This window comes from Mustela lutreola, chromosome X (assembly GCF_030435805.1).
Source record: "Mustela lutreola isolate mMusLut2 chromosome X, mMusLut2.pri, whole genome shotgun sequence".
Classification (NCBI taxonomy): domain Eukaryota; kingdom Metazoa; phylum Chordata; class Mammalia; order Carnivora; family Mustelidae; genus Mustela; species Mustela lutreola.
The window spans coordinates 112,556,489-112,613,968 of NC_081308.1; the positions used below are offsets into that span (position 1 = coordinate 112,556,489).

Sequence of the window (57,480 nt, forward strand, 5' to 3'; positions counted from 1 at the left end):
CCTCCTCTCTCTCTGCCTGCCTCTCTGCCTACTTGTGATCTCTCTCTCTGTCAAATAAATAAATACTCTACACCCTATGTGGGGCTCAAACTCATGACCCTGAGATCAAGACTTACATGCTCTTCTCACTGGGCCTGCTGGGTGCCCCAAGATTTGATTTTTAAAAGTTCATTTGAAATTTTATTTTATTTTATTTTTTTAAAAGATTTTATTTATTTATTTGACAGACAGAGATCACAAGTAGGCAGAGAGGCAGGCAGAGAGAGAGGAGGAAGCAGGCTCCCCGCCGAGCAGAGCCCGATTCGGGGCTCAATCCCAGGACCCTGAGATCATGACCTGAGCCGAAGGCAGAGGCTTTAACCCACTGAGCCACCCAGGCGCCCCTCATTTGAAATTTTAAAAAAATGAGTTGATTTATGAAACCCTCACTTCTGTTCTCAGGAAATCATCTGTAGAATGAGGTGTGTCTATAAGCCTATTTTCGGCAAAAAGGGTGAGGGAAGAGCAGATTTCCAGTTTGAGGGACGGGGCATGAAGGATCGAGAGACGGGAGTTGAGAGATGACAATCCCTCAAGGATTCAGTCTCCAGGCTTAGCCATGAAGCACCAGGTCTCTGCACCCTTGTTTCTTCGGCAGTAAGTGACCTTTCTGGCCCCTGGCGGGTCCAAGCCCGTTCTGAGCGGGACGACAGGAACTGTTCCAGGTAAAGCAGATTCTGCTCCATGTGTTTCTGTGTTCACTCATTTAACAGTGGATGGGGCCAGAGACACATTCAGGGAACTGAAAGCAGCTGAATGTGGAGCAGGGAATACGAGGCTGAGAAAACTCATGCACTTGGTAAGAACTCCAGTGTGCTTGTTCGCTGAGATGCACAACTTTCCTCCCCTCGCCCACCCGTTCCCTTTCAAAGAGAACAGAATTTAATTTAGAAGAATCAGGTTTTATTTAGTGATGTGAACATTAAGAATCTGCCTACATGGTTGAGATATTCACAAAGGACTTTACCATTCAAACTCATACATACAGAGGAAGTGTGCTGAATAAAAAATGCTCCTTTACTCATCCGAGCTGCTGTCAGGGACAGCAAAGTGCTTGCCTGTTGCACTGGGGGGCTTCAGTCTTCATGAATGTTGAAGAGTTTGGCTACTTCATTGAGATCTTCATGTTGCTCACCGTCCTTAATGATCTGAGGGAGAGAGGAACAGTGGGTCACTGACTTGCTTTGTGTGCGCCAGGCCAGCCTGCACAATGGGGGGGCCTGGGCCAACGCCCACATCGCCCTGGGAGCTGTGGGAATAGCCCTCTGTTAACCCCAAATGAGTGTATGCCAACTCCCTGGCCACCCAGCCAAGTCCTAACTAAAAACGAAATGCTCCCGAGCCAAGGCTACACCTTTGTTCTGCTTAGGCACGGTCTGACCCAGGTGGACAATGCACAGCAGGGCACCCGATGACGTCCCGGGCGTGTTTTCCGGCCCACAGGTCCCATCTTCCTCAAGGAGCTCTGATGAGTACCCACCTTCCTTGCTATTGGCATTCGGTTGAAGATGTTCCACAGCACGATCCCTACCACCACTTTGTCCCTGAGGTAGAAGATGACACCTTTGCCGTAGTCCTCCCCTTGGGCAGGGGCCTGGGGGACTGCAGGACTGCTGGGAGGAACGGCGATTTCTGAGGCCTCAGACTCTGTCTCACTCTCGGAGCGGATACCAGTCCCTGTGGCCAATCCCCAGAACAAACAAAATCAAAATGAGAGTCAGTTATGAACTTAGGAAATTCTAGAAGGCAAGTATCTTTCGACACCTGCTTCAAGCTGCTCCTAGAGGATTTGTTTTTATGCCCCCGTAGTAAGCACTTAGAAAGTAAAGCCTTCTCCAGCTCCTCTCCATTGGCAAAGCCGACAAAAGCTCTTCCTTGCCGGCCCCAGGGCACGGCGTCAGTCTGACCCAGAACTTGCCTCCCTTACCATTTCTTTTTTGTTTTTTTAGGATTTTTATTTATTTAGTTGACAGGCAGAGATCACAAGTAGGCAGAGAGGCAGGCAGAGATCACAAGTAGGCAGAGAGGCAGGGAGCCTGACACGGGGCTTGATCCCAGGACTCTGGGATCATGACCTGAGCCGAAGGCAGAGGCTTAATGCACTGAGCCACCCAGGCGCCCCACCATTTCATTTTAAATGTATGTGTGGATTATTTCCTGGTATCTGGATTTCTTCAAACTGCAGAAGACTTGCTCTTATCCTCTGAGGAACATTTGAGAGCTGCACGATTCAGTACAGTAGCCACTAGCCACAAACAGCAATTTCAATTAAAATTCGTTAAAAGTTAATGAAAATTTAATCAATTTTAACCAAAATTGAATCAAATGTAAAATTCAGTACTCATTTGCACGAGCCACATTTCAAGTGCTAAAAAGCCACATGCAGCTAGGGGCTAAGGTAGTGGGCAGAGCAGAAAGGTCCACTGGACAGTGCTGCTAGAGAGGCCCTCTGGCCAAAGCAGGACAGCGCACTTCCATATGGAAAAACGAAGCGGAGGGGTTTCCTCCTGGGGAGGGGGCATGCTGTCCTCTGAGAACTGTCAGGCTGGCTCTGAACAATTCTGCGCAGGATACAGAGTAGTGCCCCAGAGTTTCTAAGTCCCCGGTTCCCTCTCCTGGATCCGCTTCTCTGGAGAGCGCCAGATGAAGGAGTGGGTGTATGTCATCCACCTGGATTACACAGGAAAAGGACCTCCATGTCCTTATAATGTCTTGTTCTCTCCTTCAAGAACAACCTGTTCTTGGGACGACTCTGACAAGAGGACATGGAGGCTAAGTAACTTCAGCTGGGGTCATGGAAGGAAGAGAGAACAGGTCTAAGAGTTAATGAAAGAGTCATGTGTGGGAGAGAAGTTCATTCCTTGAGAGATGCCTCCCATCTGAAGAAAACCTGGCACTAAGACATGACAAATGGAATTACAGGCAGCTCAAGAATTACTCAGCCCAGTTTTTCACTGCCCAGGGTCTGTGGAGAATAACAGGTCCTACACTAAAGTTCTTGGGATTAGCAGGAGGCTAATAATAATGAGGATAATAAAAAATTAAAAAATTAAAATCACAAAAGTTCCGGTTTTCTTCAGTGCACAGAGCTTCCCAGTCCCTCGAGGCAAACTAAACCAGTGTCGCCGAGAGAGCCACTGCCCGGAGGCTAGGATGAACACCCACCACATCTGAGTCTACGCTCGGACCAGGATACCTGATTTTGCCAGCTCTCAGACCACCAAAGAGTGAGGACTACGGGTTGGGTTTATTTTAAAGCACAACATGAAGAAAGGCTTTCACTGACAGTGCCCTCTGGTCAATACAGAAACCCCTTGTTCAGGAGAATTTGGACCAGCGCTTCTCAACACTCTACCCAGAGAATTAGTTGGGCTTCCTTACCTGACTGCTCTGTGGCAGATTTTGGGTTGTCTTGTGCAGTTGCTTTTGCAAACACACCGACTGTGGGCAAACTACTGTCCACAAGACCAATAGCTTCGTAGCCAACGTCGGGACCCAAATCACTCCTAAGGAAGGAGAGAGAAGAGGGTGTTTTGTCAAGAGGCTGCAAAGAATGACACGGTGGTACATTTTTTAATTTTTTCTAAGACACCACACTTTGGTTCATGCCAACCAAAGAACTTGGTTTGTGCAGCAAGGGAAATGCCAAACTGATCGGTCTGCTTGCCAGGGCATCTGGGGACAATGGTGAGAAAGCATTCCTATCCCAAAGCAGCTTTAATTTTCCTTAAAAAGCCATTATACTTATCACATACCATACGATGATCTACACTTTCGGAAATTTATCCATGCCTTTACCCCCTGGGGGGTGAAGGGTTCTTCAAATTTACTATTCACCACTTTCTTTCAACTCAACCTAAAACTGCCTTTCTGATGCTTTAAAGGGTACTCCGTATTTACAGAACTCAGAATCTGAGATCTTTTACAGTTTCATCAATGGACAGTATTTCCTCTGAGACTTCATTTTCAAGGTTTTATTTTAATCTTCTTGGAAACTTTTCCTATCATCATCACACAGTTTTTACTATGCCAGGAACTTCCAAGAGTATTTGTGGCACAGACACACGATGGCTTTGTAATCACGTGAGGCTACTACTCATGGTTTTGTTTCTGGTGCTCTACCTTTTGGCATCATTAAGTAAGTAAGTCAGTAAGTAAAATTTAACGGCAGTGGACATACCGTGTTACACTCATTTCAAGTGTATAACTTAGTGATTTGATGGTTTACACACTGTGCAGTGCTCACCACAGGCATAAGCTACCGTCTGTCCCCTTATGATGCTACTTGAATATCGTGGACTAAATTCCTTATGCTCTGCTTTTTATTCCCACGTTGTCCTTTCTTGACCACAGAAGCTCACTGGACTGGTATCTTCAGGGAACGATCTACAATGACTTCCTGGATGCTGGTCTGGAGACCTAACTGAAAATTATCTAGCTATGGACTCTTTTGTTCCTAACTGCATTATCTTATAGGTGTTGACCCTGAAACCCAGCTGTTATGATTCTGCTGCCTGCTCACAAAACTGTGTGTGATTTTCCTGAAATGTATTCTCACCAGCTGAAAATTTTCCCCAATAGAAACTGCCTAGAGGCTTCTGAAACCGTGAAGTTTTTTATGTATCCCACCTTTCAACGAGAGGAGAGTGTGCCAAGTAAGGTCAATGCCAGCACTCAGGAATGTCCCTTGCTAACTTTTTGCTATCCAGAGAACGGCCTATAGATGCCTGACTTTGAAATGCTGGTCTTGAGTGGGCTGTCTAATGTAATCTCTACACCCAACATGGGGCTCAAACTCATGACCCCACGATCAAGAGTTGCATGTTCCACTGACTGAGCCAGCCGGTTGCCCATGGACTGTCTTCTGACAGTACGTTGGGCTCATTAGCACCAAAGAACAAATGACAATACAGTGCCAGCTCTAGCTAAGGGCACACATTTGTACTGCCGACCATAGCTCAAAACCCCAAGCTGATTTTACCAGAAGTGCTGATGACGCCTCCACTCATTCACCTGTAAGCTTAACTTACAGGTGGGGCCTTCTACCAGAAAGCTGCTTTGGTGTAGAATGCATGGGAACATGATGGAAGTCTTCTCCCCTCTGTATGAGGCTAACTGGCCCACATGGAAACCAAACTGTAACTCTGGTTCCATTACTTCTGTGTTCTAACCAGTTCAGTCCATAAAGCACAGAACTATTACCAGAACATCGACTGATGCCAGTATGGCTTAGCAGCTCCAGTCATATTTTCTCCGGCCAATCTTCCACTCACAACAGCGTGATCATGGTGCTCTACCCGCCTCCTACCCAATTTTATATCATAGAAGCATGCAGCATCTCCTGCCTTTGAAAACAAACACATTACATGAGCACATGGTAAATAAAAACAAAAACAAAGACAGAACATACATTTCGAGGGCTTAAAAAGAGCCCTTGTGCTGTTAACTAATTAGTGTTTTCTATTTAGGCCAGAATCGCACCCATACTTACTAAAAAAAGTTGAGATTCCATTTTTAAAAAACTATTCTATGCTAACCCCCCCAAACAAAAAACTATTCTATGCTTCCACAAAGTGCACCTCAATTTTCTATGCTGCAGCACACACCTATTTCTTCTCTCATTCTGCCCTTAGCAGAGACCGATATTTAATAACCATGACTTGCAAAACATTCTTTCCTATGCACAGAAACCAGTTTGTAGGTGTGAGACCGCCTCTCACCTAGAAATCTTTTCCAAGATAAGATTTTCTTTCGGTCATTCAGTATCTATTCCTTCATTCACCAAATATTTATGGAAAACTTATTTCTGTACAAAGCATTATACTGTCTGGGTGGCTGAGACAAACCTGACCTCCACGTTGCCCACAAAGAGCATATAACCTAGTTGAGGAAGATGCAGCATCGTTCCTCACTGGAGTGCAATGCAGGGTACCACGTGACAGGTACAGATCAAGCAGAGAGAGCCTCTGGCTGGAGGTGAACAAGGCCAACTTCCCTAAGGATGTGGCACGTGAGTGCTCTAACCCTTTGTGGCTATTCAGATTCCCCCAGGGCAACCTCAAAAATCCAGCAGCATGTGAACAATGCTGAAATAAACTATGAAATCCACTTGGTGGTCTATTATACAGTCTTTAGCATCTGAAGCAACATGGAAAATACCTTAGAATGGTATAAGTAAAAAAAAAAAATGGTAAGTAAAAAGGAAAAGAACACAAAGGTTTACTGTAGTACACTCACCATGACCATCTATAACAAAGGGAAAAAAAACCTATTCAGAAGAAAATGAAGGGAGGGAAATACACCAAAATATTGGTGGCTGCTGTAGGTGATTCCCCCCCTCTTTTTTTTCTTCCCCCTTTCTCATTCTTGTCTATGTCTTCTATATTGAATGCATATTGCTTTTTTAAAGATTTATTTATTTTAGAGAGGTGGGGAGGGGGCAGAGAGGGAGAGAGAGCCTCAAGCAGACTCCCCATAGAGCAGGGAGCCCCATGCGGGGCTCAATCTCACAACCCCGAGATCATGACCTGAGCCAAAATCAAGAGTTGGATGCCCAACGGACTAAGCCACCCAGGTACACCTACATAGTGCCTTTTTTTTTTTTTAAGATTTTGTCTATTTATTTGAGAGAGAGAGATATAGCAAGAGAGGGAACATAAGCAGGGGGAATGGGAGAGAGAGAGAGGCAGACTTCCCGATGTGGGAGCAGGGAGCCCAATGTGGGCCTTGATCCTAGGACCCTGGGATCATGACCTGAGCCAAAGATAGACAATGACCCAGCAACCCAGGTGCCCCTACATGTTGCTTTTATAACAAGTTTTTAAAAATCCAGTATATTCTAGGCACACATGGGTGGCTCAGTCTGTTAAGCATCTGATGTGTGATTTCAGCATCAGATTTATTTATTTTTAATTTTTTCAATTTATTTATTTTCAGAAAAACAGTATTCATTATTTTTTCACCACACCCAGTGCTCCATGCAATCCGTGCCCTTATAATACTCACCACCTGGTACCCCAACCTCCCACCCCCCCACCACTTCAAACCCCTCAGATTGTTTTTCAGAGTCCATAGTCTCTCATGATTCACCTCCCCTTCCAATTTACCCCAACTCCCTTCTCCTCTCTATCCCCCCTTGTCCTCCATGATATTTGTTATGACTGGAAGAGATTATGCTGAGTGAAATAAGTCAAGCAGAGAGAGTCAATTATCATATGGTTTCACTTATTTGTGGAGCATAACAAATATCAGGTTCCTAAGATTTAGCCCCAAGACAGGCTCTGCACTCAGCAGCAGGGACTCTGCTTAGGACTCTCTCTCTTTCTCCCTTTGCCCCTTCCCCTGCTTATGCTCTAAAATAAAATAAATCTTAAAAAAAAAACCCAGTACACTTTATCTTTAAAAAAAAAAAAGCTTTGAGGGAAAAAAAAAACCTTCAAAGTTCCTATGTCCTTAGTTGCAGAGTACCTAATCAAACACAATACATTTGTAATGATCTAACAATGGGGAAATTATCTCATGGTTCCTACATACTATAGTCTTGTTTGTGTCATAACAGATTTTTTAAAACAGCTAAAAATAGTGCTCAAGGATAACGAAAACTGAGTTATTTCCCCCCTTAGAGAATTTTATAAAACTGCCTCATCCTCCATTCCCTGGGCTCACTTTCGGGCAAAGCGAACAGCAGATCCATCTGAAAGCTGGGCACATGCCCATCAGGGCAATGGCGATGGCAGCTGCCAACCATAGAACGGGAAGAACTCTATTTCTGTAGGCGCACACACTGTTCATTTCCTTTTCCACTAGCTTGTGGCATGAAGCCATACCTGATCTTGTAAATCAAGCAGTGAAGTTTTTGTTCTTCATCCTCAGCCTCCAAACATTCTGCCTCTATCTGGGCAAGGTGCTACTGAGCTTTTGCACACTGCCAGGCAGACTTGCTCACGGGCTGTGGACAAGGAGCCATTCCTGCTTGTGCTGTAGCACACTTACCACCCAGATGTTGGAGCGCGCTTGGAGCTCTGCATTTACCCGGAAGCCACCAAAATCTGAGTCTATCTCTAGTCCGCCTGTCTTGGCTAACTCAACGTTGGGTTCCAAGCCCACAGCTGCCACTATGTGGTCAGTTTCTACCTGAGGGGGAAAAAAGAAATAATTCAGCCAATTACCACAGTTTCCAAGTATGTCTATGGACATAGCAACTGAACATTATTTTACTAGGAACTGGAGCTTTAAAAAAAAAAAAAATCACCGATTAACTTATATAACTCTGGTAAACAGATTTAAAGGTCTACTTTATAAAATTCCTCCAAACACAAATATACCCCACATCGTCAGAACAGAAAGCTGCCACCCTTGAAAGGTCTCAAAAAAATCTGTGATACAAATGGGAAGGGAAAGTGGTTCACAGATGTCTACTCTGGCTCTCATCATTCTTATTTTAATGGAAGGAACAGTTCATTCAGAAAATTATGAGAGTGTTAATGGTGGCTGCCACGAAAACTACTGTTATCGAATGAAGGAATAAAAATGAGGAAAGGGGGGGTAGAGGGGAAGGTCTGGCAGCCTTCCCCTCCTTACCTTCCGGCCATCTTTCAACTTGATGAGTAACTTGCCACCGCTGACTCCAACTGATTGCACAATAGCATTGGGAAGCACCTTAACCCCCTCTGTGAAGGCAAACAAGACCTGAGGCTGAGCCTGAGAGCGTCCCACCTTCATGACAAGAAGGGAAGGTGACTAAAGGCACCCCCATCATAAAGCCAGTAATCATCAGTACGTAGGCAGCCTTGGGGAACCACAAGAACGCACACCCACAGCTCATTTTCAGTACTTCCGGGAATTTTGTGCATCAAATTCAGAACACCTACAGGAACTTGGCTGAGTGGAGAATGGTGGAAATAGTTCACCTGCCAGGCGATATGGCATATGTCAAGGGGATTCCCAAAGAAGCCAACTTTGGATTAGGGCTCACTCAAAGGAAAGAGCAATAGCATATGGAAAGTCTCTCTACCTCGTCTGACTTTTTCCATGGTCCAGTTGCTGAGGTATTCAGGGAGGATCTTTCCCATATTTCCTTTCTCAGGGAAGAGTTGAATCACTTCTGTACCCAAAGCTCGAGCTGGGAAGAAGAAACAGAGTAGGTAGAGCAGGAGGCAGAAGCCAATCCTGCGAGGACAGGAAGAGAAGCGATGGAGTGGCAGGTAGCCAATCGTGACACACAGGGCAACGCTGTGACCTAGGCCAGAGCTACTATTCGTGGGGCACTGGGGCACGAGGGCACTGACAAGGCAAATACAACAGGTACCAGAACTAAGTGCATTACATCCAGGCAGCAGCACAGGCTCACGCCTGTGCCTCTGGCCTGTGAACAGGAAGCACCCTCCTGAGAAGATGGCCTGATTTCACATAGCCGAAAACCGACATTGAGGAAAATGGCTGCCATCAAACATTCAAACCAGAATATATAGATCGGTTGAACTGGGAACCATCATATGTCTGAAGAAAGTGTGACTTTTACAAGGAATAAAAATTCAAATATACATACAACTCTGTAGTCTGCATTGCCTTTATCATCCCAATAACTTCCTTTCCTTAATATTTTCTTTTTTTTAAAATGATTTTTTGAAAAGATTTATCAGGGAGCGCATGGGTGGCTCAGTTGGTTAAGCGTCTGCCTTTGGCTTGGGTCATGATCCCAGGGTCCTGGGATTGAGCCCCACATCAGGTTCCCTGCTCAGCAGAGAGTCTGCTTCTCCCTATCCCTCTGTGTGTGCCTGGACTCTCTCTCAAATAAATGAAATCTTTAAAAAAGTAAAAATAAAAGATTTATCAGATGCTTAACTGACTGAGCCACCCAGGCGCCCCTAAAGATAAAAATTTTATTTTTAAGTAATCTCTATACCCAGTGTGGGCCTCGAACTCACAATCCCCAGAGCAAGAGTCACACACTCTACCAACTGAGCCAGCCAGTCACCCCTTTAATACTTTATTTCTGAGGAGTCCTGGCTTAGAGGCTAGAGGAAGGGAAAGAAAGCATTTCTGTTCAGTTGCTCAGATGATAGCTTTTTGGTCACTAAGGGATTCCTCACGAGAACTAAGCTCAGTGCTTAGCTTTTCACCACATACATCTTTTCTTTTTTTATAAGCAAACTCTACCCCCATCATGGGGCCTGAACTCACATCCCCAAGATCAAGAGTTGCATGCTCTACCGACTAAGGCAGCCAGGCACCCCTTACCACATAAATCTTAATCAAACCTTTCTACTGATCCTGGCAAATGCATCCCTGGAATTTGTTAGAGCCCCAGGAAGAACAGGATATAAAACCAGAGAAAGAAAAATCGACATCACCACCCAGTACTCACCCTTTCTGCCAAGAGCGCAGGCCAGTTCGCTCCCAAGGAAGCCCCCACCGATTATCGTAATTGACTTGACTTCCCGGGAAATCTTCTCTAAGGTTCTGAAGTCTCCAATCTGCAGGATCATACCAGTTTAGTCCACTGATTTCCCAAAGGGACATAGGATAATAACAAGAAATATTTTCTGCTAGATCTTTGACATGTAATTTGCACATAAAATCTCCTTGTATGAAGTGGCTCAATTACAGCCTCTGTAACTGAAGTAAATTTCTCTCTCCGCTGGAATATTCCTTCTAGCATCAGTGGTTCTCGATCGGGGGCAGTTTTGCCTCCTCTCCCTCAGGGGACATCTGGCAATTTCTGGAGACATTTCGGGTTGCCACAGCTGGGGGCAAGGACGTGCTCCTTGCAGGTAACAGGCAGAGGCAGGGATACTGCTAAATGCCCTATTTGCACAGGCCAGCCCCTCACAAGGAACGGTCATCCAGCCCAAATTGTCAATGGCGCCAAAGGCTGATAAACTGCATTCGATCAAGAATTGAAAGGATGGGGCGCCTGGGTGGCTCAGTGGGTTGAGCCGCTGCCTTCGGCTCAGGTCATGATCTCAGGGTCCTGGGATCTGGTCCTGCATCGGGCTCTCTGCTCGGCGGGGAGCCTGCTTCCCTCTCTCCCTCTCTCTCTGCCTGCCTCTCTGTCTATTTGTGATTTCTGTCAAATAAACAAATAAAATCTTAAAAAAAAATAATTGAAAGGATGATACCAGTATTCTCAAATACCCTAAGAATGCCTGGAACATTTCCGCAGGGGTCAAGAGTAAAGCACAGCCTTAAGAAACAAAGCTCCCCCTTCCTTTTTCACTTAGGTACTCAAGAGTTTTCTCCTCAAAGGCTCTGCAGTAGCATTTGCAATGCAAAATGCCAAGAGGCTATAAGGAGTTCCAATGACTCAAAAGCATCAGGAAAAAAAATACAGAAGGGCAATCGGAAGGAACTACAGCAAGCAATCAAAAACACTAGATGTATTTTTTGCCTAGGAGCTGAAAACCCTCCAGTGAGGTATTTAAGGTGCAGAGAGAGGAAGTGACTTGCTCAAGGCCAGAGACCAAGTCTCCCATAAATAGAACTCCCACCTCCCAATTCCTGGGTGCTAACTTGGGGACCACGTGATTATGCTACCTCTTCAAAAATCAAAACAATGAAAGCACTAAACAGACAATTACCTTTCTGAAAAGCGTGGTTCTACTCTTCACCTCTGCTCCAGCTCTGTCAATGGCAGACAAACTTCTTGGAGTGCCTCCTGGAAATAGGAGCAGGAAAACCCTTTTAGCTCAACAAGTGGGAAGCTAGTCCAAACAAGCCCCCCATGAAGTTGGCACTGTGGCCCCCTCAGCACCCACAGGGCCCAGAGGCTTTGTGTCCCTTCACCTGGCTTCTCAGCAGGCTTCTGTCAATTTCCCTGGAGAAGCCATTAGTGAGGCTCTCTACAAAGGGCCCGCCCTCCCCAGAGATGGACACAAGGCTCTGTTTTTTGCTTCCCTAAATCCTTCTAGGGGCATCACCAGAAAGCATGCTATGTTCCTTTAAGGGACTGCTTCAGTCTCCTCTCTTTCTTGATTTCTGATTGGAACTGGAAAAGAAGCCATGAGGCTGTATCCCTTCCAGGGCGCAGGGCAGAGAGCAGAGGGCAAGGGCTAAGCGGGGAGAGAAAAAGGCCATCTTCTTCAATACCCATCCGTGCCCTTACCCAAAGGGGCAGCAAGGATACTCCAGAAAGGTTGCTGATCAGAGGCCTGTCATTAGCTAGGCTTTGCACCAAGAGAAGACACCCACTTCTTTTTCTTAAGGTTAAGTAATGCCTTCTGTACTAAAACTCAAATGAACTATACCAGGGAAGAAATCCACCTCGAGAAATAGTCACCTGTTGCAATCAGGCACTTTTCATAGGTTATCTGAGAGCCATCGTTAAGTTTCACCATGTTGCCTCTCACGTCAAGCTGTACTACCTGGGACACACACAGACAGATGAGTTAGCTTTAAACGTCTTTTTATCAAGACATAATTCACTACACACTTACCACGTTAAAGTGTACGAATCAGTGGTTTTCAGTATATTCGAAAGGTTGTGCAACCATCACCACTATAATTACAGATAATTTCCATTACCCCACAACGGAACCCTGTACCTTCAGTCATCAGCCCAGTGAGAAGAATTCGTTCTTGACCTAGGGCGATCCTTAAGAAACCATTTCTAAGTAACCACTGGCACCACAGTCTCTGGTACCCAGTCTCTCCAAGTGGTCATAGCTTCTTAGGGAGTCAACATTAAAACAAATCCCTGCAGTCCCCAGAGTCCCTGTCCGATTTGTGGAAATGAGAACAGAGACAGACTTTTCTGCTTGGTTTTTCTGGAAACCTTACTTTTTTGTTAACAACACTCCTGCATCTTCCAACATTTTTACAGGAGATTTAGTCTACCTTCTACCCTTCGCTAGAACTCAGCTCTCCTGCCAAGGACAGCTCACATGTAGAGACTGCTCATTCACCCACACTCCTCCCCTAGCACACCCAGGGGCAGGGGTGCTGACTACTGTGGCTTCTGGATTCGTGTGCCCTCACACCCCTCTGAGAAGCACCCACCGACATGCTACCAGTCACCTCTATGCAGCCGTCTCCCGGTCACTCCTCAATCCCTGAAGACGTTGGAAGCTGGCTCCTCCTCTTCCTCCGAGCCACATCCGGGATCCCATCCCTTGAAGCTCTATTTCTACCTTGAATTTCCCATTTTGGGGGTCACAGTTTTCCATTCTTCCAGCTTTTTTTCCCAGTCCCGCTGTCACCCATACTTGCTTTTGATTTTCTCTGCTTACCCAGTGGGCTGTTCGATTCCAACCAATCTGGGCCCATGCTAGATCACCCAAACTGTTCTCCTGCTACCGCCTCTAATTTCCTCGCAACCTCCTCTTTCTCATGGTGAGGAGCTTGAGATCCAGTCTCTGCTCTCTTTTCTCCCAGCTGCCAGACTATTAGTTCAAGACATACTTATTAAAAACCTACCATGTCAGGGACTACGCTAAGTGTTGGGGACATGACAGTGAGAAAAACAGATACCTTCCCTGTCTCCAGAGTCTAGTAGCCAAGGCAGACCATTTAACATACACAATCAAGAGGGAGAAATGCTCTGATAAGGGCAGTACGGGTAGCTCTACAAACATGTGACAGGGCCCTCCACTGAGCCTTCTGGAGGCAAGGACATGAACTGACTGTATGGGTGAGTAGCTTCTTTAGCCTTTGGTTTGTCCTTGGGTAAGCTATCTCTTCAACCCAACCCCACTAACTCAACCATCACACTGTTCACTCTCAGATAACCAACCACCTGGTACCCTAGTTTATTGCAAGAACAAGTGAAGCCATTAGATGTGATCTTCCTCAGCTTCCCACCTCCCAACCCCTGGAAGAAAAACTTTACTTCCTTCCTTCCAGCTTCCGGGATGAGGTAGCTTCCGGGATGAGGTGTCCTTTCTGTGCTGTTTCTGTGCCTGAACCCCATTCCCTTCTTTTCTGGCCCAGAACCATCTCCTCAGGCAAATTCATGATCTATCATCCATTGGAAAGGGGCCATAAATAATTTGAACAATAATGTATTCTCCCACAATTTATTCCCACCATCACATATACTCACTTACCTCCTTTCAGCATATAAAACACCCCCGCTTCCTTCCCAACATATAGAACTTAAAAGTCTCATCTATCATAACAACAGGCTTAAAGTCCAAGGTCTTCAGGATGATCTCTGCATTGGTTTGGGGTGTGGATTCTCCTGATACAGAGATTTATGGACTAAAATGGTAAGTTATATCACTTAGACACTCAATTTATAATGTTGGGAAGGTAACATTCAACAAATATTCCCACTAAAAGAGGGAAGAATGGGGCGCCTGGGTGGTTCAATGGGTTAAAGCCTCTGCCTTCAGCTCAGGTCATGATCCCAGAGTCCCAGGATCAAGCCCCACATTGGGCTCTCTGCTCAGCAGGGAGCCTGCATCCCTCCCTCTCTCTGCCTACTTGTGATCTCTCTCTGTCAAATATCTCTCATCCCCTGCTTCTCTGCTGACATCTGAGGACTTCGCCTTTGGTCTGTCCTGTCCTGAGTCCCACTTCTTTTTTTTTTTTTTTTTAAGATTTTATTTATTTCTTGGACAGACAGAGATCACAAGTAGGCAGAGAGGCAGAGAGAGAGGAGGAAGCAGGCTCCCCGCTGAGCAGAGAGCCCGATGCGGGGCTCGATCCCAGGACCCTGAGATCACGACCGGCGCCGAAGGCAGAGACCCAACCCACTGAGCCACCCAGGTGCCCCCCGAGTCCCACTTCTGACTCTACATCCTCCTCGAGCTCCTACCAATTGGTGTCTCCCTTTTCTCATTTAAACTTTCTGAAGGAGTCCTTGATCATTCTTGAAACTCTCCAACCTCGCTCAGCCCCTGTCCTGGGCTTTCTCTTCAACTTCTTTCCTAGTTCCTCTGTGGTCTCGTCTTCAGCCTCCCTCCTAAAAGTTGGGGTCCGCAGGGTTCCATCCTTGTCCCACTCCCCTCTGACTGCAAAGTTCTCCACAGATGGCCTCTGTGGAGATGGCCCACTCTCACGGTTTTAACTCCTACACATTCCCGGATCTCTGAGCCCAGATCCCTCCTCTAAACATCACAGTCAACTATCCAACTCACAGGCCAACTCCACAAATATATTCCATGTCACACTTAACAGTCCAAAACGAAGTTTTCTTTCCCCCTTAAATGAGGTCTTCCTCCTGTAACATCTCTCTCGGCTGGGGCTATACCACCCCCTCCCATACAAGCCGGAGATCAGAAAGGCATCGTTGCCTCCTCCCTCTTGCTCATGTTCCACCTTCAATCTATCACCATGCCCCATCGAGGCCGCCTTCTAAGCATGTCTCTGGTCTGTCTCCCACTCTCTGTCACCTGTCAGGAAACTATACAATGGTGTTATTAAGAGCTTGGGCTCTGGAGTCAGAGACAGATTTGGGCTCAAATTCTGTCTCCCCCACATATTAACTATATAATCATAGGCAAGTTAGTTGACCCTTTCTTTAAAGTAAGCTCCAGGCCCAGCATGGACCCCAGTGTGGGGCCTGAACTCACAACCCTGAGATCACAACCTGGGCTGAGATCAAGAGTCCAGCACTAAACTGACTGAACCACCCAGGTGCCCAACAGTTTATCTCTTTTTAATCTCAATTTCTTTCTCTATAAAATGACAATAATAATAGTACCTACCTGATAAGATTATTATGAGAAAATGAGATAATATCTGTAAAGCTAATATCTGTTAATATCTATAAAGAAAATATCTGTAAATATCTGAGATAATTATCTGTAAAGATAATATCTGTAAATTTTAAAATTATGTTTACTGCTACTGCTACTTCCTCAGCGCCATCACCACCACCACCACCACCGCCGCCACCACCACCGCTACTACTGTCCTAATTTGGGCTCTATCATCTCTCGCCTAGATTATTACAATGTCTTCAAAATGGTCTACCTCTAGTCTGGTCCATCCTCCTCAGAGCCAAAAGGATTACTTAAAGTTCAGTCTGTTTTATAACCGTGTTTAAAATGCAAGAGACCCTCAGTGCCCATGAGGTAAAGGTTAAGCTCTTCTATACAAGAGAGCACTCCACAGTCAGGCCCCAGCATAACTTCTCAGTTTCATCTTTTGCCCTTCTTTAACTTATACTTTCTGCTCTGTCAGTAGCTAGCTGCTTGTTTCTCTGCACAAAAGGTGCTTTTTCATACCCCCATATCTTTGCTTATGCTGTTTTCTACTTGAATTCGCTTCACTTACCACTGGTGAATTCTTCATCATTCCATACAATTTTCCATCCTGTAAGAAGTCATCCTCCAGGAAGCCTTCCCTGAAATCACCTCTATACCGGGCTTGTTTCCCAGTAATTCCCACAATACACTGTGCCCATCTTTTTTACTCCATATCTATGTGTTATGATTATCTGTTCGTTTTTGCTTAAATACTGTTAGGCCCTAAAGGGCAGGGCCTGTTGTGTTATTTACACACAGAGCATACTTTATACCTACTGTCTCATTACCAGCTTATCCATAAACCTATATCCACCTCATCTGCCTATGTCTCCTTCTAGAAGAAGCAGGCTTATGCCTAGCAAAGGTCAATTCCTCTACTTGTGCTCTGGATCCCATCTACTCTGGACTTTGCTCCTTCTGATAACCCTTCCCTCTCCACTGGAACGCCGCCATTGGTTTACAAATACACACTAGCACCTCCCATTAACAAAAATGAAACATACCACAGCAAAACAAAACCCACCCTGGACCCCACAAATGCCCTCCAGTCACTGCCCCCATTACTCGGGCATTCACTTTTGTAAAGTCTAACGGTATTTCCCGTGTTGACATAATGCCTAAATTATTTTACTACCCTGAATAATATACCGCTGTCAATCTCTTGTCATCAATAATCCCAAAGAAATGTTAGTGTGGAAAACAGGAAGACAAAGGAAGGGCAGAGGAGCAAATCTGGAGAAGGAACAGGTTCAGAGTCAATGATCTCAGTAGTTTGACTTCTCTGGGAAAGTTTAGTTGACATGCTACTCTAGGCTTTGAGATTAGTGCTTCCCCCAGGAAGAAATAATAAGCAGTGAAGACAGGCGAGAACAAATCTAAAAGGACTCGATCCTTCTTTAATGAACTACAGTGGCAGGACAGACACAAATGGCAATGGGAATACAAGTCTCCATTCTTGGGGCCCACATGGAGTTGGACAAGGGGCACGGCTTACTAGCTCACCTTCTTCCCAGTGAGGACGGCCACACCACCATTCTCAATATGAGGCAGATCCTGAGCAGAGACATAGAAAGAAGGTGGCTGGAAATATATGCTGTACAGAGAAGAAGGAGAAAATACCATAAACACCTGGAACTGCCATCAACTTCTCCCATAGCTCTAGTAAAGTTGTTTCAATCATGAAAACCTTTAGAAACATTTTGCAGAGTAAGTTTTCAAGCCCACTAAATCTTGGTCATGACTTATTTACACAGAGGTATTTTAGACTAGTGGTTCTCACCTGGGGGCAATTTGGCAATGTCTAGAGATACTTCTGACCGTAACAGCTTAGTGGGGAGGGAGTCTTCTGGTATCTAGTGGGTAGAGGCCAAGGATGCTATTAAACATCCTACAATGCACAGAACAGCCCCCACAACAAAGAATTATCCAGCCCTAAACGCTGATAGCACCAAGGTTGAGAAACCCTGCTCTGGATTTAGGTTCAAAATTAGAACAAGAAAGGGCGCCTGGGTGGCTCAGCTGGTTGAGTGTCTGACTACTGATTTTGGCTCAGGTCATGATCTCAGAGTCATGAGATCAAGCCTTGTGTCAGGCTCTGTGCTCAGCATAGAGTCTGCTTGAGATTCTCTCTCTCCCCCTGCCCCTCTGTCCACTGCACACTCTCTTTCTCTTAAATAAATCTGAAAGAAAATAACAAACCCCCACCCCAAATTAGAACAAGAACACCACCCAGGGAGCTGGTATTCACACATCCACCTAAATGGGTTGTTCAGAATGGTGCTGGTCGAAGGACAGCTAGGTCTAGCTCCTGAGAGGGCTTTGCCTCAAAGAGCACACATTAGCTGTGAGATACTAATTAAGGGATGGCTAACGTAATTGACAGTACGCACCCTGCTTGAGAACAGAACATGATAATGGGGATGAGGGAGGTGGGTAGATCTGTAAAACTCAGTCTAGTAACAAAGAGATCACTAGTAAGAAAAAAACTGGAACCCAAAAACATGGTACTGGAATCAAGAGATCCATGGAGTTCTATAGAGGGAGAAGGTTTCTGGACCCATCTTTCCAAGTCTTTCAGGCAAACATTTTAATAAAGAGGCTCTTCCCAACGGTGTTCCCACACTCTAGTACCACAATTCTGCATGCCTGCTAGGGTGTCAAGGAAAATGCCAGAGAACAGTGTCTTGTCTTTTGCTTTTACTGGAGACGCCTCAGCAAGTGTAACGTAAGGAAGTGACAACACAGCCAAGCTGATCTTCATGGCAGAAGTCTAGAAGAAAGGTCCTGGAAATAGGCGCACTAGTCCTGCAGAAGCCAACCTTACAGCTGCACTTGTTGGCAGATCGGGTAACAGGATCCAGGACGCCTGCCACGGGAGCCTGCTGCCTCTACGCTGTGCCGAGTGTGCACCACAGCGGACTCCAGTGTGCAGCCGAGGCAGCTCTCCTATGCACCAGACGTGGTCTGTGCAGACTCCTGACCAATGCCCTGTGCTTTGTTCAAGTTGCCGGTCAGGCCCATTTTACAGAAGTGAACGCACCTTCTCTCTTTTCCATTCCACTGTCTGAATCGCAGCGTCTTTGTGACATTCGGATCATCTGAAAACCACAGTTCTTTTGAAAGAGGAGGTCGCATGTATGGCAGCTCAGGATCTTCAGACACAATCAGGACCTTTGGACAGAAAATAATGATACTCATCACAGCCGAGTCATTTAAGAGGCGGATGTCAAAGTGCTGCCCCTGGCTAAGTGCTAGCAGACTACCCTCCGTGCCAAGCAGAAGAGTGTGTGCCTTACCCTGGCCCCAGGATCCCGGGCCCGGATGGATCTGGCTGCAGCAAAAGCAGCGGTGCCTCCCCCGATAAGCAGGAATGGAACGTGACTTGGTACCCTGACTTGAGGAACTGGTTCTCCTTCTGGAGCTGTAAGCAACACACCAGACAGGATGAATTTTCTGAAAATCTCAGATGACTCCTTGCCACTATTTAGTTTATTTATTTATTTAGTCATCTCTACACCCCACATGGGGCTTCAACTCCTGACCCCAAGATCAAGAGTCACAGGCTCCTCCAACTGAGCCAGTCAGCCAGGCGCCTCTCCTTGCCACTGTTAAGAAAAAAAAAAAATCACCTTGCACTTGTTTCAATCCTACACACAGAGGTAGCAAACACTGTACCTACATTAATCTTGACAAACTTCACAGCAGCCTGATAGGACAAGAAAAGCAAGTATCTTTTTCATTTTGTAAGTGAAAAATACCCCCCAAAGAGGCGAATGATTTGGCCAACATCATTCATCCATTATTATGTCTGTAAGAACTAGAACCTAGCTTAAATGTCTAGCTATTTCTAAAATACATTGGAAAGCATGTATCAGAAAGTTTCTCCTCTTCCCATTAACTTCCTAATGACCAATAGGAAAATATCAACTTCAGTTTCACCTTTTGTTAGCAGTAAAGGGGGGGAAACCCAGCAGGTCAATTGGGGATTATTATACAATGTTTAAGAAAAAGGACGTGTTTTGAAGAAAGCAACATACATAAATCACCTGCACAGAGTTGTGGGCCTTATTAAGGGATTAAAACATTCCTCTCTGAAAAATCAAGCCAGTTATGGGGATAGAAGTGACGGCTAGTGCTATATTGTTAGGAAAACAAATATATCTTTAAGAACTTGAAAACTCCAAAGACTCTAAAGGGGAAAAAAACAGACCAAAAGAATTTTCTCATTGCAAAAAAAAAAAAGGGCCTTTATGTCTTTTCCAATAACTTTCCTCACCAATCTTGTCTTCTGAGTTTAAAACTTGCCTTTTAAGAGTCTAATATATATATATTTTTAAAAAACCAACCAATCCCAATCTTCATTAGGGACTATTCTCAAACTCAAATTCCAGTCAAATACCTTAACAAATTGCTCCCAGGTCTGGGGTAATTCCACAGTTTCTGGAAACTTACAATCTCACAGTGTCGTCATGTCTGTAAGACATCTGTAAAGCACAGCACCCAAACTGTTTTTAACTTGCCCTTCATATATTGAGTCTCAAATAGCACTCACCAGGTGATGTGGCCCTTTTCTGTTTCTCTTCTGGTGTCAGCCCCAACCCTGACATTCTTTCATCGTATCTTTTTTGATCATCTTTTATAGTCCTGTAGGCCTGCAGATCCAAACATGGAGAAAATGTCATCATAAATCTAGCTTATACCATAAGTAATATCATTATCTTTTAATTAAATGAGAAGTTTTTGTCTACATGAAGTTCTATGTTAAAATTATTTTCTTAAGAAAAAAATAGTGGGTATGTACACACTTGGTCTAGAAAGAACATAGGCATGCAGAAGAAAAGGCTCCAGCTTCAAATTTCCTTAGGAGCTATGTAAAGAATTTTCCTAATATTTAAGTCTGAAGGTACAGCTAACGAAAAAAGGAAAATCAACAAAGGTACATTCATGAATACCTGAATGACTTTCTTCCCTTCTTAAACAGTCTTTACCATCTTTTTTTAATCCTGTTTTTAAGAAAATTATTTTATACTAGAAGGATAAAGGGATAAACTTTATTATTTTTAAAGGTTTTATTTATTTATTTTTGAGAGAGAGAGAGAGATAGCATGAGCAGGGTTGGGGGGAGTGGCAGAGGGGGAGGGAGAAGCAGACTCCCTGCTGAGCAGGGAGCCCAATGTGGGGCTCAGTTCCAGAACCCCGAGATCATGACCTGCACTGAAGTCAAAGATTTGACCGACTGAGCCATCCAGGAGCCCCAGGGTTAAATTTTGTAAAAGGGGTTTTGGACTATGGTGGATACTAGCTGTGAGACCAAGTTGTACAGTTCTGGGACATTATATGTTCTTGGTAGACGTCCCAAGTTTTGCTGGCGACTCTGCTTATGCCCTGAAACATGACGCCCGTTTCCTAGTCTGACAGAGTAACTCATCTTTCCCTCAATGGTCTATCCTGCTTTTGACACTTAGATATTTGCCAAGAGTCAAACACCTTGCTTAATCACCTATTTCAAATCTGTGTCTTCCCTAGCTGTTCAACTTGAAGAAGGGTCTATTAGCATTAGGAATATTTTTATTTAACATACAGTGTTTGAGTTTATTGGAGATTTTAAAAAGAGCAGGCAAGAATGACTTGTTTTAATTACTTCTGCTCTTTTGTACCCCAAAGGATCAACAAGATGAAAATTTAAGTAACTGATGTTAACTGAAATCACAGGTCATTAACTAATTGGAGGAGAAAGTAAGGACATCAGAAGTGTCACAAAACATGTCTGAAGAATATTTTTTTAAAGATTTCATTTATTATTTATTTGACAGAGAGGGAGCTAACGCAAGCAGGGGGAGAGGCAGAGGGAGAGGGAGAAGCAGGCTTCCCACGGAGCAGGAACCCTGATGTGGGGCTCAATCCCAGGACCCTGGGACCATGACCTGAATCAGAGGCAGACGTTTACCTGACTGAGCCACCTAGGCACCCCTGAAGAATATTTCTATGAGCCCTTTACAGAGCAGCACATTAAGCAGTGGGCTGTAATGAGAAAACTGGACCCTAAGACATGGACTTAACAGTATTCATCCTGGAAATAGCTAACATATGGTATGAATGGGTTAGAAAATTAAGTACAGTATATTGAAAGTGAATGGCTATTCAGTGAATTCACCACTAAATTCATCACATTAATAAACTGAATTCAACTGACATCAATTTCAGGAAAAAAGTTTTTACCTTGCCATCAGATACTATACACGACTCCAGTATTTACCCACACCTTTTAAAAAAATTCTTTTAAGAAAGGGAATTTTACCTAAAAAGATGGCTTAAGCTAATCAACATGAGTGAACAGAGAAATAAACTGGGGTCATGTTCAGATGGAGAGAGATATTAAAAAAATCTAGATCCCTCGATTTATCTAGAGATAATCTAGATCTCCATCTCTAGAGAGAGATCAAAAAAACTAGACCCAAGAGCTTCACATGTGAGTAGAGCAGATGTATATGTATATGTATGTATGTGTATAGACACACACACCAAATATCTTGAGGTTTAATGGAGAAAGGACAAAAATGAGGGTTGTCATATATTTATATACATATATGTTTATATATCTAGTTTTTAAGTAAATATTCTGATATAAAAATGTTTATAGACATACTAAAAAGTTACTTTTCCCCCAAGTGTTACTGTATTCCAAGTCTGCACAGATTTTGAATTAGTGGTATGAATACATGTCAGATTAAGAAAAACTACAAATCTGTGAAAAATATCACTGGAGACAACTTTTCTAAACAGAGTAATATGGTGGTGTTTATTTGCCTTGAAGAAATCTGAAAGGAAAAAAAGTCATTTAATGAGGCAATGTGATTTTTACCAGTTGAACAACCAGTTGAACAAGTTGGGCAAAGGGTCCCAATACTAAATCTCATTAAATAGTCTAAAGGTCTCAGTGGGTTAAAGCCTCTGACTTTGGCTCAGGTCATGATCCCAGCATCGGCATCCTGGGATTGAGCCCTGCATCCGGCTCTCTGCTCAGCAGGGAGCCTGCTTCCCCCTCTCTCTGCCTGCCTCTATGCCCAGTTGTGATCTCTGTCTGTCAAATAAATAAATAAAATCTTTTAAAAAAAATAGTCTAAAGGCCACTTAGGCTCTGCTCACTGGACAAATAATAGGACTGAGATCAGATCTGTCTACAATCCTAGAGAAAGTCACAAGCAAGATGAGGAGGAATGCCCACATCCACACTAATCAGGAGCTCCTATTTGCAGCCTAAGCCAAAGAAGTGCTGCTCAGATTAGTGCTTTTCAAATTGAGGTTGCAACCCATTAGGGACTGTACAATCAATTAAGTAAGGCTATAATCAGCATTAAAAAACACGAATGAGGGGCGCCTGGATGGCTCAGTGGGTTGGGGCCTCTGCCTTCAGCTCAGGTCATGATCTCAGGGTCCTGTGATGGAGCCCCACATCGGGCTCTCTGCTCAGCAGGGAGCCTGCTTCCTCCTCCTCTCTCTCTGCCTGCCTCTCTGCCTACTTGTGATCTGTCAAATAAATAAATAAAATCTATAAAAAAACACGAATAAAACTATCAAAATATATCACACCTACTATGTTATTTTTGAATTTTGAGTTTTATGTATTTATAGTTATTTAACGGGTTGCCAGATAAAACACAATTTTCTGTGAACTATGGTGAAAAACATAAAAACCACTCATTTGAAGTACAGACCACAGGGGCGTATGGGTGGCTCAGTTGGTTAAGGGTCTGCCTTTGGCTCAGGTCATGATCCAGAGTCCTGTGTCCCACTCCCTGCTGAGTGGGGAGTCTGCTTCTCCCTCTCCCCTCCCCCCAACTTGCATTATCTCTCCCTCTCTCTCTCAAATAAGTAAATAAAAATCTAGGGGCACCTGGGTGGCTCAGTTACTTAAATGTCTGCCTTTGGCTCCGGTCATGATCCCAGGGTTCTGGGATGGAGTCCCACGCTGGGATCCCTCCTCAGTGGGGAGTCTGCTTGTCCCTCTCCCTCTGCTCCTAACCCCGCTTGTGCTCTCTCTCACTCACTCTCTTTCAAATAAACAAATAAAGTCTTAAAAAAAGTCTTAAAAAAAAGTACAGACCCGGAGCAAACATTTCAGAAAAATTTCCCTTGTTCCTTAGTTCTGCTCTCGTAGTTTTGGAGGGTTGGGGATGGCCGTGGTGGTAAAGAGCTCCCAACTCAGGAGTCACTAAAGTAGTATTTGTACTCAAATTAGGACCACCTCCTCATGTGAGAGAGAAAGGTTATGAAGGAACACCACTGTGAACTGAATGTCTGTGTCCCCCTCCAATTCACAGGTTGAAGTCCTAAGTCCCAATGTGATGGTATCTACAGATGGGGCATTAGGGAGGTGATAAAAGTTAAATAAGTAGAGGGCTTAATCCGATAGGGCTGGTGCCCTTATAAGAATATGAGACTCCGGGGTACCTGGGTGGCTCAGTGGGCTAAGCCTCTGCCTTTGGCTCACATCATGATCTCAGGGTCCTGGGATCGAACCCGCATTGGGCTCTCTGCTCAGCAGGGAGCCTGCTTCCCCCCCCACTCTTCACCTGCCTCTCTGCCTACTTGTGATCTCTCTCTGTCAAATAAATTTTAAAAAATTAAAAAAAAAAAAAAAAGAATAAGAGACTCCAGAGCTCATGCTCACCCTCTTTCTCTCTTTCCTGTGTGAGGAAATAGGAGAAGGTGGTCAAGCCAGGGAGAGAGCTCCTACCAGAACCTGACCATGCTGGCAGCCTGATCTTGGACTTCCAAGTGTCCAGAGTGTGAGAAAATACATTTCTGTTGTTTAAGCCACCCAATCTGTGCTATTTTGTTATGGCAGTCAGAGCAGGCTAACAAACACTAAATAGCTTAGAGCCACATCTCATCAAATCTGAACTTCACAGCTTTAACGGTTCTTGTAAGACTACGACCAATTTCAGAGGATTAAAAACCTAAGCTACCTCAGACCACATTTGAAATGACTTAAAACCCAATATAAAACTTTACAGAATAGTTCAGTAACAGCTGTAGGTAGACAAAAGCTTATCATTTAACCTGAAACCACTATAATCTAGTAGCTTTACTATTACCAGTGTTGGATAAACACAGAGGGCAAGGAGGCATTTAAGTGAATGACTTGAGAGGAACTTGTGCTTCGTAGATATTTCCAAGGCAGAAGAAAGCAACAGTGACTTGTGGCCCTGTCTTGTGGCCTGGCATCAAGAGATTTGCCTGGCCAGCTCTGTGAAGGCCATCCAACTCTGGTACAGCAACATAAACCAGAGGTTTAATAGGTTTCAGCTGTTACAAACGTATCAGATGCAAACACTTTACATCTATTTTTGAATGAATGAGGTGGAACTGATGGCAAAAGTTGAGAGCTAGGAAATGGAAGCGGTAAGGCTTGGAGGGTAGTATCTAAATTATGAATGAGAGGCATTTACCAAAGCAATCTACATGAATGTGTTAGCTTGTACCACTTCAGCCACTAGTTTGACCAAATTAGAGATTACAAAAGGGACACTGCCAAATGAATTTACTTTGAAACAGAGGCTGGGGGTGGGTGGGGAGAATACTGCATTCTGTGGCTTTTTGGACCTCCTCAGAAGCATTCAATAAAATGCCTTTTCACAATAAAAGCAGGTTTGGTTGTTTCTGACAAAACACAAAAATGACATTTTACCTAAAAGGATCCAAAATGGATGGTATTCAGGTTACTTTTATTTGTTTATTTGACATTTACTCTTTGAGACTATCTTGTTAGGTATGCAGCACTAAAGCACAATATAATTTAGCATCTTAAAAAGACTTATGAACTCGGTAAAAGTTTCAAAGGAAGGGTTAATGATGAGGATTTAAAAATAATCATTAAATGTATGGCTTTACATATAGCTGTTAGGACTTCCAACAGTTTGAAAGATGAGGTTTGAGGGCTTCCTAGTGACTGACAATGTCCCTTTAATAAATACTTAGAAAGCACATGCTGTGAATATTTCATTGTATTCTAATGGATCAAGTTTTCATTAGTGCCATGGTCTCACCCACCCTACCCCGAAATATATTTTAGTGTAAGCATCTTACATAATAAACTCCTGCCCCAGTGACTGTTGCTCCTACAATTAAGAAGTATACTAGGCTGCTGCCATCTTTCACAGAAGCACCTGTAGACGCTAGTGATCTAGAAGGGGATCCTAGATGATGACACTGCACAACTGTAGGTAAAGATAGGCCAAGAAAGAAACAAAAGGAAATAGAAAAAGCACTAAGTATTAACGAAGAAACATTCAACACAAAGGCAGGGAAGCATTTTTGGTTACCCTGTGCTACAAAAGAAAAAAGTGCTGCTCCAGGACTGCAGGAGGATGTGTACTTCCCCAGAGTCTGTTAGTGGCCAGAGCTCACCTGCTTACTCTGGGCTGATTCACAACTGGCAAAAACTGTCTCTTTGTGCATTTGGGAGTCAGGTGAGGGAATGACAATCTACGTAACTTCAAGTCGTTTTCACCTCCCTGTTTTATAACCTAGTGACCAAGGAACGAGATAATTTCACCATCTTACCAATGTGGAAAGAACTAAAATTATAATGGTATCTAACCACTTGCTCTTGGGGAGTGAAACAAACAGCTTCCTTCAATCAAGGGTGTTATTAGCTGTTATCTAAGTTGGTTCACTCAACCTTACATGCTCCAACTTTAGACTGATCTGCTTAGTCACAGTAAACCCTGCTAAGTTAAAAAAAAAAAGAAAGAAAGAAAAGAGCACCACAGAGTAATTCCTCTGTGACCAACTAAGCTGCTCAGAGTTCATTTAAGGAGATATAACTGTGTTATTATTACATAGCATTTAAAACCGTATTTCTCACCTCACACAGATTCCATTCTAAAATTGGAGATACTAGGCCAAATTCTATAATTTAGTCTTTGGGTGAGATTCTTTGGGTGAGATTCAGGGATAGCTTTTCTTTTAGGAAGACTTAATATTTTGGACTGAAAGCTGTTGTTATTGTTGTTTAATATCTATCCCAAACTGAGGAAAAAATAAAATGTTTAATGAATGGGACGAAATCAAATATTGTGCTAAGGAGCTGCAGTGAATTCTCACCTATTCACAGGTTAGTATGTCATATCCAAGAGAAAAAGGTACAATTTTGTGGATTAGTCAAATCTAAGAAAACACAGTGGCTTTCAAGTAATGAGTAAAAAGACAAGTGAAAAGAGCAAAGCTAACCAACAGGAGATTAAATTTCAGTCATTCCCAAATTGGCTCTCACAGGATTATTAGACAGTAGGCACTTTAAAGAAGGCTTTTGGAAATTTTTCCAAAAGGAGAAAGGGGAATTAGTTGCAGAAGTTTTAAAGCAGAGTAGTACAGAGTCTACTAATGGGAGCTGTTTGGCAGCTTCTTTACACAAGCCGCTTTTCTACTTACATATGCACCAGCTCCTATTGTTGATAAGCCCACAATAAGGACTAACACAGAATTATCGATTTTGCCCCCTGATGCACCAGAGCTAGCCATTTGTCTTGTCAGCTGGAGTTCTAGAGGGACATGCCATCGCTGGAACAAGTTGCCTAAGGAACACAATTTATTAAGACACACACACATACAAAAATAAAATAGTTAATACATGTTTATGACTAGAGGGCATTGCATTGTACACGTAAAGACTTACTGCCTAGGCTGCATGATGTTCACTTTTAAATGACTAAGAAAAAAAGTAATCAAAACTGTACAAATAACTGCAGATATCAGATTCCACACACTTTAATTGTTGGGAGTTTTTAATAGGAGTATAATTTAATGCGGCCCAGGGAGGAAATTCACAGCTTCCCAGAAAAGATAATGAAAAACAAATGGGCAGTTCATCAAAACACTTCTCTCTTCACATCCTCACCATAAATGAAGTAATCACAGAGAGATGGCTGAACAGCTACAAAAAGTTAACTACAGACCACCTGGGGGCATTATAATCACCATGTAAGGGGTAATTTAAAGAGCTGGCTCAAACCTTGCACAAAATAGTAAAACCCTGCAACACAACCTAACCAGGACACAGTTCAGTCTTTAATGAAAGCTAACGTATCCTGAAGACAGAAATGCTAAAGCACAAAATAAAAAAAAAATTTAAGTGGATTTATCTTTTCCAATGAACTAAAGAATTTCTGATGATTAGAACAACTCTCACACATGGAAATGAAGGAAGGTCTCAGTACTACCTTCTCTGCTTATGATACTCCTCAAGTTGATTATGACTTAGAGCAGGGGTTTGCAAACTCTTTCTGTAGAGGAGCAGATAGTAAATATTTTCAGCTTTTCAGGCCATATGGTCTCTGCTGATGTTGTGCAAAAGCAGCCACAGACAATTTATAAATGAACGGGCACGGCTGTCTTCTAGTAAAACTTTATGGGCACCAAAATGTGGAGTTTAGATAATTTTCATGTGTCTCAAAAGTTATTTTTAATTTTTTTCACCCACTTAAAAAGTGTAAAAAACCAATCTTCGCTCAAGGGGCTTGCATACAAAAGCACGTGGGTTTGGCCTGTGGGCTGCAATTTGCCAATCCTGATAGAGGGCAGTGGTTCTAATACTTGAACATGTATCAGAACCCTCTGGAGTGTTTGTTAGAACACAGATGGCCAGACCCACCTCCAGAGTTTCTGAGTCAGGATATCTAGAATGGGGGCCCAAGAATTTGCATTTCTAACAGGTTCCCAGGTGATGCTTATCCTGCTTTGAGAACCAACGGTCTAGAGGTAGATTCCTGGTGTGACCAGGCATTAAAAGGTAAACAGAATAGGCAACAGAAGTAGCATTTCATATTAGAAATATGGAGCCTTCCCCCTTGCTTTCACAATTTCAGGGCACAGAAGAGTAAAAACAGGTCCAAACCAGGTCTGCAGTTTCTTACCTGAAATCCTTGGGAACATGGATATTCCAGAACTCAGAATTGTTTGGTTTTAAGTATATATATCAATCACACACATTAATGTCTCCATGAAAAATTTCAGAGTGGGATGAACAAAAGATTTTAAGGAGCCTTTCTGTCCAGTTTAGGTCAGGCTTCAGCGGCAAATGAGTTATAAAAACCTGATTTTTAGTTCTATTTTCATTTCTGAATTACAGAAAAGAGACTATAAACCTACACCCTTAGAAGTGAAAATGTATTTTTCTTTACTATTTTTATTTCTTACCTGCTTTAGAATCCTTCATCACCACATGAAAAAAAATGGTTTATATTTGGAAATAACAAGTCATGAAAATGAAAACGTGCAAGGATGGAGAAGCTTATCTTGATCTGGGTAAGCTTTTGATTTTCAGAAACCCATAAAGTGATTAAGCACCAGAAGTAGAGACTGACAACTTTCAGAGCTTGGTAAATGAAACTGGGTAGAAAAAAATCCAACATGGTTTAGTTCCATGAATTTAGTTGTGTTCTCCCATCTCTACCCCAAGTTTATTTACTGAAAATAAGTAGTTCAAAAAATTTCTAGAAGATCCTAAATCCAGATGCAACAACTTTGTTTTAATGTAATACTAGTATGTTTATTCTGGTTGTGCTCGCTTTTCACAGATAAAACTGAGTGTAGATTTGGGCGAGTTCAGCAATTTCTGCCTTGATTTATCAAAAAGAAAAAAAAAGACACTTAAAAGTACATTAATTTTTAAAAAAGTAAATTGGTTAACATTTAAACTACTGCCTGAAAAGAAATGTAATATACTATTATTAAGAAACCAAATTTTTTGGGGTTATGGACATTGGGGAGGGTAAGTTCTATGGTGAGTGCTGTGAAGTGTGTAAGCCTGATGATTCACAGACCTGTACCCCTGGGGCAAATAATACATTACATGTTAATTAAAAAATTAATTAAAAAAAAAGAAACGGAATTTTTACATACTTACCAAGTGACTTTAATTTTGTAAGAGGTGGTCAGCGTTACATGGATGTTTATAGTCCCTGCCTCCCGCCCCCAGTTTTCTTTTACACCTTTCCCCCATTGCTTCAAGATTCTAGAAAACTTCTTATCATGGTTAAACATGTCTTTTCACTTGTCTTGCTTAGGTGGGAAGCCAACTCACTCCTTGACTTCTCATTCTTTTAGATTCTCCTTTAGATTTTCCACAGTCAAGACCACACAGAGAGGTGGCACTTTCTTCCTCACGCTTGGGATTTTTTTTTTTAATTTGACACATTTATATTATGATTGCCACTGCAGCAATAATTAGCACCTCTATCACATAATTATCATTTCTTTTTAGTGGCTGGAATAATTAAGATCTAGTCTCTTAGGAAGTCTGACTAATACAGTATTGCTGTCTATACTCACTATATTGCTCAAGGATTCAATTCTTGTTATCACTGTATTGAGTGCCTAACACATAGTAGGTGTTTGCTTGATAAGTATTTGTTGGACTAATTAAGGAAGGAAGGAAACAGAAATTCCTTCCAATTCTATGATAAGGACTGCACATTTGAAGAATTCTTTGCAAAGAAGTTTAATCAGGTCTCATTTATTTCAGGTTGCTTAACAATGAATTAGTAACCTCAAACACTAGTGACTAGCATTAGAATAGTACCTAAATTAGCAAGTTCATTTCTGTAGATTTCATAATCTCCTGCTTTTTTTCATACTCCCAGAAAGCCTTTTCCAGAAATAACATCCACACAGTCGAGGCTCTTAGGATTCTCAAATAGTTAAGAGGTCCATGTGCTCTTCAGTCTTGTTTTCTGAATGTCAAACTGTTTTTGAGATGGATAAAACACAAAACAGGACAAGCCTACATGACCTGTCCACTGTAACTATGTGCCTCTATAAGGAATGTAGCAACTATATCCCTTTATCATCTCCCCAACTTTTCTTTAGCATCACCCTTGCTGTTATTTTAGATGAATCACTGTAGTAATAACTAGAGTGTAGTGTGAACCACTCTGAATAAAGGCACCAGAAGAAAAATGACTTAGATGACAAAAAGGCAATCTCACTGTGTTCTACAAAGTTAAGTCCTTCACAGTACTAGGGTTCAGCTACTAAGAATTTATCATGTGCCAGAGACTATCCAAAGCACTGAGGACACAAAAACAGGACCTAATCCTTGGTCTCAGGTAAGTATAGAAGGGGACAATGGCTGCCATTATTCTGAGTATCAGAAAATGGGCTTAATACAAATCACTAGAGACTCAAGGTTGCTCAATCTGTTTAAGCCTTAAAATTTTCTAAACTTGCCTGATCATAAGAATTACATCAAGGGCCTGTTAAAATAAAATTTCCCAGGGCTCTTTCCAGGACATTCTCATTCACTAGGTTTGGGGTCAGCTCTCTACTTGATTTACTGGGCCAGGTAACTTTTGGAAATATGATCTAGAAAAAAGTTACAATATGCAGCAACTCCCTTAAAATGTTAGGAAATGTCTAGAAAATACAACTTATTAACTGGATGCAGAAAAGGCTGACTTGCCACAGATTTTCTTCTGGAAAGCTTTGCCTCAGCAGAAAAAGTGGGGCTTCTAGGCTTCGGGAAAAAAGTGTCATTTGGCAGTTCCCAGGAGTCTGGATCCTTGCCCACGAGGAATCCAGTTTCCTTTTTAGGGAGGTGAGAAGGATTCTGAGTAGAGAAAAATGTTTAAACATTTGACCCTCAGGTCAGGGGTCAGTGATCAGTTTGATCACATGGGCAGCACAATGTTTGGTAACCAAATAAAATACCACAGAACAGAAAATATCTATTACTTAACCTATTTGCTCCTCAGTGCCCAATGCAGACATAAAGTAGTCACTATCAATTGCCTTCAATCATTTCTGGAAAGAGGCAGAGCATCCAAATAAAGTAAGTAAACAAATAAGAACAATTAGGTTTTAAGGCAAAAGGCAGCGTATAATGAAAATGAATCTGACAATGCTGACAGATACGGATGAGATCGTTTCAAGGTGGGTGTCAAGTTTGCTAACATCCTGACAAAGAATTAGAGATGGGAGGAGAAAAAAGAGAAGGGGAACCGGCATATAAACAAAAAGCGCCTCTCCCTTATCTATGCAAAAACATATGGCAGTTGCTACAATGTGAAAAAGAAATTAGATTATAAGCAATTACTAATCAAGCTACAAAACAGGGTTAGTTCCTAAAAATGACAGAATCATTTCTTTTTGAATTGTAACCCCATCCCGCCCATTTCTAAAGGCCTATGATGTCCAAAGGACAAAGAATAAGTGTATGCAAAGAGATGGATGGGTTATGTCAAGAAGTCAAAATATATTCTACAGCAGACTGTCTTCAAGCAAAATCATGCAGTGGAAAAAACCATTTTGAGTCTGTATTTTTCAGTAGTTCTAATATCACCAACCACCTTCAAATATCTAATAAATCAAGATAACTTTAAAAATCCATACTTATTTACATAAGAACTTTTGGTTAGGCTTCAGAGCGCTGGTAAAAGTTGTGAGTTCTAATCAAAATAAGCACACAAAGTCTGAAAGGCTAGTATGGATGAAAATCTTCAGGTTACCTAAGTTTCTGTGTAAATTTCTATACAGCTTATATAGAGCACTATCATTTCAGTGCATTTCAATGCATAAAATCCATACAGATGACACCATAGATGGGATATTAATTTAAAAGCTAAGGCAGAGGTTTTTAAGTTCCAAGAACAATTTGTTTTAGGGTATGTCCTCAGATACATTAGGAAACGTCTTCTTGAGGCATAGCAACTGGAAAAACTGTTCAAATGCATATTTGCAGACCCTCAAAGGGAGTATTTTCCACATTTTATTTTTAAAGCACCCAGAAGGTGGTTCCACATTGGAAAGGCCTCAAGGATAACTTCTGACATTGCAAATGTGAATGTCCCCAGGTGGTCATTCAAAAATAGATTTAAAAAAACCCAGCACCTCCTACAGGTGGATAATTCATTATCCCCACTAAGTTGTGCAGTTTGAAAATGAGCAAGCCCAACATATGCTCAAGATAAAGTTCATGGATATCTCATGCTCGATGGGCTAAAGGGGAACTGGATGCATTCTTAACCTTTTGAGGTCAAAATTTAGGAAGCATGTAAAGTTGTGGCAAATGGATTAGGGACCCAGAAGACTGGCAAACTATCCTTTGCTCTACCTACTAACTAGGTATGTGACCTTGGGCAAATAATTTCACCTCTCTGTGTCTCCATTTTATTATCTATAAAGTGAGTGGGTTGAGCTTTACCACAAAATCCCTTCCAGCTCTAAAATCTGGTGCAACAACTTCACGGAGAGCAAATACAATGCATGCTGCAAACTGTTTCATTGAAGTATTAAAGACCACCAAAAATTACAAGGACCAGACGTTTCAGATTAATTCTGGGCCGACTCTCCTGGTGTCTGGCGCACAATCGACTGACTCCTTACTTAAATTGCACTGTTTCTCTTTTACAGGGCATTCAAACCTATGGATCTCATCTGGAGTTTGGGAAGCAGAACAGGTAATATACTCATTTACAGAAGGAACTAAAACATCGGGCTTAAATGCCGTGTTTCAAGTCTCGCAATCAGTAAACGACAAAGTCTACTTGACCTCATTGCTCTAAAAAGACAGACTGGAGGTGGCCGGGAGGTGATCTTGGACAATACGAGAAAGCCAACTGTTCTGTTACCCCTGAAGAGCAAACCCTACCAGGAAAAGGCCTCAAGTGGACTACTGGGTTCAAATCCCTTGAAGGTCAGGTCGGCACGGCTTGCGAAACTCATGGTCTGGATCCCGCCAATTCAGAATTCACGCGGCTGTGAGTGGGTTAAGTTTTTCCCGGGAAGGAGGCAGGGGGAAGGACTACGAGGCACAGGGAGCCTACGGAACCCAGGCCCTTGGTCTGCGAGGTTGGGGTTGCCCGGAATGGGTCAGTCACCTGGGAGCCGGTTCCGTTGCCTCGGGCCTCGGACGCACACTGTCCGCACCAAGGGTGCCAGCTTCTGCTTGAAAGCACCTGCTGCCAGGCTTCCACACCGGAACATTTCGGCAACCCGTACTCTGTACCACCTCCTTGCTTTTCTTCTCACGGACCGAACGACGGGTCAAACACCGTGGGCCCCAGCCCGTTCCACCCCCCAGCTCCCCTCACACGCACTCTACGCAGGCTCCTCCTTCCAGCTCCGGGAGGGCATTGGCCAGTTAAATTGGCCTGCTAGAGCAAGGGGAAGGGGAAGCGCGGCTGGAGGCCTAGTGCGCAGGCGTAATACTCAGCGCCGCATTGCGATTGGCTCTTACGGCGAGAGATTTGCGCCTGCGCCTGGCTGCCAGCTCGGTTGCAAAGACCGCGGCGGGAGGTGTTAGCAAGTTTCCACGGCTTGGTAGCAGTGCTTTCCGCTGAGTGAGTTTAGAAAGCTGTCCAAGGAGGGAGCCATGCGGCCTCTCTGCGTGGCGGTTGTGGCCGGTGCTGCCGCTGTGTCAAGGGCGGGAACTGATAACAACACCTTACAAAGCTTGGCCATAGTACCGCATTTTGTTCTCCTGTTTTAGGCTACTAGGTACTAAGCTTTCCGGATTCTCTGGCTATATTCCACTTCCATTCTTTCCATGAGTTCCAAGCCAGAACACCTGGCTTTCCAGATTTGGAATGCACTTCCGTCTTTTTGCAAATTACTGGCACTTTCCCACCTAGCCCCTTTTTCTAGAAGTAATCATTCCTTGCTTTCTTTCCCCGTACCGTTTTTATATTGTGCAATTCTATTCCTCGATGCTGTATCAGGGGATGCGGTACTTTCTTACTATTATGGCTTCTGTGCATGAGAGCAAGGATGCTGGCAAATAGAATTTGTCCTTTGCAGAGAAATTCTAAGCAGGGCTTTTGAGTTGTGGGAGGAGTAGGGTGAGGGGCTGAGTGTAAATAGGTGTTCTGACTCTTCCAAATGTAAGATAAGTCGGAAATAAATTTTTTTACTCTTTTCAAAGCATAAACATAGGCCTTTTTCAAAGTTTGGGGTTACATATTCATTTAGCAGGTATTTAATGAGTTCTTGCCACTTGTACTATACTATGAAAGGGTCTTTGGGGCATGTGGAAAGTATAGGAAGTGGCTACTAGTTGGGGAGATGACACATATTAACATTTAAACAATACGGAGGGTTTCCTAAAGTGCCAGAGCAAGAGAAAGTGTATAGGATGGAGTAGCTAAGGAAAGACTTCTTGCAAGTGTTGCTTGAGCTGTGTCTGGAGGGATGTATAGTAAAATTCAAATGGACAGTGGAGGAGGAGCAATGACATTTCAGATGTTGAATATATTGGGACCAAAGGTAATATTTTTAGTGGTTAAGCACCCCTTGACATTGGATCCAGTCTTGCCCAGGTTGAATCCTGGCTATTACCTGGGCAGGTCACTTAACTGTGCCTCACATTCCTCATCTACCAATCTCCTAGGGTTGTTATGAAAATTAAATGAGCTAATAATTGTCAAGTATTTTAGAGGAAGCACCATGCTGTTTAAAAGGCTTAGAGGTATAAAACAAAGAAGCCCCAGCACATTTTGGGGGGATAATGGCAGAGAATACATACTAGGAAGTAGGTAAGTACAAGTTAATATTCTGGGGCCAGAGCCGACCTGGCAAGAGAATTTGGTCCTAATCTTGTAGGTGATGAAGTTACTATTTTTTTTTTCTAGTGGAATAGGGGTAGAGAATGAAATCACAAGACCTCATTTTAAGAAGTTCAACTCAGGAAACAGTCTTATTTGGGTGAAAAAGATCAGGGTTCTCTTAATGTTCAGAAGTGCAGGTAATAGGTGACTTTTTACCTAGGGCTGCTTTGGGGGATAAATATTGAAAACATCAATTTCACAATAAGGTAAAATTATTAATATTAATATATTAAAGGCCTCATGGACATTGATATTTCTTGCTATTTCTAAAAGCAATAACAACAATAAACATGGAATACAAAATTAATCATATCTGTTGGTGAAAGAGGCTTTGGAAAACCCTGTCAAAATCATGATGATCAGGTGCCTATGAAAACGGCTGGGTATATTTGAAAGACAATTATTTAGTGATGCACAATTAACACAAAGAAAAGGTGCTGTATAGCACATTTATTTTTGCAATAGGTGCAATGAAGCACTTAAAAAATCTCTTTAAAAAAGCTCTTTAATAAAAAACTATAGTTCATCTCTTTTTTTGCAAGAATACACACACAACAAACTAACTCCAGAAATATAAGTGAAATGTCCCCAAAATCTCACCCCACAGAAGTAACAAGCTATTTTTATTATAAGGTAATGGTGCCATTTTGAGATACCATACTTCCAGAAATCAGTGTTTCTACCTTAGAGCTATAATATAAACTCTCAGACTCAGTAACAAGTTTTTGCTGGAAGTGCACATCTGATTCATATCAGATGAGATTCAACAATCTCATGTTGATGTAACATTTTTGTATCTCTCAGAAAGTTAGCATTGATTCTGGCTATGAGTTGCCAAAGCTTCTTTCCATTCTGCCTAGTGGGTATGCCTAATTAATAGTTACCCCCCACCTTTTATAACTATTCTTCTGTAGATAATGATCACCAGGAGCATTACAAATACAGAGGAGAATGATGCAGCAAACTGTATTTAGATATCAGCCAATCAAAAAAATGAAATACTATACAATGAGATTGCTATTCACACTGTACAATAATAATTGGTGTTCATAATGATGACCTTGGATTACCCACTTAAGATTAAATCCTTCTTGAGATGGTTTTATTTTATTTTAAGATTTTATTTACTTATTTGACAGAGAGATCACAAGTAGGCAGAGAGAGAGAGGGAGAGGCAGGCTCCCAGATGTGGGGCTCAATTCCAGGACCCTGAGATCATGACCTGAGCTGAAGGCAGAGGCTTAACCCACTGAGCCACCCAGGCACCCCTCAAGATGTTTGGTTTTTTTTTTTTAAAGATTTTATTTATTTTATTTGACAGAGAGTGAGATCACAAGTAGGCAGAGAGGCAGGCAGAGACAGAGGGGGAAGCAGGCTCCCCGCTGAGCAGAGAGCCCGATGCGGGGCTCGATCCCAGGACCCTGAGATCATGACCTGAGCCGAAGGCAGCGGCTTAATCCACTGAGCCACCCAGGCGCCCCAAGATGGTTTTAATATTGAATAGTATAATCTAGGGTTTTAGAAATGGGTGACTCACATATATTGGGAAAGATCTGTAAATATGTCTGCTAACTCAGCTAAACAGCTTATTAACTAGAAGACCCCAGATTTTCTCAGCCATTCCGAGTAAGTTCAACTTGGCTGAGCAGTCACATTCCAATTTGCTTACAGATATATGACCGAGTCACTAAATGGCTTTTCTCATAGTGGGAAGGTATTTGGTCGCGTTTGTCTCTTTGGCCGCTCAGCCTCACACACAAATAAGATGGCAGCTCATGTGCACCGCTGGAATCCCTGACTTCTGATGGCATTAGTAAATAGCCCATATGTCGGTGCTACTGACATATGTCAATATTGCCTATGAAATGTGTGAGAGGAGGGATAAAGTCTTAAAAGCTAAAAATGGGTGCATTTTATTGTATGTTAATTGTACCTCAGTAAAGTTGATTTCAAACAAGTAAATTCTGAACCTGAATCACCCTCAAGAGAAGGAATGCAGGTCTCCACCAAGACGTGTGATGCTTAGTAAGCTTTGGGAAGCTGCCCCCTAATATCGTAAGAAAGTTCTGTTCATTTATCATCTTCCAAGCATAATCCAGGCTTCTGGCAAATTAGACCCAACCACTTTGCTCTACACTCAGTTGCAGAGGGGTGAACCCTCCTAGGGGTTTCCAATTCTTTTAGAAACTCCACCATTCTGGAAAGACTTATGATTATATGGACATTATATCCTATGGGAGACACTGTGAGGTTTATGCCATGTCCCAAGATCCCTCCACCTGGGTCTGTAACGGTTAGCCCCGGAAACAAAGTTCCCTTTGGCTGGCGCTGCCACCACCAGCTTCCCCCCTTCTCTTACCCCGCGTATGGCCGTCTCCGGCAGCGGGACTTCCCTATTGGCCAGCCAAACACAACCGACTGCGACAGCCAATGGAAGCCGCTCTCCTGAACATTCAGAGGATGGGTGCTCGTGGTGTGATGAGGGGAGGTTGGCGCCTGGCACGCGCCCCCCTACATCTGGCAAGTCGGTGACAGAGACAGTAACTCCCCCTACACACGCACACCCCGTGCCCCCAGCTCTGTCAGCTGGCGGGCCCCCACGGCCCACGGCGCGTCTTGGCAGCGCCCTCCCTGGCTCCCTAGGGCGCGCGAGTGCACCTGCTTACTCAATAAGACAGAGCATCCCTTTATCCCAGGGCTTGGGAGGGGGCCGAGGAGGCGCGGGAGGTGAAAGAGGTATCTCTGCCCCTCCCCAGCCCGCGCCGAGTCGTGCCGCTTCGGGGCCGAAGTGCTCCAGAGATGCCTTAGGGTGCAGCTCTCTTTGTCTTCTCCAGCTGTGCTCCCTGCCCACTGACCCCGCGCGCTCCGAGACGTGGGGGCGGGGAGCCCGCAACCTATAACATAAATGGGGGCAAGGAGAAAGGAAGACCTTCCCGGGGCGGCGTGTGCCGCTCTCCTCACCCCCTCCCTTCCCTCCTTAGGCTTCCTCCCTCCGGTGTGTCCCTGGGGTCCAGGCACGGGAGGGTCTAGGCAGAGGCGCGGCGGCAGCGGCGGCGGGCGCTTGGGGAGCGCCAAAGGACCGCCCGCCCCGAGCGTCCGGTCGAAGGGCGCAGGCAGGAGGAGGCGGCTCGCGGCCGGCCCACTCTCCTCCATCTCTCTCCCGCTCGCCGGCTTTTGTGAGCCGCAAGGAGGGTGCGCTGACGGAGGAGGGGGGCCTGGGGAGAGAGACACCCCCTTCACGCGCGCGCGCGCACACGTTGCCGGCGCACGCACACACGCGCGGACATACATTCACAGACACGCACACACACACGCACAAAGCTCGCTCGCCTCGAGCGCACTAACGTGGCCGTTTTCTTTGTGTGGAGCCCTCGAGGGGGGTTGGGGCCCGGGTCCGGTCCGGGGGAGATGGCGCAGCCCATCCTGGGCCATGGGAGCCTGCAGCCCGCCTCGGCCACTGGCCTGGCGTCCCTGGAGCTCGACTCGTCGCTGGACCAGTACGTGCAAATTCGCATCTTCAAAATCATCGTGATTGGGGACTCCAACGTGGGCAAGACCTGCCTGACCTTCCGCTTCTGCGGGGGGACCTTCCCGGACAAGACTGAGGCCACCATTGGTGTGGACTTCAGGGAGAAGACAGTGGAAATCGAGGGCGAGAAGATCAAGGTGATCCAGACGGTCAGGTCCGGGAAGGGAGGGATCTGGGAGGGGGCCTTGGCTGAGGCATCGCTCTGGTGGTTGTAAACGTCCAGCGCGTGGTGGTGTCGCGCGGCTGGCTGAGCCCAAGACCCTGGCAGCTCCTCAGATCCTCTTTCGCCTCTCTCAGTGGCCTGATTCCCACCTCACCCGTTTTGGATTTTTTGTGGGTTTTTTGGGTTTGTTTGTTTTTGTTTTTTTTTTTTTTTTAAGGGCTGGCGGGAGTGGTTACACTCCTGCCCTTTGCCCCTGCCTGACATCTGCCACAGAAAAATCTTGTCTGATCCCATCCTTAACCCTGAGCCAGGAGCAGTGGCACCTGTGGGCAGAGGGAGACATGAGGCATCTCTTGGTTCTGGTCTGTGGGATGGGTCCCAAAGCACTTTACACATCCTGAGGTCTCTTCTACCTCTTGGGTGCGAATGGGCTGTGAGAACCTACTTGGGCTTAGCCCTGAGGCATTAGAGAGGGGGAAAAGACAGAAATCCATAGTGAATGAGAGCCCCTTTATTTCAAAATAGAGCCCTGCCTAACACCACCAGCCCTGCATAACAAACTTGTTCTCTTGGAGCAGTCTCTCGCCAATGATATCTTCATTTGTCTGTGATACCTAATGAATGAACTGCTTCATTACTCATTCTGTTGGTATTGTCTTCAGCAGGCCTTTGTAAAAATGCAGAGCAACTTATCTGGAGGCCAAGGAAAAGTGTCTTGCTCCTCCCCCCTCATTAGTTTATTTATCAAGTAGGCTAAGTATAGATATTCTTGTCTGACCATTTATGCTCACTTTAGTTCAAAAAAGGTAGAAACCCGATAGGACAGAAATAGTTCAATATGTAGAAATATTTCTATGTGCAGAAGGAGGACATGACAAGGGCAGCTTCCTGTGACAGGAGAGCACAGGGGGCAGGATGATGGGCAGGAATGTACCTCAAAAGGCATTGGGTACTAAAGGCCAACTCCCCTAAGGCCCATAGCTGGGCTTTTCTCAAGGCTATGGTCTGACCCTGTCAGGTGAAGGTCAGCATCCCTCCTGCTGGTCAAAGAGCCCAAATGACCCCAAGGCCCCTCTTCTGGGTGATGTGGAGAGAAGGGCTGAGTAGTATTAGGGAGAAGAATGAAACCCTCTGAACTGTACATAGCTCTGGAGTCCTTGATTATTAAAATGAATATGTTTTATTTTATTATTATTATTTCTTGAATGAATGTGTTTTAAAATGGCTTCAGAGACTGGGCCAAGGCACTAGACGTCAAGAAGATGGGCAGCTCAGTCCTGGTAAGGGAGAGCTCTGGAGAACAAGTGAGTCCTAGGGTCAGGAAGATAGGGCACTGTTTTGAAATAGTGACCTTTTTGTCCCTTGCATTTTGAGGGGAATTGCTACATTTCCTAAGTCAAAAGTAGCTATCTGTCTCTATCCTTTCCTAGGGCTCTTCTGTTGAGGTTTACTTCGTTTGGACTTTTTGTGGTGTGTCTAACTTCTTTCATGCAAGGTTGTGAGATTCTGGAATTTCTAAAACATGCCTTTTTAAAAAATCCAAAGTGGGAATATCCTTACGTGCTCTTAAACCCTTGAAGACCTTTACACTTAATGCTATTGCTTGCTTAAAATCAAGTGTCCCATTGAGGCAAAGAGTTTTCTGGATTTAAAAGAGGGGAAATAAAAAAAAAAAAGAGGGGAAATAAATCTACCTGAAATTCATATGGCAGAAAAAGGAAGTGTTCGGGAGTTTGGAGGAGGGAGGGAGGAGAGGAAATGGGAGGGAAAAACAAGTGGAAGAGGGCCACTGCCCAGTGGCCTTGGAGAGATTTTTAAGACTCCTTCCCTTCTAACACCCCAGGACTTAGCGAAACTGGATTTCACAGTCTTGGCCAAAGATTCCAGGCTTTTTCCCGAGAGGGAAGAGCCTGTGACGGTGTGACTCACCAGAAACAGAGCTCAGCACAACACCATGTGCCGATAAGTGCTTAATACAGGCTTTTTTGGGAAGATGATATTTTCAAGAGGGCAGAGCCTTGTGACACTGCTCACAGAGGGGCCCTCCGAGTGCAGATTCTGAAGAAGCTCAGGGTACGGGCGGGGGCGGGGACGGGGTGACCCTGTCCCATGTGAAGCTGTTGCAGCCGGGGCCCAAGGCAGCCAGGGAGAGCAGCATGTCCGTGGGAAGATGGCAGAGCGCAGCAGCTAGCACATGATCTAGAAAGGAGGAGATTTTGCCCCACACTCTGGCTGGCCTGGAGTTTTTCAGGGAACAAATGCTAAACCCCTGCTAGGAGGTGACTGTTAAAGCCTTTCCCATTTGGGGGAGGGAGAGAAGTGCAGTGTGACAGGCTGAAGTTGCCCGAGACCATAGCCAGAGATAGCCACAGGCCAAAGTGGAGAGGTCTCTGCTGGCTCTTCTTCGGCCCAGAGTGGGGTGTGGCCTCTACTGGGCTGCCTCCCCAGGTCCCAGCCTGTGCAGGGGGATGGGTGACTGAGTTATCGGGTTAAGGGCTGCTCTCTTAATTACCAGAGCCATTTTTTAGGGCTTCAAAGCCCCATTTGGTTTCTCCAGTCCATGGATCCCCACCCCCTTCTGATCACAATATTTATAATCCAGTGTTTCCTGGTTAACATGAACATCCAGGAAAGTTTCCAATGAGTACATTATAATACTACTACTAATAATAACAACAACTGCTATTTATTGACTAAACCAAGAGCCCCGGCTAGGCGCTTTGCATGAACTGTCTAATTTGATCTTCACACCTGCCTTATGCAAATCAGACTTTTATTATCATTCCTATTTTATAGATGCGGAGACCAAAGGTAGGTTAAATACCTTGCCTAAAAGGCACCTGGATCGGAGCTCCAGTCTTTGACCGCTGAGCCCAAGCACTTCTCTGTCTCACTACCGTGCTTTCCCTGGGACAGGGTCAGGATTTCTACATGGATTCAGAGCCCGTGCTCTTTACTGCTGCCTCTGCTCTGGGGGGCGATCTCTGGCCCAGGGCAGTGTGCTCAGCTGGGGGTGGCAGGCGGGGCAGCCAGCCTTGTGGGCTCCTGTAGGCCAGGGGCCCAGGGTTCTAGCCCTAGAACTGAGGAGCCTTCAAAACGTCTCCTTCAGCGCCACCCCAGATACTGAATTGAGTGCCTGGGTTCTACTTTCTGCACCTTGACTGTCTCCCTTTGTGGAGAATCAGAGAATGTCCAGAGATGGAAGAGACCTTAAAGAATCTCTAATCCGGGGCACCTGGGTGGCTCAGTGGGTTAAAGCCTCTACCTTCGGCTCAGGTCATGATCCCAGAGTCCTGGGATGGAGCCCCGCATCAGGCTCTCTGCTCAGCGGGAAGCCTGCTTCTCCCTTTCCCTCTGCCTTTCTGCCTGCTTGTGATCTCTCTCTCTGTCAAATAAATAAACAAAATCTTAAAAAAAAAAAAAAGAATCTCTAATCCAATGTCCTCACTTAACAGATAGGAAACTGAGGCTCAGAGAGGGAAAGTGACTTGCCCAAGATCACACAGGAACAGGCCTACTACTCAGGTCTCCCCATTCCCTGGCCAGTGCTCTTCTCTCACAATTTGGGCTAGTCCCATGGTGTGCCCAACCCATGCAGTTACCTGTGACAGGAACACAGAGGGGCATGATGTAGGAAAGATCATAGCTCTTCCTGACATCAGCCTAGGAAGTGTGGAGGCGTTCCTCGACCCCTAAGGAAGAGTGGAGCTTCCTTTAATGACAGGATGTGTCCATCTCCTACAGGTTTAGCTCAATCATGCTGAGCTTGCCTCAGCCTAAAAGCACTGGAAAATGCCAAATAGGAGTGTGTGTGGGCTGGAATGGGGAGGTAAGAGAGGGGAGGCTCACAACTAATTTTCCAGCCATTCTTTGTAAATTCTCATGGAATTTACCCATGCTTCTGGCTAGTTTGGTCTCCCCCCCCCCCCGCCGCAATAGCTGGGCACCCCCTCTGCCCTAGCCCTCCAGACCAGGCAGACTGCAGGTAGCCATGGCCGTGGGCAGGTGCTGCCCAGGACTGCGGACTCTCTTCCTCTGCTGAGCACTTGGACCAACACCTTCCCGTGTAACATTACTGAGTGGACGAAGGCTGAGCTAAGTGTTCCCTCCGAAGCTGCCTGCAGTCAGAATGACATCATGTCTTCCTTAGGGCTTCTGAACTTCCATCTTCTGCCAGTTCACTTAATGGCTAATTATCTATCAGTGTGTGTTTTTCTGTCTGCCTTGCTGCCTCTCCTGTGCGTGAGTTTCTCTTTGTCTCTCTCCTCCTTTGCCATTCTCTGCGGCAGTCTCTTGTGTGAATGGGTGTGTATCTTAGATGCAGATGGGACAGTCCAGCTAGTTCAAAAAAGATTTGTTTTAGACTTTTCCCATCATCCACTCGGGCATCCTCCAAAGGTTACAGATGTATTTGTCTCCCTTTTTCTACTTCTAGCCTCCCCCACTGGCCTCCAACAAAAGGACATTCATGCCTCATCTATAGAAAGATGCCAGATATGTTCCCCAGGGAAAAGAAATACCCATGTCAGCTACGAGCACGTGCAGGGGTGGGGGACTTGCTGAAACTTGCTCAGGCAGCGATAGCCCCAGGAAAATGGTTTAAAAGACTAGATTTATCTTTGGCAGCTCCCCACACTGCGCCCCTCGACCCTCCTCCAACACCGCTGTCACTTGGGGCCTGTCCCCAGCCACCCTTGGCATGTTGCTAGCATTACTCTCTTCTCCCCCTCCCAAGTGGCTGCCTTTGCTTTGGCTCTAGCCAGTTATCAAGAAACCAAACTTACTGTGCTTTCCAGGAGGAGAACAGTGGATCCAAGGACTGGTGCCACTAGGATGGCCAATGGTCTTCTGAGACAATGGCAACAACTGGCACTTGCAGAACGCTTGTATTTTGCAAACGCTCTTTCTTGTGTGTTAATTTGCCTAGTCATTTACTCCACTACTAAGTAAAGGAGATGGAAGCCAGGTCTCTCAATTCCAAGGCTACTGCTGCTGCATTTCCCATAGCACCTGCTCAATTAGTTGTCAGACCAGACTTGGTTTCGGGCCAGGGAGGAAGGGAGAATGTGTATTAGGCATTGTGTCTTGTACTTACAAGCAACACTAATCCTTACAGCATCTCCACAAGACTGCTGAGGTTATCCTTAGTTTGCAAGGGAGGACACTGAAGATAGAGTAACTTGGCTAAGGACACTTGACTAGTAATAGCATGTGACAGTGCTGAGGTTTGTACCCAAGTTGGTTTGCCTCCACTACGCCCCCACTAGACCTTGGAGAGGACAGAAGATGGGGAGCAGTGTGTGGCTAAGGGGCAGTCAGCACCCCTGGCTACTGTGCAGACACAGTGCCCACAGGAAAGGAAGAATGGACGAGAGGAGTACCCCCTGGGAAGCATAAGGAGATGCTTTCACTGTCTGGCAGGGATGGGAGGTTTGGGAGGATGCTAAGAACGGGGACACCAAATCCCCAAACAAAATGAGGTCATTTGTGTGCAGCCGTCCGGCTGCTGTGCTCTCCCTTTGTGATTGATGGTTCTGAGGCCACACCATCCATTCCGAATTTCTGCTGTGAGCAGCCTGCTAACTGGCTCACTGCTGGCCATAGACAGGGGTGCAGAGAACTTTAGGGTGGGGCTTACAAGGAGGTGGAGTGGGAGCAGTGCTCTAGTTTAAATTCTGAGCCTCCAAACGAAAGCTTCAGGGCTCCCCATGGCATTGGAAAGGTGAGGGAGGTCTATAGCAGAAAGGGTCTTCCCCGCAGCTCCGGCACTTTGGATGGGGTATACAATTCTGGAGCCAAAGGAAAGCCAAACAGCCAACCTACTCAGCCCCAAACACCTCACACACGCCCACCCGTGTTCCTGCTAGTGGCAGGTATTTTTAGAGTTCTGAGCTCATGGTGTTAAAGCATCTGCCACATGCCTGAGGGCTGGTGGGGATTCAGCCTTACTCAGAGGCAGGAGTTAGGACTACTGGAGGGTGGGGGTGGGGCTCGGGAACCAAGTGGTAATGATATTCTTGTGCTATACCCGCTCTCTGCCCACTGACCTCTGTTCCCTTCCTGGCCTGCTCTCCCTTTCTCCCTGCTCAGAGCACTGGCAAGGTGGAAGAAATGAAATCTTTTCTGTCTCTGCTTTCTGACGCAAATCAGTGTTCAAGGACCTGTTTTTCTGCTTAACCCAAGTCGAATGTTCTCTCTGAAATCACCTTGGCAGATATGTGGTTTTGGTGGCTCAGGCCAGTACTGCTTTTTGATGATGATTATGATGAGGACGACGATGATGATGATGGTGACGGCAACAATGGTGACAAGTGATCTGATGCAGAAAAACAAGTTTGCTTACAAGTTTGGGTGCAGAAATGCCAAGAGCACTGATGAAATAACTAGAGAACAAATAATATATTCTAAGTGGTGTGTTACTGGGGTGCCAGGGTGGCTCAGTCGGTTAAGCATCAGCCTTTGGCTCAGGTTATGATCTTGGGGTCCTGGGACTGAGGCCTGTGTCAGGCTCCCTGCTCAGCAGAGAGCCTGCTTCTCCCTCCCCCCACCCCCGCTGCTTGTTCTCTCCCCACCCCCAGTAAATAAATAAAATCTTTAAAAAAAATAAATGGTGTGGTACAGACTCAAAGTGCAATAGAAAGTCTTAAGAAAAGAAAATTAAAGTTGGAGAAAAGTGGAGTTTTAGGAAGAAGGCAGATGTGAGCTAAGGCTTGAAGGATGAGTGAGATGCAGGGCAATGAGGTGGTGCCCAGTTTCTGTTGGGGAAGGACAGACTAGCACGAGGGAATGAACTGGGTGTAGCCCAACAGTCCGAAACCAGGCTGGATGGGGCCAAATTCTGACGGAGATTTTTCCATTTGATGCCTTGTGCAGAAGAGGGCTGTCATGGTTTCCTGAAGAGGGGGATGCCATGCTTATAGGAGCAGGGTTTTAGGAAGGCTAGTTTGGAAGCAGTATGTAAGCAGCACTGGAGTGGAGACTTCTAGACCCCAAGAGACTCTGCTGTAGACCAGCAGTGAGGAAAGGAGGGTCTGGCCTAGGGACATGAAAATCAAAATAAAATGAGAGAATTTGACAATCATGCCAAAGGAATGTGGCAGTCATGTCCCTAGAGATGAAGGGGAGCCTGGACAATGAAAACTGGTGTTCAAAATGATGAGGACTCTGGGGCCCTGCAAGATCTTCATTCAGCAAAGAGATTCAATTATATTTACCAGATACTGACTGACTGACTGCTAACTCCAAATAAAGGCTATCCTTGGTTTTAAGAGCTGTAGTAGTCAATTAGTGACCACAACCCAATTCTCTTTAATAACTGAGAATTATATAGGGCCTTGGGACCACCATTCTGAGTATGAATTTCTCTTGTCCAAGACTTTGGATGTATAAGGGAAATAGATGGGGCTGAATGTGTGTCGATTCGAGGGGATCCCTTGGAAGCTGCATCTTTGGAAACTTCATTACTGATATAAACATTTTTCCTTCATAATTTGGCCTTCATCCCAAAAGCTGAGAGGCAGAAGAAAAATCCAGTGAACTAAATTACCTTTTATATACCAAACAATAAGCTAAAATAAGCTAAGAGGTGAGATTTTTAACACTAACTTTAAAAAGTCATGCAAAAAATGCAAGACAAAGTGATATATGTTTTTAGTAGAAAATTTGGAAAATACAAAAAAAATACCATTTATCACCGATGGCCCATAAATACCCATTAATCTCCTGGTAAGTACACTTCCAGTCTTTCCTAGGCATATGTCTATATTTAATATTTTTTCTGAAAAACTGGAACCATAGAAAATGGAAACTTCATATCCTGCTTTTTTCATTCCTGATATTTTATGAGAATTTTCACCATTTATTCCTTGAAAACATAATTTTTAATGTCTGCATAATGGTCCATTGTATAGATATGTACATACACTTTAGCTATTCTCTTACTGAGCTTTTAGGTTATTTCCTGTTTTTTAAAAAGTATAAATAATACTGCAGTTAAGACTTTTGTACAGAATTTTGACCACATCTCTGCTATTTCATATAGATATCTGGAAGTGAGATTATAGGCTTGAAGAATTTTGAGTATTTTTAAGGTTCTGGATTATATTGCCAAGTTGCCCTCCAGAAAAGTTCACCAATTTACACTCATTTTTTCAAATAAAAGCCTTAAGACTTAAAAAAAAAATTATTTATTTATTTATTTGACACACAGAGAGAGAATACAAGCTGGGGGAGAAGCAGGGTCCCACTGAGCAAGGAGCCTGACATGGGGCTCAATCCCAGGACCCTGGGATCATAACCTGAGCCAAAGACAGATGCTTAAACAACAGATACTTAACCGACTGAGCCACCCAGGCGCCCTAAGATTTTTTGACTCAAGATTTTCAACCAGAACTTTTTATTTATTTATTTGATAGAGAGATCACAAGTAGGCAGAGAGGCAGGCAGAGAGAGGGGGGTGGAAGCAGACTCCCTGCTGGGCAGAGAACCCGATGTGGGGCTCGATCCCAGAACCCTGGGATCATGACCTGAGCTGAAGGCAGAGGCTTTAACCCACTGAGCCACCCAGGCGCCCCTCAACTAGAACTTTTAAGAAAAATTTTATAAACCCTGAGAGAAACTTCTCTCTACACTTTGACATGTCCACTCTGCCAGTCTGTGCCAGGGCTTCTCACCACAATTTTGCTTTTTAAAGATTTTTATTTGTCAGAGAGAGAGAGAACGAGCAAGTGCACCAAGCAGGGGGAGCAGCAGGCAGAGGGAGAAGCAGCCTCCCTCCTGAGCAAGGAGCCGAACTCCAGATTCATCCCAGGACTCTGGGATCATGACCCGAGCTGAAGGCAGACACTTAACTGACTGAGCCACCCAGGCGTCCCTCTTACCAGGTTTAAGATAACAGAATCGGGGGCACCTGGGTGGCTCAGTTGGTTAAAGTCTCTGCCTTCAGCTCAGGTCATGATCCTGGGGTCCTGGGATCGAGCCCCGCATCGGGCTCTCTGCTCTGCAAGCAGCCTGTTTCTTCCTCTCTCTCTGCCTGCCTCTCTGCCTACTTGGGATCTCTGTCTGTCAAATAAATAAATAAAATCTTAAAAAAATAAAAAGATAACAGAATCGAGTTTTCTTCTATGTATTCTTGTTTTCTTTACTGACTCCACATATGGGTTTTGTATCTTCCAGGTTCAGGTGTGGGACACAGCAGGTCAGGAACGCTTCCGCAAAAGCATGGTCGAGCATTACTACCGCAATGTGCATGCAGTGGTCTTCGTCTATGACGTCACCAAGATGACATCCTTCACCAACCTCAAGATGTGGATCCAAGAATGCAATGGGCATGCTGTGCCCCCACTAGTCCCCAAAGTGCTTGTGGGCAACAAGTGTGACTTGAGGGAACAGATCCAGGTGCCCTCCAACTTAGCCCTGAAATTTGCCGATGCCCACAACATGCTCTTGTTTGAGACTTCGGCCAAGGACCCCAAAGAGAGCCAGAATGTGGAGTCAATTTTCATGTGCCTGGCTTGCCGATTAAAGGCTCAGAAATCCCTGCTCTATCGTGATGCTGAGAGGCAGCAGGGAAAGGTGCAGAAACTGGAGTTCCCACAGGAAGCTAACAGTAAGACTTCCTGTCCCTGTTGAAACCAAATGGTGTAAATACAAGATCCATCATTACTGGAGTTTTTTCTTTCCCTTTTTTTTCCGTGCCCACATAACGCTGACACCTGCTTGTTTCCATACAAATTGATATTAAAATAAAATTTGTATAGATTATCACATGCCTTCATGTCTTTCTTTCCTCCAGGAAGACATTTCTGACTGTGCTGAGTAGAAGAGCAGCCCGCCCTCCTAGAGGGGTACACTTGGCCAAGGCACACTCCCTACCAGCCTTCTATGCCACCTGAATCATATGAGTCACTTCTTCAGGACTAATTTGCTGTCACTCAGTGCTATCAGTGAGCAAAAACATCCAGAGGGGGTGGGATACAGGCCAGATATGTTTTTCTATGGCGCCCATGGAAGTGGAGGATAGAGAAGTCTTGAAAGGAGATGTTGACTCATAAATATTTCCTAGGTTGCCCGGATGTCGAGAGTAGGTGGCTCTCTCCTTATCTCCCAAAGCTTAAAAATAAAAAGTATAGATTTCCCAAGGGGCTCAGTTGCTTCCAAAGTAGTTAAATCCTGCTTCTCATATTTTACCACACAGTCTCTGACACCCGGAGTGGTATTTCTTGAAGAGGGCAGGGCTCAAGCCAACAATCTGTTATGCCCCCAGATCCGTGCTGGGCGCTATAGAGGAAACAGCAAGAAAAGGATTTGTCCCTATGTTCAAAAACCCTCTGATCTTGTGGGAAAAGACACGAACTACTTGTGAACAAAAATTAGACAATGACCTCACCAAGTTCGAGTCTGTGCTCTAGGAATTGAGAGCGTTATGTATTTAGCATTAGGAAGGAGTCATTGAAAAATAACTGACCTTATTTTGTATATTGAGTAAAATGTTGCATTTGGATTGGTAAAGAGGAGGGGATTGGGACAAAGTAGGGAGGCCAGAATGACCTTGGGGGTTGAGTGAAAGGACAAGAGCTGAGCATCCTTAGTGGGGAGCTAAGGATGAGGAAACCTACACAAGATTCAGGACAGTTTGTTGCTCTTTGAGTCACTGGGAGTTTTTGGTGGCTTTCCAGCAGGAGTCCTGTAGGTTATTTCCAGAATGTCGGGTCCTATGGATGTGAAAGCCCCTTGTCCAATTGTTAAAGCAACTAAGAGTAGCTATGAAGGCATAGCTACCATAGCCCCAGGTAGAATTTGTTGTTTCAGGGGTGCTCCGTAAGGCTCCTCTCTTGTCAGAAGCCCACAGAAAAGAGGGTCCGAGGCTGACAGCCCCCAAGCACTTTCCTCTGGTAGGTGAATTCAGATCTGTCTCCCGTCCGCCTTCCCGTCAGCCCAGTGAAAGTTAATACATACCAGATGCGCTTCCCACCCAAACAAGTAGGCTGCCTTGTCTTGCCTAGTTGTCGCTACAATGCTCTTCCTCCAGAGGTGGCTAAATCCCCACCCCATCTCCATCCCAGGCTAAGCCCCCAGTCTAGTTTTCATCACTTGGCTTCTGCCTGGATCCATCTTTGGAGCCTGCCTTGTACCCTGGTTAGGGCTGTGTTTTCTTACTAGTTGTCCCTACCCAATGCCCTATCCTGGAATCTCACCCAAGGGGCTAGGAGCCTGTTATCTGTTGGCGAACTGCCTGCTGAAAACCCTGTTGCTATGCTTCTCCCCAACTTCGGATACTGGCTCCTTACCCAGGACTGCTCTTGTGGTGTCTTTTGGCTCCTGACTTGGCTGCAGGGCTGGGCCATCTCTCAGTGGCCGCAGGTACACTTGTCCATTCTAGTGGGTTGACATTTCAGTCCGGGTCCTGACCTGTGTTGGTCAAGGACCTTCTTTGCTGTAACAGGGACAAATAACTTTCCAAGTCCTCTAACCAGGATTGCCTCTTCTAGACCTGAATTGCCTCTGACACCTTTTAGGCATTCAACAAACATGTATTGAGCATCTACTATAAGCCAGTGTGTGCTAAGCCCTTGGGATATGTAGATGAACAATATAAAATCCTGCTCTCGGGCGCGTGGGTGGCTCAGTGGGTTAAGCCTCTGCCTTTGGCTCAGGTCATGATCTCAGGGTCCTGGGATCGAGTCCCGCATCGGGCTCTCTGCTCAGCAGGGAGCCTGCTTCCCTTCCTCTCTCTCTGCCTGCCTGTCTGCCTACTTGTGATCTTTCTCTGTCAAATAAATAAATAAAATCTTTAAAAAAATCCTGCTCTCATAAAGGAGGTAGATACTAAAAAAGAAATGAGATCCATAATGAGAGAATTTGAGAGTAATAAGGAGTTCGAGGGCCATAAAATAGGGTAAGTGGACAGAAAGTGAGGAAGGGGGCGGGAGGGCAATGCATTAGACAAAGTGAACACAAAAGATACCTTTGCAGTGATCACGTTTGAGCGGAGACCCAAATGAAGAAAAGCAACCAGGAATGAGGTCAGAAAGAGAACCCTAATCAGAGGAAAGAGCAAATGCCGAGGCCCTGAGGCAGAAGTGAGGTTGGCATGTTTGAGGAACAGCAAAGAGGCTAGTGTGAGCAAGGGGGAAAATACGGGAGGTGAGGTTGAGAAGTAGGTAAGGCCAGATCTATTGGCTGGGATTTTATTTCAGTGCAGTGGGAAGCCAGTGGAAAGTTTTAGCATTATCTAGACCCAGTAACCTTTGGAAAGATTCAGCAGGCTTGCTGGCCAGCAAGAAAGAGGGAAAAGCCTCTACTTTTCTGGGCCCCTCTGAGAGGAATAGACACCCTTCGTAACTCCTGATTGTGCGCCTCAAGGGCTGTCATTTCCATGCTGGCTGGCCCCCCTCTTAAAAAACCAGACTCTGAACTTTTCCAAGACTATCATCTTTTGGTCCTGCCAAGGCTCTGGTAATTTTGCTGTGGCTAGGAGGCACTCACTGATCCAACCTGGCTCTGTCCTCTGAGCCTCACCTACGTGATCCTGCCCTTTCCTGCAGTAATGACTGTGCTCTCCCCCAGGTACCTGGGAACAGAGAATCCTGAGAATCTCCAGGCTTCATCCAGTCTCCTAGCCCTAGAATTTTCTGCTGGCATCAGCAGGGTGCACAATGGTGCTCAGGCCTCCATCAGATTGAGCAAAAGGATTTGGGGATGGGCTGTTCTCAGAATGCAACCAGAGGGAGGGGACTCAGGAGGCCAGAGAACCGTGACACCCTTGTTGTCGTGAGGGTGATGAGGAGCAGAGAGAATCAAGTAAAGTGAGGTGCTTCCAGGCCTCGCATCCAGCCTCATTATGTCTCTGGAATGATCCATGACGGCCAGGATGTCTCCTGTACAGCTCTTCTTTACTTTTCGGAGCTATGCCCTTGAGTCTTCACCTGTGTAACAGAGACAGGACCCAGAGTAATAACTACCAACATTTGAATGCCTATTGTATGCTGGGCCCTGTGCTAAAACACTACGTTCCTTCACTAGCTCATTTAATGCTCCCTCGACCCTATGAGGTGGGGATAATTATTTCCTTTTTACATATATGAATATAGATGTGCTGACAGATTTAGTGACTTGTCCAATACAGTAAGAGTGGCAAAGCGAGATCTGTCTTACTTAAGTATAGGTTCTTTCTATGATATTATACTCTTTCTAGCCAGTTCCAAGCTCCAGAATCCTTGCAGAGATTGCGGGTTCACTCTAGCTGGTCCCACTGACCCATGGGGGTTTGGCAAGCAGGTCATTCAATATCCAAGAGGGAACATTCCTCCTTGAATGGGATGTGCCGGCCAGGTCTCTGCAAGAAGCCCAAGTGGCTGGTGGAATTGTCAGCTCTGAGCCAAAGAAGTCCCAAGATAGCCCTGCCTTGGACAAGAGCTGGGAACCACACGACAGCTGGATTCTGCTGCTCAGCCTTTGGGGCTGCAGGGTATTGTCACTGGTCCCCTACCCCCAGAACTATCCCTCTCCCAGTATCTGTGCATTTGCTCAGGTCCCCAGATTCAGCCTGATGACTTGCTTTGGCCAAGTTCAGTGAAGTTGAGGACTGTCTCAGTGGGATCCTTTAGTCAGGGGGCCCAAGAGCAGATGCTGCTCTGAGCACCACCACCTAGAGCAGTGGCCAGGAGGGATACCCAGCCCAGAATAGCTGGAGAAGCCCAACCTGCGTGTGGGGTGTGGATGGAGGGTACAGAGATGTGCTGAGAGCTCCCTGGATCACAAGGCTTAGCTTCTCTAGCAACTTCAAGTGGCAGGGGCAGAAAGAGGTCAGTGATTATCCTCTTGTAACACCTGAGGGGACAGTTACTGCTTTAACTTACAGGCTCTCCTCCACTCACCATCCCTCATGCCCGCACTGGGAGAGGCCTTGTTTTCTCTGGAAGGTCTGGCCTAGACTGCACTAGTTTCAGATCTTGTTCTGACTCCAAGTCCCCTTGAATATCCATGACCCTAACAACTGGTGCTGGGGCAGCAGGACCGAGATAAGGGTCCCAGAAATTCCCTTACATTAGCAACTCCCAAATACAGGCTCATAGCTAACTGCATGAACACACTTGGCAAATTGTTAAAATGCAGATTCCTGGGATACTAGCTACAGACACTCTGATCTACTGGATCTCAGGGCAGGGCTCAGGAATGTCCATGATTGCTTCTCATGGGCCTCCTAGGTCTCTTCTTTCTGGCCCATGTTCTCTCTCTGTGGGTATCTGGGTGTCCCCAAGGTTTCCTGATGAATTCTCAAATCAGAAACTGCCTTTCCCAAGCCAGAACTTCAAAACTAGTCATCTGGGCTACCACAGAACCCAGCCGCTCTGAGGACCACTCCATACAAGACACAGATTGATAATTCAATAGAAACTGCACGTCTGCTGTGTGCCCTCTGCTGGTTAAAATTCATGAAGCTTGGAAAGTGTATACCAGTAGGAGCTTTTCTGACTGGTACTGACCATTTCTTTGGTTGGAAGCCCATACAGAAGGAGCTAATCCTGGTCCCAGTCTGGGCACTCAGACACCTGAAACTAGAAGGGTTACTAATTTTTAAAAAATAGCTTTATTGAGGTATAAGTGATATATAAAAAAACTGAACTTAATTTATACAATGTAATGAGTCTGAGCATAGGCATACCCATAAAATCATTACCACAACCAAGGTAATAAACATATCCATCACCTCCAAGTTTCTTTGTGCCCTTATTTTTTGTGTGTGTGGTAAGAATGTCTAAAATTTGTTAAGAGGGGAGATCTCATGTTAAGGATTACTCTACAAAGTAAGCTACCTCTACCGAAACTAGGGCTCACCTCTCCCAAGGGAAATCTGCAGACCCTGGTAGGAACTACTAGCACGGCAGCAAGGAGGAAGAAGAGACATTGCAAAGCACCTCACCTTCCCAGGGAGCTAGATTTTAACGCTGGGTGGTTAAGGAACTCCGAGAGTCGTAGAAGATACCATTGAGGGCACAAAAATATTCCTCTACACCAGCTAAATGGACCTCAGGACCTGAGCTGACTCTATAGCTGGTACTTAATCCCTTTCCTAGTGATAAAGTAAGTACTGTGACTCTTTGCATTTAATTTTAAAGTACTGGAGGAAGCTTCAGGTAAAAGAATGGATAAGAAATGTGGCCCACCTGATCCTTACCCACCAATCCCAGATGGAAATCCCAATGCTTCAGATAAAGAGGATGCACCCCAGGTATTGTGATTTTGCCTATCCTTCCAGGGAGGTCATTAGATGGGAAGAATATCAGACCTAGCCTAGTTTCCAACCTCTATTCCTCCAACTGAAATAACAGAATTATAAATGGCAGCTAATTTTTTTTAAAAAAAGATTTTATTCATTTATTTGATGGAAAGAGAGATCACAAGTAGGCAGAGAGGCAGGCAGAGAGAGAGGAGGAAGCAGGCTCCCCGCTGAGCAGAGAGCCTGACACGGGGCACGATCCCAGGACCCTGAGATCATGACCTGAGCCAAAAGCAGGGGCTGAACCCACTGAGCCACCCAGGTGCCCCATGGCAACTAACTTTTTAAAAAAAGATTTTATTTGAGACTGTGAGAGAGACAGATCATGAGGAGAGGGGAGGGGTAGAGGGAGAAAGAAACTCCCCACTGAGCAGGGAACCCAATGTGGGACTCGATCCCAGGACCCTGGGATCATGACCTGAGCCAAAGACAGATGCTTAACTGACTGAGCCACCCTGGTGCCCAACATTGTTTACTATACACCAAGTACTCAGTTATGTGCTTAACATGGACTATCATATGTAATCCTCACAATAAGCTGTGAAGCATGGGATGATCAAAGTAGCTTGCCCAGGGTCACAATGCTGCCCATGGTTAGAGCAGGGTATGACCAAGATCTAACTGCAGAGCTAGTCACAATGCTAACTTCTCTTATTCTTTTCTATTTCTCTCAAGCTCAAGAGGAGGGTGTGTTCCTAAGCCTGGGACTAAGGGCTTCACCCCTGCTCCATTTAGGACTAAGTAGATGAGTTGGGAGTTGATGCTAGATGCCAGGTCTTGAACTGGTTTAATCACTATTTGCTCAGGTAAAGGCCCAGAACCTGGGGACAGGGACTGAGTAGGTAACCAAGGACCAAACTCTCCTCCTAGGATGGAAGGGCAGGATAGGGAGAAGAAAAGATTAGGAATGGGCTGGCTCTAACAATTGCAACTGTTTTCGTTCAAAAGAGGTGTTTTAGAAGAGCTTCCTGCATCATTTGAAATGGGAAGAAACGACCCCTAAGATGCTTTCCAGTTTTCCATTCCTGTGAACAACAGTGTGATCACGCATTAACTTTTTTTCAACGTCCACATGTATTTTAAGCCACCTATGAAAATAATGCAGTTTTAGGCCTCCGAATAAGGATTGCCTATCAGTCCACAGATCAGAAGTCAGCTTTGAAATCGTGCATATCTTTTGTTAATGAAAATGCTCAGATTTGACTAAACTGGGGCAGGGAGGATCGCGTTTCTGTGATATGAACAAGTCAGTACTTCCTGATACGATTTTCAGAATGACAACTTTTAAAATCACTTCACATTGTGGTCTTTAGGACATTTGATTTAATCAATAAAACAACTGATTAAATAGCGTAGTTTTCTGAGCTTGAGATATTTACTGATTCACTCAAAAATTCTTATGCTACAGGGGTGCTTGGGTGGCTCAGTTGGCTGGGCATCCCACTCTTGGTTTCAGCTCAGGTCATGACCTCGGGGTTGTGGGACTGAGCCTGGCATCAGGCTTCATGCTCAGCAAGGAGTCCGCCTGTGCGTCTCCCTCTCCTTCCTCCTCTGCCCCTCCCCTCCACTTGCATGTATGTGCACTCTCGCTCTCAAATAAATAAATAAACTTAAAATAATTCGTATGCTCCAAGGCTCTGAAGATTTGCTAGATACAATTATCCCACTCTATTCTCAAAAATTTTATGAAGAAAAGAAGCCTGTACAACTTAAATGTTCCTTCTACATTATAATTAATTTAGTCAGGTAGATATGCTGGAGAAGATGGAAAGTGGGAAGGAGATAAGGGGCAAACAGGGCAATTCCAAGACTGAGTAACAGTATCTTTAACCTCTGAAAAAAAGGAAACTTCTTAATCATTTCAAAGTCCTACCAAAAAAAAAAAGAAAAGGCCACTTTTCTGTTGGTATCTACAATTACACTTTCCCGCAGAATTAATAGTATTGGACAAGTAGCCGAGATTCCTGGAAATGAATTCCTGGTAATGATTACTAAAAAGCCTCCCATAAGGAAAGGATTCTCTAATCCCCAAAGACACGTTTTTCTAAAGCAGACGGGACTCTGAACTAGTTCTCAACAAGGCAGTGTCACTTCAAAGCCTTTATGCAGAACTACACTCATTTCCAAGGTTGGAGAATGGTACCACTTGTAACTGAGGTGCTGTGATAGAACAGCCTCCACCCAGCAGCTCAGGGAAATGACTGCAAGACCTGGGTACAGAACACAAAGTTCCAGATAACCACAGTGCGGATGGACTGCCAGGAAAACGGTCAAGATTTCACTGACGAGTAGCTTCCAGGGTCTACTCTCAGCAGAGGTAAAAGCAGTAACAGCAACGAAGGCAGGAAGAGCCGCAGGAAGAGCACGAACATGAGTGGAAGTGGTGGCAGCAGCAGCACAATTTATCAAATGCCTACTTTTTGTCAAGCCAGTGCCAAATCCTACGCACACATACACACACTCTAATTGTTATAGCAAACTTGGGAGGAAGTCATCATTACAGACCTTTTGCTGATGAGAAAGCTGAGGCTCGAGGTTACTTGAGGCTACACGACTGGTTAGACATAAAATCGGTATTTAAACCCAAGACTGTCTTATTTCAAGGCTTAGCTCTATGTACACGAGCATACATCACCGCAGTATGGATAAATTGGCATTTTTAGTGTGAAGGATTACAAACAATAGAAGAGATACACCTTAGCCTCTCTCAGTTTGTTGAGGACAGCAAGCTTTTTGGGGGTGGGGACAGGGAGTCAAAAAACAAAGTGACAGGAGGCTGCAGAAGGACCTCAAAATCAGAGAAGTGAGGTGTATGAGTGTGAGGCAAACCATGATGTGGTCAAGGAAAAGGCAGGATAATTTAGGGAAATTACCTTAATACTATTTAAAAAGGCAGTTATGACTCAAGCGAACCTAGGAGCATTCATAGACATTTCATAAAAATGGAATTCTGGTGAGCTTGAGACATGACAAATCTAATGGTATGCCGACCTGTATTACGATGTGCTTCACCAATGACTCTCCAGAAAGACACCGTGGGTCAAGGAAAAGAAGATTACCAGAAATGACTGTAGAAATGTCATAACGAAAATCAGGGTGGCGGTGTCTGGGTGGCTCACTTGGTTAAACATCTGACTCTTGATTTCAGCTGGGGTTGTGGTCTCAGGGTTGTTAAG

At 44.7% G+C, this 57,480-nt stretch overlaps 2 protein-coding genes across 4 annotated transcripts; one reads left to right on the forward strand and one right to left on the reverse strand.

The window, feature by feature from the left end:
• Positions 1-920: 920 nt before the first annotated feature.
• On the reverse strand, positions 921-33,854 carry AIFM1 (apoptosis inducing factor mitochondria associated 1). Of its 2 annotated transcripts, none has more exons than XM_059157468.1 (16): positions 33,608-33,854; positions 25,818-25,948; positions 20,281-20,380; positions 19,025-19,149; positions 18,769-18,899; positions 17,232-17,322; positions 12,317-12,401; positions 11,619-11,695; positions 10,406-10,514; positions 9,053-9,160; positions 8,620-8,708; positions 8,032-8,172; positions 5,242-5,384; positions 3,421-3,545; positions 1,520-1,716; positions 921-1,187 (listed from the first exon to the last, which is right to left on the reverse strand). In XM_059157468.1, the coding sequence occupies exons 1-16, from the start codon at positions 33,711-33,713 to the stop codon at positions 1,116-1,118; spliced, it is 1,830 nt and encodes a 609-aa protein (XP_059013451.1). In that variant the 5' UTR covers positions 33,714-33,854; the 3' UTR covers positions 921-1,115. The 2 variants fall into 2 exon arrangements, with proteins under 2 accessions (XP_059013451.1, XP_059013450.1); XM_059157467.1 differs by lacking the exon at positions 25,818-25,948 and adding an exon at positions 27,165-27,307 and having other exon boundaries at positions 33,608-33,852.
• A 4,080-nt stretch (positions 33,855-37,934) lies between these two features.
• Positions 37,935-48,786, forward strand: RAB33A (RAB33A, member RAS oncogene family). Of its 2 annotated transcripts, none has more exons than XM_059158313.1 (2): positions 37,935-39,010; positions 48,199-48,786. In XM_059158313.1, the coding sequence occupies exons 1-2, from the start codon at positions 38,741-38,743 to the stop codon at positions 48,652-48,654; spliced, it is 726 nt and encodes a 241-aa protein (XP_059014296.1). In that variant the 5' UTR covers positions 37,935-38,740; the 3' UTR covers positions 48,655-48,786. The 2 variants fall into 2 exon arrangements, with proteins under 2 accessions (XP_059014296.1, XP_059014297.1); XM_059158314.1 differs by having other exon boundaries at positions 37,950-38,998.
• Positions 48,787-57,480: the final 8,694 nt, after the last annotated feature.

Coding starts and splice junctions, on each gene's coding strand:
- RAB33A (XM_059158313.1), top strand. CDS start 38,741: ATGGCGCAGCCCATCCTGGGCCATGGGAGCCTGCAGCCCGCCTCGGCC. Junction 39,011..48,198: donor AGATCAAGGTGATCCAGACG/GTCAGGTCCGGG, acceptor TGTATCTTCCAG/GTTCAGGTGTGGGACACAGC.
- AIFM1 (XM_059157467.1), bottom strand. CDS start 33,713: ATGTTCCGGTGTGGAAGCCTGGCAGCAGGTGCTTTCAAGCAGAAGCTG. Junction 9,161..10,405: donor CTGCGCTCTTGGCAGAAAGG/GTGAGTACTGGG, acceptor TCTTCTTCCCAG/CTCGAGCTTTGGGTACAGAA. Junction 8,173..8,619: donor AGTTGAAAGATGGCCGGAAG/GTAAGGAGGGGA, acceptor TTTCCCCCTCAG/GTAGAAACTGACCACATAGT.